Source organism: Zootoca vivipara, chromosome 6 (assembly GCF_963506605.1).
Source record: "Zootoca vivipara chromosome 6, rZooViv1.1, whole genome shotgun sequence".
In the NCBI taxonomy this organism is placed as follows: Eukaryota; Metazoa; Chordata; class Lepidosauria; order Squamata; family Lacertidae; genus Zootoca; species Zootoca vivipara.
Window position 1 is genome coordinate 63,778,313 of NC_083281.1, and position 71,544 is coordinate 63,849,856.

The 71,544-nt window shown below is 43.2% G+C and overlaps 3 protein-coding genes and 1 long non-coding RNA gene across 11 annotated transcripts in view; 2 read left to right on the top strand and 2 right to left on the bottom strand.

Moving 5' to 3' along the window:
* Positions 1 to 3,822, bottom strand: part of SDR42E1 (short chain dehydrogenase/reductase family 42E, member 1) — a 9,310-nt gene extending 5,488 nt beyond the window's left edge. The window contains exons 1-2 of one of the 4 annotated variants that reach the window (XM_035119346.2): positions 3,757 to 3,822; positions 71 to 171 (exon numbers count right to left, since the gene is read on the bottom strand). In XM_035119346.2, the coding sequence (XP_034975237.2) occupies positions 71 to 171; positions 3,757 to 3,816 (161 nt within the window). In that variant the 5' untranslated portion in view covers positions 3,817 to 3,822. The other 3 variants (XM_035119351.2, XM_035119352.2, XM_060276063.1) reach the window with 3 other exon arrangements.
* An 18,120-nt stretch (positions 3,823 to 21,942) lies between these two features.
* Positions 21,943 to 38,951, top strand: HSD17B2 (hydroxysteroid 17-beta dehydrogenase 2). 3 transcript variants are annotated; one of them, XM_060276064.1, is made up of 7 exons: positions 21,947 to 22,119; positions 23,109 to 23,189; positions 24,672 to 24,982; positions 28,388 to 28,600; positions 30,599 to 30,784; positions 35,166 to 35,303; positions 38,104 to 38,951. In XM_060276064.1, the coding sequence occupies exons 1-7, from the start codon at positions 22,082 to 22,084 to the stop codon at positions 38,460 to 38,462; spliced, it is 1,326 nt and encodes a 441-aa protein (XP_060132047.1). In that variant the 5' UTR covers positions 21,947 to 22,081; the 3' UTR covers positions 38,463 to 38,951. The 3 variants fall into 3 exon arrangements, with proteins under 3 accessions (XP_060132048.1, XP_060132047.1, XP_034975245.2); XM_060276065.1 differs by lacking the exon at positions 35,166 to 35,303 and having other exon boundaries at positions 21,943 to 22,119; XM_035119354.2 differs by lacking the exon at positions 21,947 to 22,119 and having other exon boundaries at positions 23,143 to 23,189; positions 24,579 to 24,982.
* On the bottom strand, positions 24,632 to 26,415 carry LOC132592335 (uncharacterized). The gene is made up of 2 exons (XR_009557795.1): positions 26,296 to 26,415; positions 24,632 to 25,983 (listed from the first exon to the last, which is right to left on the bottom strand). It is a non-coding gene; the product is annotated as an uncharacterized LOC132592335 (long non-coding RNA).
* Positions 38,952 to 66,119: 27,168 nt separating the features above from the next.
* The window catches only part of LOC118086513 (arylamine N-acetyltransferase, pineal gland isozyme NAT-3-like), a 7,834-nt gene continuing 2,409 nt past the window's right edge, over positions 66,120 to 71,544 (top strand). For 2 of the 3 annotated variants that reach the window (XM_060276066.1, XM_060276067.1), the window contains exon 1: positions 66,120 to 66,410. The gene's annotated coding sequence lies outside the window, so the exon portion shown is untranslated. The remainder of the gene's footprint in view (positions 66,411 to 71,544) is intronic. The other variant, XM_035118195.2, reaches the window with a different exon arrangement.

The following is a 71,544-nucleotide window of genomic DNA, read 5'->3' on the forward strand; positions in this document are numbered from 1 at the left end:
TTAAAACAAACATATTACTTCATTGCTAAATATGATTGTTCCATGTGTCCTAAAATAAAAGTATACTAACCGGAAACCAAAATAACCACCTCCTCCTGTAATAAGGACTGTTTCCTTGACGGGGTTTTCTACATCCATGCTGTGCTTTTTCCTGCTACTTCCAGTCATTCTCTATAAATAGATAAAGATAACACATCATAGCTTTTATTCTAATAATATAAAAAATAAAAAGATGCCGTGGCTCTTAATAGCTCATGAATTGCAAAACCTGCACATTACAGGATTTCGTTCTGAGCGATTGCTCCCTCCAGATTTTCCCAATGCCATTTTAGATTTGCGCATATATATATATATATATATATATATATATATATATATATATATATATTATATATATATATATATATTTGTGCCTACACACGCAACCAGTTTTCCATGTATAAGATGCCCCCGTGTATAAGACGGCCCCTATTTTTTTGAACCCAAAATTAAGAAATTAAGTTGCTTAGCTTTTTTGGGGGGTGGGGGAGGTTACTTCTGCCAATTGCTCACCCCCACCTGCTCATCACTTGCCATAGGCACTGCTGATTGCACACCTCGCTACAGCTGCCAATCGCCTGCCCAATTGCCGCAGCCGCAGCCAATCGCCAGCAGCCACCAATCACCCGCCAAATCGCCGCTGCCAATCACCTGCTTGCTGCTGCCATTAATCACACGTCCCCCCCTCTGCATTCACTATACGTGTATGAGACGACACCCAATTCTTTTTAGCAAAAAGCATCGTCGTATACACATAAAAATACGATATCTCACAACTGACTTGCCGCTTTGGTGCAAAGTGCACTTAGTCCATTTTGTAACCAGAGGCAACTAGCCAAGTGCAAACAGAATTTGAAGGGAGGTTGGCAGCACCTGTGACGCAATCATAATTTCCTCGAAAGTTCGGGAGCCGAGTGGCACTCTATAGGTTGCCAAAATGGAACCAGCCATGCAGAAGAGGTTGGAAGAAGCATTCTTAAAATATAGGGAGGAAATAAGGACTTAGCATGCTCTGTGGGCACAGGATGCTGAGCATCTACTGGGGTGAAAAACGGGGGAGGAAATGAAATGGCATGTTCTGGAAAAGGGTGTTGCTCTCTGGTGCATCGAACAGGAGCCTTGCACACTGAAAGTTTTTGTTGCATCAACAGCACAGCTATCTTTTCCCAGCAACCAGCGCTCAGGAGTATACTGCTTCATCACACAAGTTGCAGCCCCTGCACAGAGGCTAAGAGATTTGAGCGGAGTGTCAAATAGGTCATTTGAGGTTCAACTTTTACTCACTAGGTCTGCAATCCTATGCATGCTTTTTTGGCAGTAGCTCCCATTACTATCCATAAAAAAAATGCAGTCAAGTGAACATGAATAGAATTGGGTTGCGGGCAGCCTTAGACAAAACACTATTCTCTTGGCGTCAGTTTTCCCCTTCAACATCTGTAAAATGGGGACAATAGTACTTATCAGATACCCATCCATTAGATACCACATCTAATGAATAGCTAAAATTGTGTTTATTAATTAGGTGTCCCTTTATAATATTTCCAGGGCAGTAGTTCACAATAAAACAGTAACAACAATTTAATAATATAGGGTTGCCATATTTCAATAAGTGAAAATCTGGACACAAAAGTTGTGCCCGGAAATCAGCAGTCAAGAGTATTGTGCTATCTCTCCTAATGTTTTAAAAAGACATCTTGCAAAAACAGATCAGTTGCTACCCCTCAGCCTAGTGGAACTCACAAGGTTGTTGTGAAGATAAAATTAGGAGGGGAGGGAGCACTATGCTAACTTGATCTATCATTATGCAATATTGGTCAAACTGGGTCTACCACTTCTCTGCTTAGCACAGAAAGCACGTCACAGGAATAAAATCTACACTAAACTGCTACATCTCAAAGCCCTAACATTTCACCCATACCGAAGGACCTTTGTCCATCATTATCAATCCGATATTTGAAGAATCCAGGATAAGCCATGAATTGCAATAGCACTCCAGCTATAAATGGAAAACTTTAGATATAGATGAGAATTGGTGGTTTATCAGGCATATCATGAGGTCCTTGAACACCAAACGAGGTTGACGATTGGAGTCTAGGGTCATTGCTAGACTGTTGCCATCTGAGGGTGGACTATGCTCCAACACCGGCAAGTTCAGATTGTTTTCTTTCTTTCTTTACATTTATATCCCACCTGCCCTCCAAGGAACTCAATGTGTCATACAAAGTTCTCCTCCTCCCTATTTATCCTCACAACAACCCTTTAAAGAGTATCTTATATAACACTTTGAAAGAGGAGGGAAGCAGAACCTCTTCTTCTGTAGTGTGTAAGACCTCTGGGTGGGAATCATAGTGGATCAGTCCAATTAATACAATAGGATTACGCTTGACCACATCATCTGAATGGTACTGGAGATACATTTCTAAAACCACATTTTTTCTACCCATTATTAAGGGGACGGTTGCACTTGAGGTCATAACTGAGATACTCTGCACATACTCGGGGACAGTGTCAATTTGAGGGAGGATAGAGCCCTGGCATCGAGATCAGACCCTAGGGCCAAATCCAAGCTCCCTTCACCATTAAGGCTAGGGCTAGGTAGAGCCATGGCATGAAAAAAAATTATAACACCGGTTCCAAATTCAAGCTCCATAGTAATTCCCAATCGTCTCTTCCCCCCACAGGGGTACCCAAACCTTTTTGAACCACCACCCCTTGGTTCCATAAATGTGTCCCCAGTGCTCCCCATCCTATGGAAAGTATTTGTTTAGGATAGCAAAATAAAAAAATTATTTCAGTAGCACCTTAAAGACCAACTAAGTTTTTATTTTGGTATGAGCTTTCGTGTGCATACACACTTCTTCAGATACCAGTTTAGGATAGCAGTTTGCACAGCCCACTATGGAAGATGATAGATAACACAACAGAATTCAAAACAGTAACAATTAATTGCACATTCACTACCCAAGTAAAACTACTTTATTAATTCCACGAAATTGATGGACTTGATCTAGTGATGGCAGCTTTCCCTGCATCTCCCTTGCCTCTTAGCGCCCCCCACGCCCAAAGCCCCGCAAAGGGCGGATCCGCCCACTTAGGGAACTACTTCTCTACACGCTTGCTCCAGACAGGCAAGAGGGAGCACCAAAACGCCACCTTCTGCAAAGCAGCCACAGTCTAGACAAGCTTGAACTATGAACTTCCCAATGCAAGCCTACTGCCCAATTCCTAGGAGTCATACCCCCTTCTCAGTAATTTAGCTCTCATTACAATCTGTGCAATACAAGCTTGGATTTGTGGGGAGGAGCTATGCACGAAACGGACTGCGCTGAAGACTGGGGAAATTAAAAGAGCCAGTTCAGTGGGTTCCTTCCCCACCTCTAGAGCAGCAGGTTTTCCCCCACCAGGCTCCGCCCCACACAGGGTCTGCTCGCCCCCACTCCCTTACCAAACAAAGTTTCTGACTTTCTCCCTTTTACAGCGTGCGATGAGCCGTCTTTCCCGCCCCATCACCCTATATGCCGGCTCCTCCCTATAGGAAGGGCGAGTTGCGAAACCAGTGTTAAGCACCAGCAAAAATATGCACCTTCCCCTCGCATCGAGGCACGCAGAGAAAGGAAGAAAAGGACACGCTGCCCGACCTGCCTATCCCCACTCCGTGCCGACCGGGCCCTTTAAAACAAAGCAGCCGCGCCAAAGCACGACAGCAAAACTTCTCACGCTCTTATCTCTGCAGTCTGAAACCAGCCGGGACTTCGCGGGCTTCCGTAGTGCCAACATGGCGCCCTCCATAGCGGATATTTTCCGTACAGCAAGATGTCTGAATCCGAGGACCGGGCTTTCGTACAGCAAAATGGTGCTCTCTACTCGGGATAATGTACAATAAGATGATAGCTGCTTTTGTTTATGCTTATTATTATTATTATTATTACTATTATTATGCCTACTCCTGTGATTATTTGCTGTTGCTTCTGTTTTTATTGTTGTTGCTCTTTGTTTCTGATGCTATTGTAGCCCATTATTTTATTAGTTATTTCTTCTGCTACTGTTGTTACTTGCTGTAGCTTCTTTAGCTTTTATTGTCATTTTTAAACTAGCTTTTTATATATAATTTTTATTCAATTTTCTTTTTTTACAATTTAATGTACTCATTTTTACATCCTTAAGATATCAATGACTTCCCTTCTTCTCTTTCCATGGTTCATTTTACATATCATAAATCCCTGCATATTTTACAAAAAACTATACCATTCAGTATCCCGTTATTACATCCATAAAAACTTATTTACACTGTTGAATTCATCTTAATGCTGCCAGCGTTTTCAGCTGTACACAGTTATTTCCCATACATTCAATTAATATTTTCCAATGTTCTCTAAACATGTTCTTGTTCTCTTATTCTATATGTTAAGTCTGCAAGCTGTGGATATTCTGTCAACTTAAGTTGCCGTTCTTCTTTGGCTGGGACCTCGTTTGTTTTCCATTTTTCGGCTAACAAAACATGGGGCGCAGTAGTGGCATACATAAATAACGTTTTTTGACACCTGGGAATTTCAGTCTGAATTACCCCCAACAAAAAGGACTGTTTTTTGGGGGGAAGTACTTTTAAACATTTTTTTTCAATTCATTATGGACCATTTCCCAATACTCTTTTATTAAACCAATTTTGTATGTTTTAACATCTGATTATAAGTCAGCTAAAGACTGCCAAGAACTTAAGACCAACAAATTAAATAATAATAATATTCTGGTTTGTTTATTGTTATGAAAGCTGCTTTCAGGGTCCTGCAAAATAACAATAATGAAAATAACAATAATAACAAAAACAACATGCAGACCTTTGAGGCATTTTACCATCAGCCCCAGCCAGAATATCCAATGATCAGGAATGATGGGAGCTGGAGTCTACCAAAATGTGGCCACAGCGTTCCACATCTGTGAATCTAACTGATTAATCAACTAAGGTTGGAATCCTGTACACAATTAAAGGAAAGCAAGTCCTGTTGGGTTATTTGGGGGTTACTTCTGAGCAGACATAATAGAGTTGGAAGGGACTCAAGGGTCATCTAGTCCAACCCCCTGCAATGCAGGAATCACAGCTGTATTGTAGCCCACATTTCTTAGCATTTACTACGCATTTTTAACAGTACTTTTAGGGTGCTCACCAATCCTTACAGCAAGCCTATATGCTGTAAATCAGTATTATTATCAACAGGGGGTGAAGGAGCATGACTGAGTCTGAGGAAAAAAGAAGCTCGTCTACAGTGGCTGAACCAAGATTTGGTTCACTGGGCCAAAGATTTGGTTGCTTTGGCTTCTACACCAGAGTTGGTGGGCAGAAGATGTGACGGAAGGATCCTCAATATCTGGTATCTTGTCACACAGAAGAGTTGCAGGCACCAGTCTCTAATTTCCTACATTTATCCTGGTTACCGAGGAAGAATTAAATGTGTGCCATCTTGAGCATCTTGGAGGAAGAGGTGGGATATAAATGCTAATGATGATGATGATAGTTTTGTATTCTGCCCATGGCAAACAGTGCTCACCGGGATTGCCATCTTCCTGCTCCCCCTCCCCCAGCAAAGTCCCTGTGCTTTCAGCGTCTGCTTCATAGACAGATATCCAACTGTGGCAGGTTTCTCCTTGCTCTGTTTCCACACTGTGGAAACAACCCCAGTTGAGTTTTTGTTTTGCTTTTTGCTTTTTTTAAGCCATGGAAAAACCTTGAATGGGTGCCAAACAGCTTTTACTCTGGAACACAACAGGTGGTGCTATTGCACCAGTAAGCTGATATAATTATTATTCTCTGCAGCTGCTGCCTTTACGCTTCTCAGATCCGAAACTTCGGTTTTTTTGGGGGGGGGGGGACAAACAACCCAATAAATGAAAGAAACAGCACAGACATAGCTGCCAAGTTTTCCCTTTTCTCGCGAGGAAGCCTATTCAGCATAAGGGAAAATCCCTTTAAAAAAGGGATAACTTGGCAGCTATGAGCACATATTCGAGTTAGGGTCTGGTATAATGCTGGAATCACCAAACAGAGCTACTTGGCTCAGGAGTGTGGACAAATGAGGGTCCTTGGGAGGTAGGGTTGCCAGACTCAATAGTGGACAGGACTTCTGTGCCTTTAATTGCCCTGCTCTCTTTTGAGTCTGGAAACCTTAAAGAGAAACCAGCAGACCCTTTGCTTGGAAATTAGACAAAGGGTCTGCTGGTTTCTCTTTAAGGTTTCCAGACTCAAAAGAGAGCAAGGCAATTAAAGGCACAGAAGTCCTGTCCACTATTGAGTCTGGCAGCCCTATTGGGAGGTGAAACTGTGGAATGAAGGTGCTCCCAAAGTTGGAAAGAATATGTATCTGAAAAGAAATAAATACCAAAAATAAAAATAAAAATCCACATACGTAGTTCTAAATCCACATGGCTAAATAATGGGTGTTGTTCAACTCCAGCTCCCATCATCCCTGACCATTGACCATTCTGGCTGGGTCTGATGAGAGTTGTAGTCCAACAAAGTCTGGAGGAACATGGGCCCCCACCCACCTCAATGGTCTTAAAGTCATACTTAGAGTAGTCTGATTTTAATCTGGTTTTAGAGTAGTCTAGTTTGAATCAGACCAGTGGCCCATCTAGTCCAGCATTCTGTTCTCACTGTGGCCAGCCAGATTCCTGTAGGAAGCCTGCAAGCTGGACATGAGAACAATACTGTAACACTCTGCCCATCCACGAAAATAATGCCAATATATTTCACATCTGGCAGCCTTTGGTTTCTGATAGTACATGAGTAAGATGGGTCTAAAAAGCCCAGGACCCAAATGACTATGGTGGCTCATTTACCAGAAGTAATGTATTTAGTGTTAACACTGCAAGTGTATACTCGATTCTGACCAAACTAAGCCTAGCTTTTCACAGAAAAAGAATACAACAACAAAATTATCTGCCCAAAAGCATCTTTAAAAGCCTATTAAAAACTTTTAAAAATAATAATAATTAAATCAAATGTAAGATTTGAAACCTAATTAAAGCACATGGCAACATTCCACATTTCTGGATAGGCTTGCCTAAACAAAAATATTTTTTTATCAGGTGCTGAAAAAGGTATCGTGAAGGTGCCTGGCTGATATCAATAGGCAGGGAGTTCCAGAGTGTGGGTGCTGCCACACTAAAATTATATTTCTTACAATGGCACAAGTATTATGTGGCACATGTAACAGTTCCAGTTTCGCAGAGCTGAGTGGTCAAGTAGATATGTATGGGGTAAGGCAGTCTCGGGATTTAGCCGGCACCAGGCAGGCGAAGACAGGATTAATGTTGGATTAATGTTGTGGTTGATGTACATCCAGCTGCGATGAGCTACAGAACAAAAGGCCATGAAGTACAGCAATTCCTTCTTCCTCTCTTCCCATGTGCAAGTAAAAATTAATAAAACCACTAAGGCTACAATTGTATAATCACTTTTACCGGGGAGTAAGTCCCATTCAGTTCAATGGATGTTTCCTCTGAGTAGACATGCATACGCTTGCATTAAAAGCAGCTAATAGGTCTCCTGTCTGATAGATCTTTCCGCACATTCCTCTCTGCTCAGCTTTTGAGAAATGCATCATGTCACCCTGGCAGGAATCCTTTGGTCAAAGACAACGCCTTTGATCGCTTAAGGATGGATTATTATGATCATTTATCTTGATTGTTACCCTGCCAGGTTCCTGTATGCATAGCCTTTACTCCATATGGAAAGAATTTGTTAAGGCTGATAAATGTCTTTGATCTATACATTGAGCAATGTTTAACTCTTTGTGGGTCAGAACACAAGAAGAGCATGGCTAGACTGGACCAGAGAGATATCCAGTGTAGGAGAACTTTAGACTCACAAATTATTTCCTTTTCTTTTCTCTTGCACGGCACTGGGGCTTCTGTCAAATTTGTATTGTGGGTTGGGGTGGTGGTGTTAATCTGGAGGATGCCCTGAGTCCCTTCCCATTCTTGGGATCCTGTATCTGTGGGGGTAGAATGTATGAGAGCAAGCTTGCCAAACCAGTCCCTTTATCTAGGTAACAGTTTTGGCTGTTTAGTTAAGCACTACCATCAGTATAACCAAAGAAGTTTCTCTGTACCATAGAACAAATGGGTGGGCCTTCCCCTTACCTGGTTGCTAGGTAGGAGAACAATAGCCACAGTGTGTGAGAACTGAGCTGGAAGCAGGCTGGAAGCTGGAGACACATAGATATGCTTGTTCTATGCTGGATCTAAAGTTGTGACTAAAGGAGAACCAAGATCTCTTGGGGTGTTAATGCTGTGAGCCCCTACATCCTATGCTCAGGTTGTATATACATGTACATAAAACCATATATCCTAAAGACATGATAGTCTCCACTGACCATTCCAAGGAAACTAAACCTGGGTAAGAGCCTGGAAACCCTGGATTCTCTCACCACTCGGAGATTGGGGCAGCAGTATTATACACTTAACAGTGAGATGCTGACTATGCCAGAACAGAAAATGGTGGTTAGGCTCACAGTAAGGCTGGAGTGAGAATGTGGAAAGAGGAACTGATGGGCAGTGGAACAAAGAGAGCAGCAATTAGAGACACTTTGCCCATGTTTGTTTGTTTATTTAATAAAATTTATATACCAGTGTGGTGTAGTGGTTAAGAGCAGTAGACTCGTAATCTGGGGAACCGGGTTTGCGTCTCCGCTCCTCCACATGCAGCTGCTGGGTGACCTTGGGCTAGTCCCACTTCTCTGAAGTCTCTCAGCCCCACTCACCTGACAGAGTGTTTGTTGTGGGGGAGGAAGGGAAAGGAGAATGTTAGCCGCTTTGAGACTCCTTCGGGTAGTGGTAAAGCGGGATATCAAATCCAAACTCTTCTTCTACCACTTGATTGTAGAAAAAACTCACAACGCAGTTTACAAAAAAGATTTTTTTAAAAAAAATCATTAAAAATGTTACAACCATAATTTAAAACCTACAGGTTAAAACCGCAATAAAATAGACTAAAACCTATTAAAACTCCTACAAACTTTCTAAACATCTTCAGCAGGCACCGAAAGAAATGCAGTGAAGGCACCTGCCTCATATCAATAGGCAGGGAGTTCCAAAAGTGTCGGTGCTGCCGCATTGAACGATCAATTTCTTACGGATGCAGTGCAAGTATTATGTGGCACCTGTAAAAGTGCCAAGTCTGCCAATCAAAGCAGTTGAGTGGGCACATGGATGGGGTAAGGCCTAGGTAAAAGGGTCCCAAGATGTTAAGGACTTTAAATACTAATAGTAACACCTTGAACTTGGCCTGGTAGCAAATCGGCAACCAGCGCAGATATTCTGCGCCAGCACTGTCTTTAACATATGCGCTACCGGGGTGAAAAGATCTGCCCAGCGCCCCCAAATTTAGTTTAGCCCCCAAATTAACTTTTATTAGGCTTATGTCAGACACCACGCTTACACCTTATCTCTTGTTTACGAAAGAAGGGAGGGAAAAGAAACAAACTTTTTTATTTGCTCATTTATTTACGATACACTTACAGTGGTACCTCTAGTTACAAACTTAACTCGTTTCAGAGGTCCGTTCTTAACCTGAAACTGCTCTTAACTAGAGGTGTGCTTTCGCTAATGGGGCCTCCTGCTGTCGCTGCGCTGCTGGCACACGATTTCTGTTCTCATCCTGGGGCACACTTAAACTTATAAGTATTGTTTAGGCACAGTCGTGTCAAAGGTGCCACTGACTCCGCTGCTGCATAGCAGCTCAATACAATACGTAACATAATATTTTGATATAAGAGTTAATTTCGCGTGCACGGCGTCGTTGTGAATGAAAAGTGCCGTCGTTGAGTCTGAGAAGCTCAGCCATTGTGAATGACAAGCACTGCCACTGGCGCATCACATCTTTGATAAATGAACGCATAAAGTCGAAAGCCCTTTAGTGAAACAGTAGGTATACATTTCGGTAATACGTAGGTATATATGTATTTTGTTTTTCTTTCTTTCTTTTTTTTAAAAAAAATTATTAGAGTTTTCCAAATTAGAAAAAGAATAAAAATACATGAAACAAAAAGCAAAAAGGAGAAAAATACAGAAAATACAGAAAAAGAAAAAGAAAGAATTAAAAACAATTTATTCTTTGATTATTTACATTGCAAGTAAGGACCCCCTAGGGATCCCTTCCTCTGTGGTTCTTTGTCACATTTTGTTGTTGTTTAGTCGTTTAGTCGTGTCCGACTCTTCGTGACCCCATGGACCATAGCACGCCAGGCACTCCTGTCTTGCACTGCCTCCCGTAGTTTGGTCAAACTCATGTTCGTAGCTTCGAGAACACTGTCCAACCATCTTGTCCTCTGTCGTCCCCTTCTCCTAGTGCCCTCAATCTTTCCCAACATCAGGGTCTTTTCCAAGGATTCTTCTCTTCTCATGAGGTGGCCAAAGTATTGGAGCCTCAGCTTCACGATCTGACCTTCCAGGGAGCACTCAGGGCTGATTTCCTTAAGAATTGATAGGTTTGATCTTCTAGCAGTCCATGGGACTCTCAAGAGTCTCCTCCAGCACCATAATTCAAAAGCATCAATTCTTCGGCGATCAGCCTTCTTTATGGTCCAGCTCTCACTTCCATACATCACTACTGGGAAAACCATAGCTTTAACTATACGGACCTTTGTCGGCAAGGTGATGTCTCTGCTTTTTAAGATGCTGTCTAGGTTTGTCATTGCTTTTCTCCCAAGAAGCAGGCGTCTTTTAATTTCGTGACTGCTGTCACCATCTGCAGTGATCAAGGAGCCCAAGAAAGTAAAATCTCTCACTGCCTCCATTTCTTCCCCTTCTATTTGCCAGGAGGTGATGGGACCAGTGGCCATGATCTTGGTTTTTTTGATGTTGAGCTTCAGACCATATTTTGCGCTCTCCTCTTTCACCCTCATTAAAAGGTTCTTTAATTCCTCCTCACTTTCTGCCATCAAGGTTGTGTCATCTGCATATCTGAGGTTGTTGATATTTCTTCCGGCAATCTTAATTCCTGCTTGGGATTCATCTAGTCCAGCCTTTCGCATGATGAATTCTGCATATAAGTTAAATAAGCAGGGAGACAATATACAACCTTGTCGTACTCCTTTCCCAATTTTGAACCAATCAGTTGTTCCATATCCAGTTCTAACTGTAGCTTCTTGTCCCACATAGAGATTTCTCAGGAGACAGATGAGGTGATCAGGCACTCCCATTTCTTTAAGAACTTGCCATAGTTTGCTGTGGTCGACACAGTCAAAGGCTTTTGCATAGTCAATGAAGCAGAAGTAGACGTTTTTCTGGAACTCTCTAGCTTTCTCCATAATCCAGCGCATGTTTGCTATTTGGTCTCTGGTTCCTCTGCCCTTTCGAAATCCAGCTTGCACTTCTGGGAGTTCTCGGTCCACATACTGCCTAAGCCTGCCTTGTAGAATTTTAAGCATAACCTTGCTAGCGTGTGAAATGAGCACAATTGTGCGGTAGTTGGAGCATTCTTTGGCACTGCCCTTCTTTGGAATTGGGATGTAGACTGATCTTCTCCAATCCTCTGGCCATTGCTGAGTTTTCCAAACTTGCTGGCATATTGGGTGTAGCACCTTAACAGCATCATCTTTTAAAATTTTAAATAGTTCAGCTGGAATATCATCACTTCCACTGGCTTTGTTATTAGCAGTGCTTTCTAAGGCCCATTTGACTTCACTCTCCAAGATGTCTGGCTCAAGGTCAGCAACCACACTACCTGGGGTGTACGAGACCTCCATATCTTTCTGGTATAATTCCTCTGTGTATTCTTGCCACCTCTTCTTGATGTCTTCTGCTTCTGTTAGGTCCTTACCACTTTTGTCCTTGATTATGGTAATCTTTGTACGAAATGTTCCTTTCATATCTCCAATTTTCTTGAACAGATCTCTGGTTTTCCCCATTCTATTGTTTTCCTCTATTTCTTTGCATTGCTCATTTAAGAAGACCCTCTTATCTCTCCTTGCTGTTTTTTGGAAATCTGCATTCAGTTTCCTGTATCTTTCCCTATCTCCCTTGCATTTTGCTTGCCTCCTCTCCTCCGCTATTCGTAAGGCCTCGTTGGACAGCCATTTTGCCTTCTTGCATTTCCTTTTCCTTGGGATGGTTTTCGTTGCTGCCTCCTGTATAATGTTACGAGCCTCCATCCATAGTTCTTCAGGCACTCTGTCCACCAAATCTAACTCCTTAAACCTGTTCCTCACTTAAACCTGTTCCTCACTTCCACTGTGTATTCATAAGGGATTTGATTCAGATTGTATCTTACTGGCCCAGTGGTTTTTCCTACTTTCTTCAGTTTAAGCTGGAATTTTGCTATAAGAAGCAAAATTGTCACATTTATATTTTAGCAAATTCTAACCCATTTAAATCACCTTATATAATCTTATTTTGGTCCTTTCAATTAACCTATTCATATTTTCCACAGTTTATTTAATACCTAATTCTTATCTTAATATGTCACTTTTGCATATTTTTTTAAATATAGCTTAAAATCTTTCCACTCTTCTTCAATCGCTTCCTCTCCCCAGTTGCGGATTCTCCCAGTCATCTCAGCCAATTCCATGAACTCCATCTTCTTCATCTGCCAGTCGTCAATCGTTGGTAGTATTGGTAATTTCCAGTTCTTAGCCATTAGAATTCTTGCTGCCGTCGTAGCATACATAAAAAAGGACACATTTTTCTTAGGTATCTCATTTCCGATAATGCCCACTAGAAATGCTTCTGGTTTTTTAACAAATGTGTTTTTCAACACTTTCTTGAGTTCATTATAAATCTTATTCCAGAAGTCACTTACTAGTGGACATGTCCACCACATGTGGTAAAAGGAACCTTCTTCTTTCTTACATCTCCAACATTTATTATCATGGTTGTGGTAAATTTTAGCTAACTTTACTGGTGTAAGGTACCATCTATACATCATTTTCATAATATTTTCCCTTAGTAAACTACACGCAGTAAATTTAATATTCTCTTGCCACAATTTTTCCCAATCCTTTATCATAATATTATGACCAACATACTTTGCCCACAAAATCATAACATTTTTTGTTTGCTCATCTTTCGTATGCCATTCGAGCAGCAATTTATACATTCTGGAAAGCAATTTCATCTTGGGTTCTATCAATTCTGTTTCCAACTTTGACTTCTCGGATTGGAAACCAAATAACCTATCCATTTTGAAAACTTCCATTGTCTGATGGTATTGGAGCCAATCATCTAATTTATATTTCAATTCCTCATATGTTTTTAACTTAAATTGGTCTCCCTCTTCAATCAATAAATCACTATATTTTAGCCAACTGGTTTCCATATTTAACCTTTTACGAACCTTGGCCTCCAAAGGTGAAATCCATCTAGGTGTTTTTCTTTCTAGCAAGTCTTTGTACCTGACCCAGACATTATACAATGATTTTATAATTATATGACTTTTAAAGCCTCTGTGGGCCTTTACCTTATCATACCATAAATATGCATGCCAACCATAAACATTGTCATAACCTTCTAAATCCAATATATCCTCATTTTCCAACCAAAACCAATCTTTCAACCAGCAAAAGGCAGCTGCTTCGTAATAAATTTTGAAATCCGGTAGGGAAAAGCCTCCTCTTTGTTTATCATCCGTTAATATCTTATATTTTATTCTTGGCTTTTTCCCTTGCCATATAAATTTCGATATCACCTTTTACCATTCTTTAAAACATTCCATCTTATCAATTATTGGCAAAGATTGGAACAAAAATAACACCTTTGGCAAAACATTCATCTTAACAGTTGCTATACGGCCCAACAAAGACAACTTCAAATTTGTCCAGGTTTCTAAATCACGCTTAATTTCACTCCACATTTTAACATAATTATCTTTAAACAAATTTAGATTCTTAGACGTCATATTAACACCAAGGTATTTCACTTTCACTTTGTAATTTTTCTCTTTCCTTAAGATCTAAATTTTTATCTAATACTTTGGTTTTACTCTTGTTCAATTTAAAGCCGGCCACCTTTCCGAATTCATGAATTACTTCCAGTGCCCTCGGGGCACTGGACTCTGGATCTTGTAAAGTCAGTACAAGGTCATCTGCAAAGGCCTTTAGTTTATATTGCTTCTTCCCTACAGTCACACTTTTTATTTCCTCATCTTTCCTTATCATATCGAGTAAAACCTCCAGGACCGAAATAAAAAGTAAGGGGGAGAGTGGACACCCTTGTATTGTCCCTTTTTCGATTCTACTTTCTTCTGATACCATATTATTTACAATAATTTTAGCTTTTTGTTTGGAATAGATCGCATTTACTCCATTCAGAAAACTTTGGCCCACCTCTATTTTTTCTACCGGTAAGTTCTTTTTCAAAAACAGCCAGGAAATATTATCAAAGGCCTTCTCTGCATCAATAAACATTAGTATGGCTTTTTTATTTATCTTCTGCTGTAACATCTCCAAGATGTCCACCACGTTCCTAATATTGTCTTTCATATGTCTTCCCAGTAAAAACCCGGCTTGGTCGTGGTGGATAAAGTCTTTAAGAACCCTTTTCAACCTGGAGGCCAAAATATTAGCAAATATTTTATAATCCACATTCAACAAGGAAATTGGGCAATAGTTCTTAACTTGTGTCCTATCCGTATCTGGCTTAGGTATCAATGTAATGTAAGCTTCCTTCCAAGACTCTGGGGCCTCTCCTCCTTTCAAAATTTCATTGCACAAGTCCTTTAAAGGTTGGACTAGCAAATCCTTCATTGTTCCATACTATGTAGCTGTGAGTCCATCCGGTCCTGGTGTTTTACCCAATTGCATTTGTGATATCGCTTGCTCAACCTCTTGTGTTGAAATTTGTTGAGAAAGTAGGGATTTCTTTTCCTCGGGAATTTTTTGCAATCCATTCTTGTCCAGAAAATGCTCCACTTTATCTTTATCTTGTCTTTCCTGCTTGTACAACTGTTTAAAATATTTTTGGAAACATTTGCGAATCTCTGTTGGGTGTTCCAGATTTTTCCCTTCTTGCATGAGATTTGTGATAGTATTCTGTTTCTGCCTCTTCTTCAATTGCCATGCCAGCAATTTCCCACATTTATTTGCTGATTCAAAAGATTTTTGCTTCATCCACTTAATTTTCGCTTCAATTCCCTGATTCATCATTTGCGAGAATTGTATTTGTAATGCTTTAATCTCTTTTTGGATTTGGATATTCTTAGGGTCGCATCTTAATTTATTTTCCTTTTCTTTCATTTGATTTAAGATTTTTTCCTTCTTAGCATTATTTCCTGATAGCATTTTGTTGTATCAAAAATCCTCTCATTACAGCTTTGCTGGCATCCCAAATTGTCTTTTTTTCCACCGTTGTCCTCAAATTTAATTCAAAATAGTCTTTTACTGTTTTTTGGGCCTTCTCTAGTATTTTCTCATTTCTTAATAAAGCATCATTCATTCTCCATCTGAAAGTGCCCTGTAGAAATATTTTTGAGTCCAGTAGTACCGCATTGTGGTCGGAGCAAGTTCTTGGACAAATTTCCACATTGTTAATCCTCGGCGTTAACTCTCTTGTAATCCATATGTAGTCGAGACGACTCCAAGATTAATTTGCATTTGAGAAAAAAGAATTTTGTTTTTCTAGCTTGATCAAAATTATTTATTATTTCATAACTGGTAGATAGTTAAGAGCTTAGGCGCCTTCAGCAGCAGGTGCTTGGCACCACCCCAGAATTTGACGCCCGGGTGCCCCGCACCCCTTGCACCCCGGGTAAAGACGGCCCTGTTCTGAGCTAACTGCAGCTTCCAGATCAAGCACAAGGGAAGCCCCACATAGAGCGTGCTGCAGTACTCCAATCTTGAAGCATCTAGTGCATGAACTACAGTGACCAGGCTCTCATGGTCCAAAAATGGCCATAACTATAGAAGCAGCCACAGTTGGCAAAAGGCACTTCAAGCCACTGAGGTTACCTGAGCCTCCAGCGCCCAAGCTGCATTTCAGAAGCCCCAAACTGTGGACCCTGCTCCTTCACGGGGAGTGCAAACCCATCCAGGGGTTTGTGATCTAAATAGACACAGGACACGGAGAGGTGAGGTAAATGTCTAGAACTTTGGTTGGAACATCTGGTGGCTATTTTAAAGAATCTGAACTGGGAAGGGTCATAGTTTCAAAGCTCTCTTCAGCAAAATCAGGTGCATACATTACTTGATACCACTTCAAACAGTCATGGCTCCCCCCAAGGAATTCTGGGAGCTGTGGTTTGTTAAGGGTGTTAAGAGTTGTTAGGAAATCCCTATTCCCCTCCCAGAACTACAGTTCTCAGAGTTTCCTGGGAAGAGGTTGAACCATTGTGGAATTGTAGCTCTGAGAGGGGAATCTTATATATATCTATCACGTCCCTTGCTTCTCTCCCCGCCCCCCCCCCCACCCAAAACTAAAACGCTCCAAATGTTGTAACCTTTCCTCATAGGGGAAGTTGCTCTATCCCCTTGTTAATTTAGAATGTCCCTTTCCGAACCTTTTCCAACTGAATAGATTCTTTTGTATCTCTTCATAATCCCTTTTTGTTTTAACCACCTTGAATAATTTGGTTTCACCAGCAAGCTTGCCCGCTCACTCGTAATTCCAAGTCATTTGTGAACAAGTTAAAAAGCACAGGTCCCAATGCCACTCCGGTTGGGTGGGTGGAGCTCTTCTGCACCCCTCCATTGGGAGAACTGCCATTTAGACCTGCTCTCTGCTTTCTGTTCCTTAACCAGTTACTCAGCCATAAAATGAGCTCCCCTATTTTTTGGTGACTGCAAAGCTTCCCCAGGAATCTTTGGTGAGGTACTTTGTCAAAAGACTTTTGAAAGTATAAGTACACATCATAAGTCTTTAAGTACACAATTTATAGTTTACTTTCTCCTGAATACTTCATTTTAGTTCTGTGTGAGACTTGGACCTGACTATTTTTCTTTCTTTATTTTTTAAAAAGCCACAATTTGTTTGTGAACCAAGGTTATTGCAAGGTGACCTGTTTATTGAACATGCATCCTGTTCTGTTTTGCACAACTGTTGTTGGGAGGTTATACGGTATGACACTCACTGTTTATTGAGCATTCATTTGTTTGCAGGGAAGTTCAAACAATTGTTAACCCACACTTTACAGAGCACTTCCCCATCACCACAAATCATCCTGGGGTTTTGGGGAAGCAGGTGTGTTGTATAAAAGTGCCAAGTCCACTTTCATTCTGCATGTCTGAATTTTGGATGTCCCTGTTTGGATCCTGTTTCCTGGACAACATACCGGTACATATCTTTCCTGGATGCTAGGAGCCTGTACTTTGGAATTCCGCTGTAGATTGTGTCTAGCTGTGTTCTTTAGCTAAACTATGGTGTTTTATAATTAGGACAGCTGGGAATGGAGAATCAAAAAACTGTAGAATTGGAAGTTACCCAAAGGGTCATCAAGTCCAACCCCTGCAATGCTGGAATCACAACTAAGTTTACTTTAGTATACTTTAACCGGGTTGCTGGTAGTATTTTTGGTGGACTAATGTGTCACAAACGCAACCTGAGGTTGGAGATGTACGGCAAGGAAGGCATTGGTTCCAGTTTACAAACGTATTCATTAAATTAATTTATTCAAGAACTCTCAGTCACACGAGACTTTCACACATGCTTTGCAAGGATACTTAACAACAACAACAACAACAACAACAACAACAACAACAACATGGTTATTAAAGATCATTGTTGTGTCTAATAGGTGGCTGCAGGCCCGGCTCTAGGTGCACTCTTGGTGGCGCGGGGCGCCAGGGCGCCGGGCTGACGGGGGGGGCGCTGCGTGACAAAGCCGCGCGGAAGGCATGTTGCGCGCTGCGGGGGTGCCGGAGCGATCTCTGCGTCTCAGCGCCAGGGCGCCCGACCTGCTCGAGACGGCCCTGGGTGGCTGGTAGAGCAGGAGGATTGTGAAGCTTCACCCTGCTGCCTGGGGTGGTGCTGCAGAGGTTTGCCGAAAGATGGCTAGTCACAGAATTGTAAAGTTGGAAGGTACCCGAAGGATCATCTAGTCCGCCCCCTGAAATGCAGGGATCTCAGCTAGATCATACATGACAGATGGCCATCCAACCTCTGTTTAAAAACATCAAGTGAAGGAGAGTCCTCCATCTTCCAAGACAGTCCATTCCGCTGTCAAACAGCTCTTGTTAACAGAAAGTTCTTCCTAATGCTTTCAGGGTTGCATGATCCATGCATCATCTTTCAGACTACCATCTATAATAGTTTATTGCTCTTTGGCCAATCAGACCTATCACATGTACATACACGTACTAATACATGCACAACAAAGCAAAAATAAGAATCAAAGTAAGTACATACAGGATACATTATCTGTTGTGAAATTAACTTTTACTTCATCAAAATGAGAGTCATTCACTGGCCTTCTGCTGATGTATTTTAAATACATTTTCCAAACGGGGTTAAGCCTCTGGCCATATCTGGTCACAACCCTCTTTCCTATAGAGGCAAATTAAGGATTTTAGTTCCACTAGTAACATGTATAAAGGTCCCTGCACTTATTTTTGCATTGGCTGTGGAAAATGGGAACAAAACGGAAGATGTTCTGGCCAGCCTCAGCCCCAATTATCAATATCTCGCTCTCATCCTTACTTCCCCTTCTCCTCCCTTCGTCCATATTTCAGGCAGATAGTGATTGTTGCTAAATGAATCTTGCTAAATGAATCCAGAACACGTGCCCACAGTCATCTGAAGGAAATGCAATCTATTAATCTGTGGAGTAAAGATCCTCCCTTTGAAACATGAAAGAGTTTTCTTCATGTCTTTGGAGGCCTCTCTCAAAGAGGATTTTGGGAGGTATCAAAAAAGGAAAGAAATCACCTGGCTAACAAATGCAAGAGAAAGCTCCCCAGGGAAAGGATAAAAGCCTGATGGGAGCTGGGCATCCAACAACTTTGCACTATAAACTGCCCTGTGATCTTTGTATGAAGGGCTGTATATAATCTTTTAATGATGATGAGGAGGAGGAGGAGGAGGATTTATGATGAGGAGGATGGAAAGAGAGACCTATGATTAGAATGTCAGAGCAAGAGTTGGGACAGACCCAAGTTCAAATTTCCTGTTTCACTAGTTTGGACTTACAGCTGGTCCCTCTCTCCTCCTCTCAGCTTAACCCACCTCAGAAAGTGGTTGTGAGGATAACCTGATGGGATGGAGAGCCTTTTCTGCCACTCTGAGCTCCTTGAATGATGAACAGATAGAATGTCTGTAAAATGGAGCCTTACTCAGTTTTGTCCATACTGGCTGGCAGGGTCTTTCCAGGATTTCAGTCAGCGTTCTCTCCTAGATCTACCTGGAGATGCCAGGGACCTGAATACAAAGCAGATGCTCTACCCATGAGCTACGGCCCTTCCCGAAAACCTTGCTTGCCCTGTGTGAATCTCAAACTCACAGCCTTCAAAATATGAGGCTGATGTGACATGTCAGTGAACCTCCTCCAGAAGCTGTCAATGGGTGACCACCAATCTTCTTTTTTAAAAATAAGAAATTAACGCGGAAGACCTCTAGAATGCCACTGCGCCCCCCACCGTCCATGGAAAAATTAGCCTGGAAAGCTAATTCAAAGAGGTGGGGGGCGGGCGGGGAGAGACCAGGTGGGGTGGGGTTGCCAAAGGGTGACAGTAGGTTACTTCTGAAGTCAAATAAGTGTGTGAAATTAGCCAAGCCATTTCCAAAGCTCAGAAACAGCTTGTGCTATTTTCTGAGCCAGCATTGACGCAAGCCCAGGAGGAATTGCTAAACAAGCCTTCATGCAGCGGTAGAATGGAGTAGAAAATGTTTCACTGTCAAATAACTCAGTGTTGTAGGCCCCGAGGCTGCTTCTGCCCTAATTTTGGCAGAGAATAAGATCATACCTCCCAATAGTTGGCAGGTGGAATTAGATGCACTTGGTGGAATTAGATGTAAACTAGGAAAAAGATGTCATTTCTCACAGTACGGCAGGAAGAAAACTGAGCCAAGAGCCAGTTCTGCTATACGGTGTGTCCCAAGGAAAGGCCCCTCCAAAAATTTGCTTCAGAACGTACAGGGGCCTTCAGGAGCTCCAGTATGGCCTATTTTACCTACAATCCAGAGTTATCATGGTTACAGAGCACTTTTAGGGTTCCCTGTAACCACTAAGCTACAATGCTCATCAGTTAAAAGCAGGTTTTAGGCAGCGTATTATTTTAGAGACAGTGTAATTAAATGTAAATGGCAAGCAATAATCTTACAAGAGACATTCTGTCTAGTGGATTTGCTGGAGAGCCAGTTCAACAATCTCAAAGTTAGTCAACTTTGTTAGGGGTGGGGTGGGGGGAGTTTTATATGCACTGGTGGTACAAAAGTTACAAGGAACTTTTTTTGACCCAAAACAATTCTGATTGCCAAGTGGACTTTTTCATTTAAATTATATGGGGATCTTTCCAACTTTACGTTTTGTCAGTTTGCATGTCTTAAATCATTTGTGTTAACATTTGCCTGATTTCCATCCTTCTTTCTTCATTGGGGTGGGGTGCATAGCTGCCAAGTTATCCCTTTTTTAAAGGGATTTCCCCTTATGCTGAATAGGCTTCCTCGCGAGAAAAGGGAAAACTTGGCAGCTATGGTGGGGTGGCGCAGGAGATCAGATATTATGATCCTGTTATGCCAGCACTTTGCCAATACCAGTCCATTTCTAGCCTTGTGGACAAGATAATTAAAGGATGCCACTCCATACTTTCCGATCAGTGTCAGATGCCCACTGGATCAAGCGCCCGTACACAGTCTGACTTTGTATTTGTGGTCAACCTCAGGTGGAAGACATCACTCATATCTGTTAGCCTGCCCCTTCTATAGAGACCCAAGAGATGGCTTTCTGAAACCTATGTTCTCACAAGCAAACAGGTACACAGAGGTGGTTTGGTTTCTTTGACAATAATAGCATTGTAACACACAAAGTGGTCCTCTATGCACTGGCTGCAAAAAGCGTGGGCGGGGGGGGGGGGGGGTCAGGAAAAAGGAGACAGGTAAATTTGCAGCAAGTTGTGGTTTTTTGGAGGTTTAATTTGAAACCAAGTTAGGTTTAAGTTTGTTGGTGTCTCTGGCATCTCCTCACTGTTACATCGTTGGTGGTGGCTTAAATAATGGATGTATGTTCTGTATTGTTTTATTAATACTATTGTTACAAGTTTGTCATGGCTTTCAGATAGAATAATAAACTTATGAACTGAAACCGAAACTGAACTTACTGAAACAACCAAAAACAAAAACAAAAACTTGTATCTTGTGGAAAGTGTACATAAAAGAGGCATACATTTGTGAAAATAACAAACAAAAATTACATTAGGGTAAATTGCTTGCATAGATAGATAGATAGATAGATAGATAGATAGATAGATAGATATGGGGAAATGTCCACTAAAATGCTGAGGAATGGAAGAAATTGAGAGAAATCGAAATTGACCAAGACTCATCCATTCTGTTCCTGAGCCCACTAATACTCAACCTTGTGTAGTAATATGGCTCTGCATTTCCACCCCATGCCATATTTTCATATTATAGTTGATAATTAGAGCTATTGGTGACCCCTTCGGACTGATTCCATGGCTGCTAGTTTCTACTTGAGCTTTTGGAGGAGTTTCTACCACAACCCCAAAGTCTATTCTCTTTTTATAACCCCAGAAAAGCAGGAACTGTGCTGTAGAGTTATTATTCCAGCCATTTCTCTGCAACAGTTACTTCCCATTTCAAAAGCTTGAGAAATGGAGACGTCAAGAGCTTTTTATCTTCATTGTTCCCCGAACGGACTGTTGCTTTCTTGCAAACTCGCCTGTGTCATTTAAATAGGTAAACTGAATGCTGACGCACAGAAACAGAACAAAGATGTTCACACTCAAAGACCAAAAAAAATGGGAAAGTGCCCTTTGTCTCCTCTTCTCTGCCACCAGTACAAAGCTGTGTGAGCTTTATTTGTGTCATCTGAAGTCTCTGCAGCTGTGCTTACCTGGGGATCTGCTTTCCAGAAGGAGAGAAGCCTCTGGATCTGGAGGGCTGGAAGATGCAGACCATCCCAGGTTTCATCCTTGGCATCTTCAGGTAAGGCTGGGAAAGATATCTATAAGAAACCCTGGAGAGCTGCAGCTGCAAATGAACAAAATATTGTCTTCAGTGTTGGCTGGTGAACATTGAGACTGGTAGGGCAGAAGGCAGGGAGACAAACAGCAGGTGGCGCCAGAACCAATGCCAGGCAGAACCACCGCCTGACTGGTTGTAAATAAGAAGACAGACAACTGGTTCTCAGAGTGGTTTTAACAACCAATCCCTCTTCCCAGTGAACTCTGGGAACTGTAGCTCTGGGAGGGGAATAGGGGCCTCCTAATAACTCCCCAAACTCTTAGCAAACTGCAGTCCCCAGAATTCTATGTGGGGAGCCAAGACTGGTTAAATGTATGGTGCGAATATGGCCTGTGTGAAGAGATACTTCATTTTGTCTGTCTTGAACTTTCCCCCCATTCAGCTTTATTGCATGGCTCCACTGGATTCCAGTAATATGACAGAACAGGGGAGGGCGTCACCCTGTCCCTTTTCTCCACTACTGCTCCATTGTAGGCATTTCTTATAAGCCCATGATCAGTGTGTGGATGTCAGGGAGCAGAGCCAGACCTCCAGACCTCACTCCCAATGATCAGCAAACACCCACAGGTTGAGTTTATTCCATAAGGCAGGCGTAGGGGAAGTTATCACCATCCGTGATCCTGATGGTCTTGGGATCACTGAGATCCAGTGTGGTGTAATGGCCAGAGTACTAGACTAGGACCTGGGAGCCCCAGGTTCAAATCCTCACTCAGCCATGAAACTCACAGGCTGACATTGTGCTAGTCACTGTTTCTTGGCCTTAACCAAGAAGAGATGTTGGGAGTGGGAGAGAACAGTGTTTGCCACTTTGAGCTCCTTAATGGAAAAGGTGGGATATGAATCTAATAATTAAAATTAAAATCCACAGACGGGGAGAAAGGATAGGTTTAGCTTGCACACTAATTTTTGACTGCTACAATGTAATATTCATATATCCTATATTAATGCAGGGATAGCCAACGTGATGCTCTCCAGATGTTTTGGACTACAACTTACATGAGCTCCAGCCACCATGGTCCCAACATCTCCAGGTAGGACTGGGAAATAATCTTGTCTAAAACCTGAGAGCAGGTATGGGAAAATGTTGGCCTACCAGATGTTCCTGAACAAGAACTGCCATCACTCCCGATTGTTGGCCATGCGTACTAGGGCTGATGGGAGTTATAGTTCAGCAGCACCTGGAATGTCAAAGTTTCCCCATTCCTTCCGCAGAGAGCCGCTGCCAGTAAGTATAGCCTGATATCAGGTACCTGAAGCCCCTTACCTGTTGTATTACTACAATTCCCATCACCCCCTGACCATTGACCAACAACAACTGGAAGACTGCAGGTACAACACTCTTGCTTTGAAGGATTTCAGCATTGTAGCAGCTTAGAACCAGTTGGTAGAGGAGCAGACACTGTAGGTTAGATGCAATTATAGTTTTCCTCAGACCCATTGCAATTAATGGCCATGCCTAATATAGTTCCATTGATTTCAGTGGGACTACTCTGCATAGAATTCAGTAGGATACAGCCCTGCATTAAGGATAGGGGATAAATCCAGGGTTGTTGGTTTTTTTTTAGTATTTTAATGGGAAACCATCTAATTCACATTTTTCAAACCAATATGCGAAACCTTTCTCCTTCAAAATTCACCCTTCACCAAATTTTGCAGTACAGTTCTCCAGCCAGCCAGTGTGTACCAGAATGCCAACATTAGGGGGAAATGTACATAAGAATGCATACATTAAAGAAGAAAACAACTCACAGAAGTGCTTTATGTTAGAGAAAATTCTTGCAGAAGTGTGGATGACATGCATTCAGAAATGTGCGTGTTGGGGAGAAATGCACACCAAACCAATGTCATTTTTTTTCATGAGGATTAAAAAAAATAAATGAAAATTGCTGCAAAAAATGTGGAGACTGGAAAAATGAGAAACTGAAATGGACAGATCCATCATTTCCTGCATTTGTGAAATAAGCAGAGTTGGGAGGTGAGCATCAAAGGACAGCACAGAAACTCTCCAAACTAATGAAGCACATCCATCCATCACTCCGCCCCCCACTTTTCCTCTTAAGAGCAACACCTGTAAGCATGCAAATGATGTAAGAGCTGTCAAATACCTTGGGGTTTGCTGCTTCATGTTCACTCTTATCCTCCTGCCTCTGTCAATCATTACCCAAGCTGTGTGTCCCTTAGAAGGTGGAGTCTTCTTGCAATAAGATTAAAAAGAAAAAAAAAAGAAAGGTGAGAGGAAATGTCATAGGGTTTTGCCCTATTTGGCAAGCAGCTCAGATAAGCCACCCCAGGCTTATCTGTATGTATGTATGTACATTCAGGAGACAGTTGCTCTTGCAACTTTCTTGCTTGAAGTCCCTAAAGATCTTTCACAACCCCATTTGCAGCTGACCCCTCCTCCCTTCATCCTCTTTGCACAGAAGATACGGCCCCTTATAGCAATGCATGCATTCTGAAGACTGCTAGGGGGTTGTTTTCTTTTTGTCCTATTCTGCTGTGCCTGGATGTTGCAGTCCTGTCTGTCTTCTGCCTGTGACCGCTGCCATGCACCACTCTGAAGCTGACAGCTCCCTGTTGATCTACATGGGTGCAGTGGTGCTGTACGGAGGGACGATCCTTTACCGAGCCAAAAAGAACTGTGTGGAGAAGGCAAAACCCTTTTCCTGGGGTCTCCTCTTGCTCCTTGCTTCAGGAGTCCTGTGTTTCGCCACACTGAGAAGTTACCTGGGCTTGAGTTTCTTCTCGCTGATCTGCTTCCTCTTCTGCATTTATACATCTGATCAAGCCCTGCTCCCTGTGGACCGCAAAGCAGTACTCATCACAGGTAAGGAGAAGGAAGAACTTTGGCTTTTGTTAGCTCTTGAGAGAATCTGTAAAACTTTTACATTACTCAGTTGTCTCTGAATTAGCACAGTTTTGGCTCTCTTTCATCCCCAAGGCTTGCACCCTTTTATTTATTAGCATCCATTTCTCTACAGGCAGGGGCCTTTTTCTGGTGCAGAAATATCAGGCTGTTTGCTCCAATCAGGAACCATATGAAATTTCTACCTTCTTAGCAGCACAGAACTGTGTATGTTCTCACTCCTTAAGTAAGCATTCATCAAGACAGCGTGAGAATTACTGGAGGTCTGAACTGTGAATTGAGTTACGATGGCGGAGTTGGGAATTTCTACCTGGGCTTTTTATTCAGAATGAGCTGGTGGCTCTGTAGCTAAAAGAGAACCTAGGTTTACTTTCTGCAAATTTGGATAAAGCAAAGCATTAGAGTGGGGAAAAACACAATTTCATTTTTGACACAGATCTTTAAATGGTGCGTCAGACTTGATGGATTGTGGCAAAACTGCTTCCAATGACAAAACACTATGCACCCAGATGCAGATTACTTATTTGCTTGTGGGGTTATCTTGTTAAAAAAGGACACTGATATTCATTGGTCCCAGTGAGGTGGGCGGGAGAGGAAAGAGAAGGAAAATCCATCAATGGTTTCTAAAATAAATAAATAAGAGTCATTCACAAGGAACACCAGCAGACAGAACACAATGTTCACTTACAAACTCTTGCATGCCTGTTTTCTGCATTATGCTGGAAGGTTGAGGCACACTGTGTTTCAGCAACACCTGGCTCATCTTTGGATGTTAGGTGCAGGAAAAAAATTTCTCTCTTTCTTCATTTAAAAGGTTGGCGCTGAGTCACTAACAACTGTGAACCAGATTGTTGGAGAGTTCCGGAGAGACGCTCCTCAGTCTAAGTGTACCAAATTAGGCAAACAAGTGATAGAATCACATCTGCAGCCTGTGTTCCCGTCGTAATTGTCCCAGCCAAGTTCTGTGTTGTGTTGAAGCAGATGCAATACAAGAAGGGACAAGCAGGGAGAACGAGAACAAGGGGTTTAATCAGAAGACATAGGCTTAAAAACTGATCATAGCCACCCTCTAGATTACTCATGCTTTACAGGATGATATCTGGACATTTTTATTCGTCTTTTTTAAAAAACAAAACAAAACAAAACCCTATCATTATTAAAGTGCCTCATTTCATTTGTCATTGACATTGAGTTCCCCACCCCCACCCCAAAATAACTTCAGGCCCCCCACACACACCCCACCAACACCACTTTGCAAATTTAAATTCTCCCACCTGAGCATAGAGGGTAGATTTAACCATTTTCTTCCCCTGCTGCAGCCTTCAGGGACATCTCTTTCTGAAGCTGGAGTTTGTATTTGGGAGGAAATCTCTCACTGACAGCAGCTGGGAATTCACCTCTAAAGCAAATTCCAAGTTCAGTGGAGGGATGTTACTCAAGGCTGCATGAGGGGGAAGGAATGACTTCCTCTCCCTCCCATGTCCCCTCCTTCGTTCCCTTTCACTGGTGCTCCTCCTCATCTGCCTCCCGCTGGTCTAGCATTGTGCAAGCATAGCTGCCAAGTCTCCCGTTTCCCCCGGGAAATCCCCGTTTTTCCAGCTGTTCCTAGCTGAAAAAACTAGGATTTTTTTTTTGTTTTTTCCCGGTTTATTCTGGCGCGGTGGCCATTTTGGAACTGGGCGGAGCATGCTCAGAAGCGACTTTTGATGCTGCTCTGCCAAGTTCCAAAATGGCTGCAGCGCGACTTCTGGTGCAGTGGCCATTTTGGAACTGGGCACAGCAGCAGCAAAAGTCACTTCTGAGCATGCTCCGCCCCTTTCCAAAATGGCCACCACGCTACTTCCGGTATGCTACTTTTGGTCCGGTCCCTTATTTTTCAGAGAGGAACTTGGCAGGTATGTACTGCTTGGCCCCTTCCACCGCCCTGACCTGACGACTGCTCCTCCCCCCTTCTCCTCTGGGCAAGGGGCTGGAGCTGTGGCTCGTCACCCATGGAAGCCAGCCATCTACCCCTGGAACCTGCCCGTCTATATGAGTCATGGGGAATAGCAGCTCCAGATGCCGAATTCAGGGAAACCCCCCCCCCACAAAAGGTGGGAGGATTTGGTGTCCCTGAGAGTGTATGTATCCCCCCACCCCCAACCTTACCTGCCCTTTATTTTGACCGACCTGTCCCATATTTTGCCTAACGAAAGGTGGCAATTCTAGTCTCCACTGTTCATTCCAGGGAAACCAAATATTCGATAAGCACCTGGAACCCCTTAGAGTTTACGGCCCTTGCCTGGCTAATTCAAGATTTGGATCCTCATTTAGATTTTAACCCTTGCTGGGTCCAGGAATCAGAAGAAACTAACCAGTTTCCTGACTGAGCGTTTACTTAAGTGCAGAACAACAGTATTACTATAAATCAGAACAATATAGGTGTTCACCAGCACTGCTCAAATCAACATTCCCATAATTTTAGAGATATCAGCTCTCAGCTACGCCTTATTGTTCCTTTTCTGTATGCAAAGAATGACTTCCAGATATCATCTGAGCACAGTGTACCTTCTTTGGTGGCCAGAGCAATCTGAAAACAAGTCACGCGGGGATGCATAAGCAATGGTGAAGAAATGCAGAAAGTGTTGTGTTAAAAAAAAATTAAAATGCTAAGCAATAGTAATGTTAGCATAGCATAGCCCTGGATGGGAAAAAGTCTGTCTTTGAAGTGTAATGATGCCCTCAAGCAGGACATGAGTGCAAGAGCACTCTGCCCGCCTGTGATCTCCTCATAGTGGAGGTAGAACATAGCCATTGTGGCTATGAGTTTTTGATAGCCTTATCCTCCCTGAGTTTGTCTAATAGCCTTATAATGACATCCCAGTTGGCAGCTTCCACTGCCTCCTGTGGGAGTGAGTTCCATCATTTAATCATGCACTGCAAGAAGTACTTTCTTTTCTGTGTCTTGAATGGATGAAGGATGGAGAAATGAGTGTGGAGTTGTGTGTGTAGAAACCATTGGCTTTTGCATGGCTGGAACACAGTCTTATTTTTCTCCTTTGGCATGCATCTCCTAGGGGATTCCCCATGACAGAAGGCAGGTCTTGGAATGAAAAAGGTTCCTTATACCTCCACTGCTTTCTCTCTCTCTCTCTCTCTCTCTCTCTCTCTCTCTCTCTCTCTCTCTCACGCTGTCTGCTGTGTTGGAAACATAAATGAGTGCTGTATTATTGCCAGCTCAAATATTTAGCTTGTGGCTTAGTTTGCAGTTTTGTTCCTTTATTGATTGTGTTTATTTTAATAATTGCATCCTGCTTTGAGAATTATGATGGTTATAAGTCAAGGCCATGAGTAGCATAAATAAATAGAAGAAGTCATCCTTTACAGGAAGCGATAGTGGCATTGGACATGCATTGGCGAAGTACCTTGACCGTTTAGGATTCACCGTGTTTGCCACCGTTCTGAATGAGAAAGGACCTGGTGCAGAAAAACTGAGGCAGTCCTGCTCAGGTAGACTTTTTGTTCTGCAACTAGACATCACCAATTCGGCGCAGATTAAAGAAGTGTACCTTGAAGTAAGAAAGAAGTTGCAAGGTGGAGGTATGTGCTGTGAAGGGAGTGTACATAATCCTCGTGGGTGTTGCTTGTGATCTGAAATGACCGTTTTGCAAAGTTTCAAATATTATCTTGGTTGATCTAGGCCTCAGGATTCCAACACTCCTATTTCAGCGCTTTTGATGGCTATCAGCGATGGCTATTTTCTGCAATGGTTCTGAATACCAATTGCTGGAAACGACAGAAGGGGAGAGGGCTGCTCTTGTGCTCAGATCCTGCTTTCTTGTTTCCCACAGGCACCTGGTTGGCCATTGTGAGAAAAGGATGCTGGACTATGTAGGCCATTGACTTGATCCAGCAGGCTCTTCTTATTATCTGAAAGCTGAGCCAACATAATTCACAATATGTAACCAAAGCACAGCCAGCCTTTGAAACTTACCTTTCTTCTGCACTTTGCAGTGTACTGTATTTCTGCAGCCATGCAATGCACAAAAAAGCATGTGCTGGGCTAAAGTGCCCATAAAAAGACATAGAGTCATGAAAATTACACACACAAATGCATTGCGTATTATATAAAATACATAAAAGCCCCTTGCACAGACTTTAAAATACAAGCATCCATTATAAGAATGCACCATGAAACAGTCCCACTAAAACATAAAAAGTGTCCTCAATTAAAATTAACAAGAATCCTATAAAAGCAACACAGTAGTTAGTAATACAGTGGTACCTTGGGTTACAGATGCTTCAGGTTACAGACTCCACTAACCCAGAAATAGTACCTCAGGTTAAGAACTTTGCTTCAGGATGAGAACAGAAATCGTGTGGTGGCGGTGGCGGTGGAAGGCCCCATTAGCTAAAGTGATACCTCAGGTTCAGAACAGTTTCAGGTTAAGAACGCACCTCCAGAACAAATCAAGTTCTTAACCAGAGGTACCACTGTACTTTAATAATGGATGCTTGTATTTTAAAGTCTGTGCAAGGGGTTGTTATATGTTGTAAACTGCACAGAAGTCAATTTCAGCATAAAACACGCAGAAGCCTATTTTAGCATTGAGCAACATAGAAATTAATACCAGCTGCCTGTTGCTTCCTCCCGTCTGCAGTCAGATGTTGTCAAATCAACTATCAAATGCTATATGTCAAGATGTTCTCAGATACTGACACTTCAACATCCTTGGGTCAAAGGCTGCTGTTAATTAGCACATATATCTGCTGCATATTTGGAGACAATTCAGCGTGAGGGATGGATTGATCAATCCATTTTTGTTTCTCTGTGGGGGTTTTTAAGTCTTCATGAAAATTTTAAAACATTTTAGTGCAAATTGTTCACTATATACACATCCTTGTATGCAATTCTGCCTGGTATACACATTGTTGCAAAGCCATATCCCTGTAATCAGTGCTGTTTTTCTAGAAAAAAAGAGGTGCCAGAGCTCACCATGAACCGTCTCCCTTGTTGTCTTAGAATGGCAATGGCACCCACCTAAGAGTTGCCGGAGCTGAGCTCCTGTGAGCTCCAGCTGAAAAAAAAATATTCCCTGGATTCTTTTATGGTATTCTCATTAATTTTTCTGTTTTATGGACACTTTCCACTAATGTATTTTATAGACATTAGTTGCTTGGCACTTTCCAAACCAACATGCAAATGGAACCACAGCCATCTTTTGAAATTTGCATTTTCCCCAGTTTTTCAATGTAGGTCTCCAGCTGTGTAAGCCAACTAATCTATATAATAATGCGTACAGTAGGGTACAATAAGCATAAAAGACATGTATTAGTTAAACCTTCTTGCAAAAAAAAAGCATTACATTACAGAAAATTGTATTGCAAAAAAAGGTATATCTTAGGCAGAAATGCGTGCAAAAATTTGTATATTATGAGAAATTTGAATTAAAATCCTGATGAATTCTCATGATGACTTTTTCTTTGAGAAAAATCTTGAACAAAGGTGCTGAACTGAAGAATGGGGGGGGGGGAGAGAAAGTGAGAGCAGCTGAAACTGTCAGATTTGTATAGCCTTGTTGTCTTCTTCCTTGCCAGATCTCTGGGGTGTCATCAACAATGCAGGGGTCCTGGGTCTCATGGGAGATGGTGAACTGCTCCCTATGCATTCTTACAAGCAGTGCATGGATGTCAATTTCTTCGGTCCCGTTGAACTATCAAAAGCATTCTTGCCATTGCTCCGCAAGTCCAAAGGAAGGCTTATTAACATTTCAAGCATGGCAGGTGAGTCAAATAAAATAAGTTCACGCCATTCATATATTTACAGACTTGCTATTCTTGGATAGCTGTTCTCTGCTCACCATCCTGCTGTCTTTACTCCTGTCACAGATGCCCAGTGTGGTAGGATTCCCAGTTGAAAACTCCACTCCTGCAATGCTGTAATGCAAAAACAGCAACAACAATGTGCAAGTCAAGATTGAATGGATGGAAAATAGGACAGAGCACACTAGGGCAGGCTTCCATATAACTGTCTACCCTGTTTCTCATATTTTAAGACATACCCATAAAATAAGCCATAGCAGGATTTTTAAGCATTCAAGGAATATAAGCCATACCCCGGAAATAAGACATAGTGATAGGCACAGCAAGCCATAGTGTGTTTTTTTGAGGAAAAAATAAATATAAGACGTGTCTTATAATATGAGAAACACAGTAGTCTGGAAGTGGTGGTTGCTGGGATGGAGACCACAGCCTTCATGGTTAGACTCAAACTTCCTTCCCCCCCCCCAAGAGGAGAAAGATGGGTTCCCAGCTCCCCATAGAAAAACAATTGAGAAATCTGAGGTTTTAGCATAGCTGGCATCAGATAACATAATGTTCCACCACACAAAGGTAACAGCAAAGGCCAATTCATCTAACTTACATCTTCTTTCATATGACTAGTGTGATGATGATGATTAATATTAACACTGTGATTATTTTACTGCTCACAGATTTTGGCACTCCATCCCAAGAGACATTCGACTGGCTCTCTCCTTGTTCCAGTTGATTTATTTATTTATGTTCCAACAGGCTTTGGGGAACTGACTGGCTATCATGAAAGGGATGGTGCCAGGCTATTTTTATTGGAATTATTTGTGTGGTTTTAATAGAGTTTGTATATGTACAGTGATGCCTCGCAAGACGAATTTAATTCATTCCGTGAGTCAATTCGTTTTGTGAAAAATTCATCCTGCGAATCGCTGTTTCCCATAGGAATGCATTGAAATTTCTTTTTTTGCCCATAGGAATGCATTAATTAAATTTCAATGCATTCCTATGGGAAACCGCGATTCGCAAGACGGATTTTTTGCAAAACGAATTCGTCTTGCGAGTCACCATCAGATTGCAAGACGCATTCGTCTTGCAAAAAGTTCGTCTTGCAGGGCATTCGCCTTGCGAGGTACCACTGTATATAGTTTTAGGTCTAACAACATTTTTTTAATGGTAGTTTTTTCTATGTTTTTGGTGGTTCCTATTCTTATATGTAAGCCTCTCGCCTTCTGTTGGATGTCATAGTTGCTGCACCCCCTGCTCTGCCCCAAAAGCTCTGTGCCTGGTACGATTGCACCATTCACGGTCCCCTAGATCTACCTTTGCACAGGTCAGAGCGAGAGCTTCTGCACCCCCTGATGCATACTGTTAAAGACATTCATTGCCCTTAGCTTTAATTTTTTGACGATTCCAATAAAGACAATGTAGTGATTTTACCAAACATATTACTTAAAAGTGGATCCTGTTTCACAGCCATAAGAAGATAACATTATGAGACGTGTTTCTACAGAATAAGGAGCAGCGCATTATGCATCTTTTAGAAATCTCACTTCTCTTTGGGGGCCTGTTAAACATTTGTAATAATGGGAACATGAGTTGCTTGAGGCACTGTTGTCCGCTAGCCAAGGAAATTTGTGTTAGAATCTCTTCAGACTGCAAGGTTTCCTTCCTGACAGTTGGGATTGATGAAGACAGGGTAAAGCGAGGCAATTGGAAACTTGCTAAAAATGTTTCTTCGCCTCCTGTCGGTTCCTTTAGGCTCCATCTCCAGCAATGGCAGGAGTCCAATTGCTGAGCCAAATGGCGTATGTATTCATCAATTTCAGCAGGTGAAAAGATCTGGTTTGTCAAAAGTGTCAGCATCGGTTTCGGTTTTGCAAAATGAGAAAACAGTCAAATGAAGAGCATTTGGAATGACAAGCTGATAAATATGCAACCAAAATATCCACAAACCCACTGACTAACTTCCTGTTGTGTGTGTGTACTTGTAGAGATCATGAAAAATGTAGTTGGGTTTGCATTATAATGGGAACCTTCCTCGTTTTCAATTTCCGGAAGAATACGTCAACAGAAATGCAGCTATACTTTGAAAGTTGTGCTTCTCCAAATTTTGCCAGCAAGTGCATATTAGAGAAAATTAGGGAAATGCATAATTTAGTGGGAATAACATACAAAGATGTGTTTATATTTGGAGAAACGGCTTGCAAAAAAATGTGAATATTAGGCAAAATTGAATACAAAAGTTATGTGTACAAGCAAAAAGCAAACTGTTTGTACAGATGCATCCAGATCAGTGTTATATTTCTAGAAAAATAGGTGCCGGAACTTACCATGAACGCCTCCCTTGTTCTCTTATAATGGCACCTGAGAGGTGCTGGAATGGAGTTCTGGTAGTGCCGGCTGAAAAAAGAAGAAGCCCTTTTCAAGATTCTTACCACTTGGTGATCTACCAGTACACAAGGGCTATAACATTAAAACACAAAGAAAAAAGAATGTTGATGGAGTCACACTGAGATTGGCCTTTTTGTAGTGTTTTATTAGTGTATGTTTTCATTAGAGATGAATGAATATGTCAGTGTAGGACTCTTTCGGCTTCTGATTTTTCCAGCCTTAAAATCAGTTCTCTACATTTCCATAACAGATCACATAATTTTAAAAAGCCCCCATGAAAATTCATCAATACGTTAGGGCAAATTTCTCATAATATACATGTGTTTGTATGCAATTTTGCAAAATGTACACATTGCTGTGATTTCCCATAACATAATGCATTTAAATGTTATCTTCATTAATATGAGCATCTGCAGATATGTGGCAGATTGCCTGTTCTGGTCTGGGAATTAGAGTTAAGACTTTCTCCCAGTTAAACCAGAATTTGGGTGGAGTGTGATGCAGAACAGAGTGAACACTAGAACAATAAATTGAAGGGAACAGAGCAAACACATCCCTAGGGAAAACCTTAATGCAATGGTTTCATGTCAACTATGTATTCCTGGGGACACGTTGATTGGATTGGCAGTGACCATGCCTCTCCCCATAACATAGATTGTGTCATAGCCATTGTGCAACACCAATTCCCTCCGTGTCTATTGCAACAACAGTCACTGTTGCAGGAGAAACAGGGCTTAACTTTACCCTTCTGTGCATTCTTGTCACTGCCCTTTTGTTCCATTATACGCAGTATATAGCAATGAGCAGTATATAGTAATGAGGCTTAATGAAGTCAATATGACCTCAGTATTGGAATTAGCTAAGCAAGTTAAAGGGAAATAACTTGGATTTAACACGTATCTCCTGAGAACAAATAACTGAGATAGGCTGCTAATAAAGCAGAAATGCTTATCGTTCCATCTATCTTACTTCTTTGGAAAACTTTGAATTAGGTACCGTATATTCCGGCGTACAAGGCGACTGGGCGTATAAGACGACCCCCAAATTTTCGAGTTAAAATATAGAATTTGGGATATACTCTATATTTTAACTCGATTTCTCCTGCCACGCTGCCCATATCCAAAATGTCCGCAGCGCCAGAAATCGCTTCTGAGTATATGCGGACATGCTCAGACACGATTTCTGGCGCTGCTCGGTGAGTCCCTGGTTTAGCGCAGTGTGTGGGGGACTTGCTGAGCGGGCAGAACCCGGCATATAAGACGACCCCCAAATTTTGAAACGATTTTCCAGGGTTAAAAAGTCATCTTATACGCTGGAATATACGGTAATAAGAGAAGAGTTATTGCCTTCCTGTTGATATGCATTCAAACAAGTACATTCAGAGCTTCAACAATCAAAGGTACAGCTTTCTGAATTAAAATTTGGAGACATTCTCCATTCCAAAAAAAATAACTGCTGGAGCCTACCAAAGGCTTATCAAGTCCACCATCCTTTTTCCGCACCTTCCAAACCAAGAGACAAAGTCTTTACAACCTCTAAATTTTGTCCTGCAGCTCTCCAACCAAAGGATGTGTATTTAAAAATGTGTAGCAATGTATTATTTTAGTGCGAAATTGCTTGGAAATAATGCATATGTTGGGCAAAATTGGGTACAAAAATGCATATATTAGGAGCAATGTACACGAAAATGAATAGGAATTTCCATGCAGGCTATATCTAACGTGGACACGTATGTTGTCATTATCCCTCCACCAGCTCCATTGAATGCCAAAATCCAGTTGTTTTGAAGGGAAAAGGAGACTAACAAATCAGATTTTGCTTTTAGCTGGCAAGGACTTGTATACTTCTCTGTTTATTTTGTGGTTGCTAGCAAGCAGCTCCCTCCACACCCCGTATTTGACCTTAGCCTAAATTTGAGCTATGCTTCAGTCTCAGGAGGCTGTTTTTATTGCTCCCATAGGAGGTATCCCCATGCCAGGCCTCGCTGCCTACGGTTCATCCAAAGCAGCCCTATCCATGTTTTCTGGAGTCATGAGGCAAGAGCTCTCCAAATGGGGCATTAAAGTATCTGTGCTTCATCCATCAGGCTTCAAGACATGTAAGTTTCTGGCACTTCGCCTGGTTATCTAGCTCATGATGGTGGTGGTGGGGATCTCCTTGGAGTCCTTACAGCCAAAACCATGAATGACACAGAAACACCAGTGTCACCCACAAGATTGTGCAAAGCCTGTATGTTATGTACTGAGCTGAATCCTAGAACAATAGGATTCAGAATCAGCAGGAGCTACCCAATCCAACTCCAGGTGGAAGTGAATCCGCAACCTGATTGGCCTGCTGGAGCAGCCAATCAGGCGGCTGGCAGAAGTGAATCTGCTACCTGATTGGCCTGTAGGAGCAGCCAGTCAGGCTGCAGGCAAAAGTCAATCCACAATATAATTGGCCCACAGGTGTAGCCCTGAAGTAGCCAATCACGCAAGGCCCATTGTGTAAATAATGTATATAAGCAGATGGTTTTGGGAAAAGAGCCATTCTTCTTCTCCTCTTCTCCTTGATAACTATGAGCTGAATAAAGAGCATGAAATTCACTCTTGACTCCGAGTATATTTCACTGTACTTCGCTATTTAGGGTCCAGGTGGAGTCTTAGTGAAAGGTTGCAAAGGGCAACACTTCTGAGAGTTCATCAATCATCCTCAAAAGGAGCAGACTTTTATTTCCTCTTCCACAGAGGTGGCTGGCCTCAAAGGGTTGTCTCCTTATATAAATGCCAGTTTCCTAGAGGTCAATGGAAGACACCCCAAAACAACTTGGACTTATTAGATTCTAACCAGGCAGCTAATTCATTTGAGAAGGTTTATTCCCAAGGTATGGTGTCTTTGCCTGTTGTCTTTGCCCATGGAGTTTTCTTGGCAGGGATACTGGAGTGGCTTGCCAGTTCCTTCTCCAGGTGGATCACGTTTAGTCAAAACTCTCCACTATGACCTGTCCATCTTGGGTGGCCCTGCATGGCATAGCTCATAGCTTCTCTGAGTTATTCAAGCCCCTTCGCCACAACAAGGCATTGATCCATGAAGGGGATCTGGAAGGACAGATCGTGAACAGATCGTGAAGCTGAGGCTCCAGTACTTTGGCCACCTCATGAGAAGAGAAGAATCCTTGGAAAAGACCCTGATGTTGGGAAAGATTGAGGGCACTAGGAGAAGGGGACGACAGAGGACGAGATGGTTGGACAGTGTTCTCGAAGCTACGAACATGAGTTTGAACAAACTGCGGGAGGCAGTGCAAGACAGGAGTGCCTGGCGTGCTCTGGTCCATGGGGTCACGAAGAGTCGGACACGACTAAGCGACTAAACAACAAATGGTGTCTTTGAATAGCCTGTGAACTGGAATGTGCAAAAGGAAATGTGGTTAGCCGGATGATTTATCATGGTTGCGTCCCACCTGAAATAGATCTTTCCATTCCACATTATGTTTTTGAAGCATTTGTCTTGAGGTGGCAAATTGGAACCTGTGTGCGTGACTCAGAGGATAATTAAACCAGCACACATCAAGTCCAAGCATGCCATCACTTTCTCAGTCAAGATTTTTATGATAGCATTTATAAATAAGTGAACTAGTCTTCAACTATCCAGGGAACTCCTGAGACCACACACACACACACACACACACACACTAATATGGACTGGAGATTGGACAGTATCTGTTTGGCTCAGAGATTAGAACTAGAATAGGGAAAGTGGTGGAATTCACTCTAGGCAGACAGAACATCAAACTGACTCATAGCACACTTGTCTTCTCTCTTTCCAAAACATTAGTAGTAGTAGTAGTATACTGCCCTTTATCCACAGACGGGGTGGTTCACAACATACAAGTACAATATATAGAAACCAAAATATATAATAAAAATAAGGACAAAAGCAAACGAATACTCCTTCCCCTCCCACAACACATTTAAAAGGACATTCCTCAAAGAGCCTTAATTGCAGTGACTTTCTGCAGATTTCACCAATACTGGTATGTGTGTTAATAATTTTTAGAATAGGACATTTGTTCCTATATGATTTAGTCAGCTACAGTACTTTCATCATCTTCACTATCTGCTAACTGGGCACTGCTGAAATGTGTATTGTTTTCAGTTTGTGTCTCATTGATTTACTGTTGAGGCGATTAGCTTAGCGATTAAGCACCATTAACATCCATTGTTTTATCGTTAACATTTCTCTCACCTTTCTGTCCACCATGACTTTGCCAAACACACACAGAAAGGGCTGTCATTGTCCTACATCTTAATGTGGTATTTATTACTGTAACAAAAAAAAAAAAGAGCTTTACTTGTATTTTGTGAGCATCAAAATGTGAGATGTATGCAGATATTTTTCTAAGAACATTGATCATTATGACATTATAATAAATGATCGAAATTTATGCTTATTATTTTTCAGTATTAATACATGCAAAAATACAATATGCATTCAAAAATGACAAAAGGGTGGTAACTCCATTGGGATGTATGTGCCCATCACTTCCTCATTCTCACTTGAACAGACAGTAACCCTGAGGCAAGATGTATACTTCAGTGGGCAATTGCCAGCTCATTGAGTTGTCATCATAAAAAAATGTAAGCAAAAATGTTTTCAAAAGGCTAAAGGACCAGCTTGGGAATGATTTAAAATAGCAAAATGAGAACTGAAGCAAAAGGGTACAGACATTGAGTCCATGGAACAAGCTGGTACCAGGATTCAGATTACACCCCTAAACTAGCATGAATATGTTCCAATCTGTCACCTGGGGTAGTTCCTTTAGGAACCCCGTATTCCTCTTTTTCTAGTTATTTAATTTTCATCAGAATACCTAATGTCATATTATGAAGCCTCCAGCAGTGTTTTGTTCTGTCTTCCAGGTATCCAGGGAACTCCGGAGGTCTGGAATAAGGAAGAACGCACCCTTCTTGAGAATCTCATGCCTGACGTGAAGCAAGATTATGGTGAAGAGTACATCCTCAAGCTGAAGATGGCTCTCAATGCCATGCCATTGGCTTGCGGGTCAGATCTCTCCCCTGTCCTTTGTGATGTTTTACATGCATTATTGGCAGAGCACCCATGTGGTTTATACACTCCAGGCAAGAGCGCTTACATATTCCTTCTCATCTTCTGCTATTCTCCTCTCTGGTTTTATGACTTTTTCATGAGGAAAATTTTCAGCACCTCAGACATGCCCAGCGCTCTCAGAGCAGCAGAGAAAGAAAACAAGAACTTGTAGGCAGATACTGCCTGACTTAGTCATTTGTTTGTCAGGCTATTTAGCTGACTTGTGAGAGTTGGGAATATTGCATTTCATGTGTTAAAAACACATTGGGTGGATAAAAGAAGTGGGGAATGTTTAGATTTAAGACAGAAACCCTCTCTATCCTGTACATTTCACCTCTTATCTACTATTTTTGATACCTTTTTCTCTTGAGTTAGGCTGAACTGAAACTCCGTTTTAAACATTTTATTAAATTTCCAAATATAACAAAAATAAAATTAAAAACAATACAAAATCAAAACAAAAAAAGACTTCCCCCAGTCCCTTCCTTGATTCCATTGTTAATCAACGTACCACATGTCCATTGTAAAATTTGAGAACCATTTAAATTACTTATTATCCATTCATACAAAATTACAAGTAATCCTAAAACCCCGCTAATGTATTAACCTGTGTACAATGCTTCTGTATATATGCAATAAACATATTCCATTCTTCCTTAAATTCGTTGTTGTCTCTTCCTCTTAGCTTCATAGTCAATTTTGCCATTTCAGCACATTTCATTAATTTAACTTGCTAATCTTCTTTAGTTGGGACACCTACTTCTTTACAATGTTGTGATAATAATGTCCGTGCAGCTGTAGTTGCATACATAAATAAGTTCTTTTGTGATCTTGGTAAGTCCACTCCTGTAATTCCTAGTAGGAAAGTTTCTGATTTTTTAACAAAGGTTATTTTAAACATTGTCTTCAATTCATTATAAATCATTTCCCAATATTTCTTTATGATTTTGCAATGGAAAAATGTCCCTTTTGTTGTTTTACATTTCCAACACTTGCTTTCCTTAGTTTTGTACATTTTTGCTATTTATTATATTTTTATGTTTTTGCTAATTTAACTGGAGTTAGATACCATCTATACATCATTTTCATATACTGTAGTTTTCTTTAATCACCACACATGCTCTAAATTTTATCTCTTTTTCCATAGTTTTTCCCATTCCTCCATCTGGATATTGTGTCCCACATCTTGTGCCCATTTAATCATAACTGATTTAACCTCTTCATCTTTCGTTTCCCATTTTAACAACAGATTGTACATTTTCGATACCGTATTAATTTCATATCATTTTCTATCATTTCTCTCTTTTTATCCTTCTTAAATACTTCATTTAACTGAAAATATAGCAACCAATTTGTTACATTCTCTCCAACTTCGTTAAATTCTTTCAATTTTAATTGGTTTTCTGATTCAATTAATAACTCTCTATACGTAGCCCAATTAGTGTCCATATTTAAAGTTTTTTCCTGATATTGCATTTAACGGAGAACGCCACCATGGTGTTTTTTGTTCTAATAATTCTTTATACTTTTTCCAAACTTTAAAAATCACTTTCCTTATAATATGATTTCAAAAGTTTTGATGTACTCTGTCCTTTTCGTACCATAAATACACATGCCAACTAAATTTATTATTGTGACCTTCCAAATCTAATAAATCTGGTTTTTTAAATTTTATCCATTCCCATATGCAGCAAATACAAGAAGCTTCATAATATTGTTTCAAATCTGGCAGGGAGAAGCCTCCTCTATCTTTAATATCTGTTAGTAATTTATATTTAATTCTTGGCTTCTTACCCCGCCATACAAATTTTGAAATATCTTTTTTCCATTCTTTGAAGCATCCCATTTTGCTTATTACTGGGATTGATTATAATAAAAACGGCATTTTTGGCAATATATTCATCTTAATAACTGATATTCTTCCTACCAGAGACAAGTTCATTCTGTTCCAAATTTCCAACTTCCTTTTTATTTATTTCCAAGTCCCCCCCCCATAATTATCCTTGTAGATATTAATATTCCTTGATGTCAGCCAAATCCTTAAATATTTCACTTTATTATGGATATTTATGCCTATTTCTTGTTGGATTGTTTCTTTATCATGGTCTGATAAATTTTTGACTAATAATTCTGTCTTATTTTTATTAAGTTTGAAACCAACAACTTGTCCAAACTCTTGTATCTTCTGTATAACCTGCTCAAGTGAATTTAATGGATCTTCTAGCATAATTACTAAATTATCAGCAAATGCTTTCAAGTTAAATTCCTTAATTCCTACCTTTATTCCTGCTCTTATATTATGAACCAGAACTTCTAAAACTAATATGAGTAACAGTGGATAGAGAGGGCAACCCTGTCTTGTTCCTTTTATAATATTACATTCTTCAGTGATAGTATCATTAATAATCAATCTCGCTTTTTGCCTAGAATAAATAGTTCCTATTCCTCTTATAAATGTCATTCCAAAATTCATCTCCTCTAGGACCTTCAAAATGAAGGCCCATGAGACGTTGTCAAAGGCTTTTTCAGCATCAATAAACATAATGGCTACCTGTTTATCATTTCTTACCTCCAAATAGTCAGTGATATTTATTATATTTCTAGTATTTTGTTTCATTTGACAGCCTGGGGGAAATCCTGATTGGTCTTGATGAATTATTCCTAACAATAGGCCTTTCATTCTCTTTGCTAAAATGTTAGCAAATAATTTATAATCACAATTTAATAGTGAAATTGGTCTGTAATTTTTGACTTCTATCTGCATTCTCTTTCGGGATTATACTGATGTAAGCCTCTTCCCAGGTCTGAAACTCCTATTATATTTTACCATGAGCATTTTATCGCAATGCCAAAAACCCCTTGTGTATATTATTTTTGGCACACCATACATACCGGTATATGTTTAAATGCCCTTATTTTCAATGACATAGACATCTAGTTGGCTACATACAGTATCACGATGCCGTTCCATTCACAAAATCCCATTTCATATTTCAGGAAGAATATGCATTTGTTTGTAGAGGTGGTGTGAATGAGAATTGGGATTGTTTGACTGTCCAGCATATAATAATAATAATAATAATAATAATAATAATAATAATAATAATAATAATAATAATTTATTTATACCCCGCCCATCTGGTCGGGTTCCCCCAGCCACTCTGGGCGGCTTCCAACAAAACACCAAAATACAGAAATCCATCAAACATTAAAAGCTTCCCTAAACAGGGCTGCCTTAAGATGCCTTCTAAAGGTCTGGTAATTGTTGTTCTCTTTGACCTCTGGTGGGAGGGCATTCCACAGGGTGGGTGCCACTACCGAGAAGGCCCTCTGCCTGGTTCCCTGTAACTTAGCTTCTCGTAGCGAGGGAACCACCAGAAGGCCCTCGGAGCTGGACCTCAGTGTCCGGGCAGAGCGATGGGGGAGGAGACGCTCCTTCAGGTATACTGGACCAAGGCCGTTTAGGGCTTTAAATATTGATCTCCATGTGGTTGGCTAATAGTATGAACAGAGTCAATGTGCATACAATGGTTGTATGACCATTTGCTCTCTCTCAACAAGCAGGAGCCCTGCAAAATGCAGGGTTCCTGCTTGCCTGTACAGTTGCATGCATGTAAATAAATAAATATAAATAAATTTTTATTTATACCTTTCCCTCCCCAGTGAGAGCCGGGCTCAGGGCGGCTGACATCAATAAAATTACAATAAAACGTAAAAGAAAGGAAAACAATTGATTAAAATGCAGATTAAAATACAATTTAGATTTAAAAATTGTTTTAAAATGCAGCCTCATTTTAAAATGGCCCAAATCAAAACCCAAAGGCCAGGCGGAACAGCTCCATCTTGCAGGCCCTGCAGAAAGATGTCAAATCCCACAGGCCCCTGGTCTCCTGTGAGAGAGCGTTCCACCAAGTCGGGGCCAATACTGAAAAGGCCCTGGCCCTAGTTGAGGCCAATCTAGCCACCTTATGGCTCGGGATCTCCAAAATATTGTTATTTGTGGACCTTAAGGTCCTCCGCAGGGCATACCAGGAGAGGCGGTCGCGTAGGTACAAGGGTCCCAAGCCGCATAGGGCTTTAAACGTCAAAACCAGCACCTTAAACCTGATCCTGTACTCCACCGGGAGCCAATGCAGCTGGTAAAGCACTGGATGAATGTGATCCCATGGCTGGGACCCTGTAAGGAGCCTCGCCGCAGCATTCTGCACCCGCTGGAGTTTCTGGGTCAGCTTCAAGGGCAGCCCCGCATAAAGCGAGTTACAATAATCAAGCCTGGAGGTGACCATCGCATGGATCACTGTATGCAGAGCCTGAAGGAGTGAGGCCAGCAAACACTATACCAGTTCCCCTCCACTCATTCAGTGAATGCAGCTGTGTCATTTGAGCAGTACATAATAGATGGTTTCTGATCGGGTGAGATCACCCATATGACAAATCCAAGCAAGAGGCAGAAGCAGCAGCCTGGGTGAGGATCTTTTGGTCTACGTATTTTGGGCAGAAATAGTCACAACCTCGAAATCACTAGTTTGGGCCCTAAAATTGATTGCCACGCTGGAATGTGTGGTAATGCGGAAACTGGCAAATGACAATTTAATGAAAAGCTTGTACAATTAAGAGCAGCTTTTGTCATTGGCTGGAATGCTTGGAACTCTGCCACACCCACTGGAAAGCACCAATGGCATGATAACATAGAAAAACCTTGTTCACCCTAGGTCAGGCTGACCCAGGTCATCCTGGCAACAGTGTGGTCAGGTCATGCTGGTTTCTATAATACTCGCGATAGGTTTTCATCAACCCATCCTGAGACTGGCATCCTGAGAAGCTACAGTTGTTTACTGACACCTGCACTCATAATAATGCTTGATGGTGCCACCTAACCTGGGTTACCTTGACATGGGTTGCACAAGGTGTACCTCAAGGCAACTCCATCCACTTCCTCAACTCCCAAGCTAGTAGATTCCTCCATGAAACACTGAGTGGAAGATTATTTAAAAGGACCACAAGCTTGTCATTAACACTACAGACAATAATTTGTGTTATGTCTGGGCAAGCTCCAAGATATGCATGCCAGGTAGGCAGATAAAAAAGGGTGTGTTCTAAATGTTTCGCAGGCAGCCGCCAGCTTAAATCAAATCTGTCATTTTTTTTATTGAGGAAAAAGCACAAGATTATTTCTTTAGAAACATTGCTAGTGGTTTCCTGTTTGATTTCCATGAGTCAGGCTATCGGTTCAAGTTGTCCTGTGGCACCACTTGGCCAGCCTCTTCTTAGGGCTGATGAAAGGGTGTTGCTAGCCCATAATATTCTGACGGCATGCCTCTCTCTGGGCAAAGATGGCCAAAGAGTGCTCACTGATGGTTGGAGGAGATGACCCATCCTTATCTCAAAACCACCACCACCCCTGTTATCAGGAAGGAGCAAACTAGGCATGTGTGTGAAAGAAAGGGCAAAGCTGCCATTCTAGGGAGAGATGTGGAGAGAGAATAATTTGATGTCTATAAGCTGACAGCAGCCGACCCTCCAAGTGTCCCTATTTTCCAGGGGTGGCCCTAATTTAGAGAAGCTGTTCCAGTTTCTGATTTGATCGCAGAATGTCCCTATTTTCATTGGAGAAAGGTTGGAGGGCATGGAGTTATCCAATCCCCATGTCGTTTGAAGGCAATCCTGTATAGGGAAGTTTTTAAAATGTTTATTGTTTTATTATGCTTTTGTATAAGTTGGAAGCTGCCCAGAGTGCTGGGGCAACCCAATAAGATGTGTGGGGTATAAATAGTATAATTATTATTCTGGAATGGGACATCCTTATTTTCATCAGATAAGTGTTGGAGGGTACTGCAGCAGTTTGGGGAGCTGCCATTCTCTCTGCAGATCTGGTTTCAGGTCGGTGGGTTTTTGGCTGTTGAGGTGTCGAAGCAGGGCCTCTGCCCATGTATATTTGTAAATAAACGCAAGTATTTCAAAAAGCCAACAAGCCTCCAGAGACCTCCTTCCAAAGGAAACAAACCCCAACATTCACCCCACCCTGATATGGGGGAAATCGGCAGAAAATGGGGTGTTGAGTGCTGCTTCTCTCTCCCACCCAGCTGTAACATGCCTGACCAGACTTCGTAAGATTCAGATCCTGTTCCCTTGATCCATCAGTAAAGTCGCTCTGCCTGTCTGCAGTTTAATGCCCACTTACTTTTGAGTAAGCCCCACTGAACTAAGTGAAAGTTACTTCAGAGTAGTCATTGTAAGAGTGTGCAGTAAGACCAGGCACCCCCAAACTCTGCCCCTCCAGATGTTTAGGACTACAATTCCCATCATCCCTGACCACTGGTCCTGTTAGCTAGGGATGATGGGAATTGTAGTACCAACATCTGGAGGGGCGGAGTTTGCCCATGCCTAAGTAAGACACTCACGGATGCCCACCTTGAGAGCCCAGATTCAGCAGACTGTAGCATTATTATTTTTTTACATTGCAATCCTGACCATGTCTACTCAAGGTTTACTCTCACATAAGTAGTGTTAGGATTGCAGCCTGAGTCGTCCAGATGTCATTGCCATGTATGGGTGATGCGACTCAGCTTGTAGACGGAGTAAGAAAAACTTTTAACATGCTAATTTCTAGATGATATCAAGATAAAGGAGATTTTGGATGAAAGACATAGGCAAAGGGGGAAAATAAAAATTAGTGCCAAAACACAGTGCCAAAACACACACCATCAAATACATTTCAGTTACACAACATGTTTTAATTTGTTCACATGTGTTTACACCTTTGCTCCTTAAAACAAACAAACAAACAAAACCCCACATCATCCGGACATGTAACACTATTAAAACACCTTCCTAGATGAGGACTCTTCGGCTCATGCTACTTGATCATTCTTTGCCAACAGCCACAATCACTCCCGTAACAGCAAACTCAGGTGGTGAGTGCCAAGAGGATTTGAATTAGAATGGGATCACTGGGGAACAAGAAGAAGGGATATGCTTGGGAGAACTTCGAGGTTTGCAGAAATACAATGGCAACAAAAATGCCTAAGACTCAGATTTTTGGATTGGTTTTTGACAGAATTTAGGCCACAACTTTATTGATTACAATCAAGTGAGTGGTTGCATAGGCTCTGGTTCGACTAGCTCCCTGCACCCTTGCAGGCAGCGCTGACCCAGGGCACACCATAGGTCAGGCAAGGGTGAACACTTGGTACAGTGGAAGGCGGGGTCATACCAGTCCATCTGCCAGATAGCCCCCTGGACTCAGGCTCAGGGCACAACCCCTCTCAGGGTTGACCAACCAAAGAGTCCCCGGATTCCTTTAACGGAATACCCATCGCATAGGGATGGCCAGACTGCTCTGCCACCCCTATCACCTGAACCAGAGCCTATCTGCAACCTTACAAGTTGTGACGATTTGCTACGCAGCAGGCGAAACCCAAATGGCACCAGCCAATCAGCCAAGTGGGGGAAATTCCTGCCGTGCCCCTGTCCCAATGACAGACGACACATGATGGCATAGCAAGGTCATGCGTGCAAGCCCTAAATATAGGGAGAGGTAGGAAGGTGTTCCGATGCACTGGTCCCAAAGAGGAAGCTCAGGGACACATGCATGGGCTTAAATAGAGGTCCCTCGATACAATTTCGCTGGCATCCCATTGGTCTAATTGCACCCAACATCAAGGGACCTCCAATAGGGTGTTGTGGCCATCTAAACTTTCCCACCCACAACACAGGGTCAGGTTGCCAGGTCACACTGCAACACTTGTTAGGAAGGACCTGCTTTATGCAATTTTCCTGCTTAATGGGCTTGCAAGTACATTTTATTCCTGGAGGCAGATGAGTACGCATGGTAGGCAAGTAATGCAATCCATTGCAAAACAGGGGTTATAGTTATGGACTCTAATCTCTGCCGAGCTGTGCACAAGATTCCAGTGGGTTCCAGACACTCACCCAGGGCCATGTTTCCTCTGAGAATCAAGATGCGGTGGAGACTGACTTTAAGATATATGGTTTATTCACATATTTACAACCTGAGTGTAAGTGGAGGAAGTTGCAGATCTTACAGCATCACCATCTCAATAGTGTTTCTCCCTGCTTCTCTCGTGGCTGCAGCCAGATTGAGTCTAGAGCAGCCAGCCATGCTCCCTGATCTCTGGGTTGCGGCCTCACCAGCCAGCAGCCAAGATGGCTCTGGCCTTTGTTCTCCTTCTCCCCAGCAAACCTTTTCCCACACAGCTCCTGCCCATCCATCTGCTACCCCAAGCTACATTTTAAAGAGCATATTTTCCCTATAGCACAGCTTGCCCCCTCCTGTGTTTTGCCCAGACTCAAACACCTTCTTGGGTGTATACAGTAGATGTTTCCTAATGGCCTACATTCACCCAGCCCAGCCAGGCTCGTTTGCATTAGCTATGTCCAGGAGAATGGCTGCAACCTATATTTTCCCTTCAGTATCCCAAAGTAGATTCTGACATTCGTCAATTTATTGGGTTCAGGGAGAGGTCTCTCCCCCCCCCACTCCCACACACAACAAACTTATAACAGTATTTTAGAATCCGAAAGCAAATGTTATGACTCACAATTACAATTCCTACAGAGTTGGGAAAACAATTTCATAACTTTAGTTAAAGCATGCTGCCATCACGAGAAACTTGTCTCACATTATAATTTAATTAAAGAAGACTTAAGGGAGAATAAATGAAACAGAGCAAATATAATCTAATTGCTGTGACTTATTATGTGTATAGAAACATGCAGTGCTATCACCTACTTAACTTGTGTGGCTGGCAGAAGTGAATGAAAGGAGGGGTGGGGGAAGGGCGTAGTAGTAGGCTTAAATGAAAACCCAGGAGTTTCCTAGACATTCCTTGATAAAAAAAAAATTAAAAAATGAATGAATGACTCTAGAAGACAGTTGATCTTGTTAAGGTTTCACCAAGAGATTTAGTGGAACTTCAAGTAAACGTAATTGGAGAGATGGGCTTCTGGCAGCTTCTAAAGATGATTCATTTGAGAGAGATCAGTGGGCATGTAATTAAGGGATTTTGGCGATGAAAGAAACCCTAAAAGGTGACTCAGCTGAACCCTGCCCACAATGTGAGACAGAGAAGCTTGTGAAAACACAGATCCTGTTGCTCCTGGGAGCTAAGAAGAAGAAGAATGCGTGTTGAGGTCACCGGATTCCCCCCAATAAATTCACACACACACACACACGTGAATTAAGTTTAATGTTTTTGGCATTATTTTGGCCACAACTTTATTAAAATACAATCAAATGTGAGTGGTTGCTTAGACATTGGTTAACTCATCTGTCCCCCGCCCTGGGACAGATTCTGCACTATAATAATAATAATTTATTATTTATACCCCGCCCATCTGGCCGGGTTCCCCCAGCCACTCTGGGCGGCTTCCAAAAAAACAGAAATTCTAAAATACAGAAATACTGACTTCCTCTAGGCATTTTGTGGATGTCAGTAGGTAAACATTCTTAGAGGGAGGACAGAGCCGGGTACCAGGCCCTTCTTGTCCTCCCTCAAATGTTCCCCGAGGCTCAATTTGCTCTGTGTTAGGCCCAATTCCCCTAACAGGGTACTGACGAAAGCCGTTCGAGCTCCAGGATTCCTTTAACGGAATATCTCTATAAGCAGCAGCAATTTAGCATAACTTTCCAGTCTTTCCATACTCCTCTTTCCAGCAAATCTCTTACCAGCCAATTTTAACCAATGCCTAACCGCCAACCTTACAAGTTGTGACGATTTGCTATGCAGTAGGCAAAAACCAAATGGCAACAGCCAATCAGCCAGGTGGCAAAATTCCTACCAGGCCCCTGCCCCAAAAGCAGGCGACCCCATGGCACAGCAATATTAATACGCAAAGCATCCTTAAATAAGGAGGTGGGCGGGTGGGAAATCCAAAGCATTTGGCAAAAGTGAAACCAATATAGTCATGCAGAGGGGTTTTATAGTCTAGGGGCCGACCCTTATTCCAAACTGCAACAAGCTTTTCTACCCAGCAACAGCACCAAAATGCCCAGTCATGCCAGTGGCCATTTTACCTAATCTGCCTAGCAACAGCAGGGTCATCCTAATTCCCCTCCCGCAATGCTTGCTCTCCGTAATTGGAGAACCCGTTTTGTGTGATCAAACAGCTAAAGGTGACCAGGGTTTTGCTTTAAAAAATAAAGTGAATTGTACGTGTGTGTGTGTGTGTGTGTGTGTGTGTGTGTGTGTGAGAGAGAGAGAGAGAGAGAGAGAGAGAGAGAGAGAGAGAGAGAGAGAGAGAGAGAGAGAGAGAGAGAGAGAGAGAGAGAAGTACCTCTTCACCAAGAAAAGTTGGATTCAGGGATAAATATAAGTTGTTAGAAAACCCTCAGTAGTTTTAACAATTCCCACAGTAGTTTAACAATCCCTCTTCACAGGGAACTCTAGAAATTGTAGCTCTAGGAGAGGAAAAGTATCTCCTAACAACCCTCTTCACCTTTAAAAAACTTCAGCTCCCAGGATTCTTAGGGGGAAGCCATGACCGTTTAAAGTGGTATCACAGGGCTTCAAATGTATGGTATGTGTAACCAAAGTCCACATCCTCCCATAACTCTCCAGCAAACACACAAAGTTAACTGGAAACAAGTTTGGAAAAATAAGAAGAAGACGGATGAATGTGGCCAGGCCACACATTTCACATAAATTGCAAAATGGCAAAAGGGACTTTATGGCAGCTTTCTGCATGGTATAATGAATGGCCTATAGTATTCCGCAGTGGCAGCAGACCTTAAGCAATGTCACTGAAAGCACAATGCCACACATTAACGGTGCATATTCTAAAAAGGCAGTGCTGTGGGGAAAGGTTCTCCCCTCCAAAGAGGCTGCAGCATTCAGCCATCTTTCCAAAGACAAACCAAAGGTAGCTCAGACATCACCTCCCACATAAAGTGACATCTTAACTTGTTTCTCAGGCTACGAGGACAAATGACAGGGATCGAAAGATACCCAGGTGAGAACGTGGTTTGTTCTCACCTTTCTCAATGTGGGCAGACATCATTTGGAAACACTGATAGAAATCTGAGTTTCTGAAAACAGGATAGCTATGTGCGAAGACACTGAGAGCCCATCTAATCCAGCATGTGGTTACACCTGGGGAATGCCACACACAGCTGTGTTTGATGTGTGCGTCAGCTCAGAACAGTTTGCCTTCTTCTTGTTACATATCAGCCCAATCTCTGAGCAGCGAGAAAGTCCAGGGGTTCCAGGCTTTTAACCCAGATTCGCTTTCTTCTGAATGAAAGTCAATGGAGATTGTGGTATCTATATGGTTTTATTTACACATATATACAACCTGAGTGGGACGCGGGTGGCATTGTGGGTTAAACCACAGAGCCTAGGGCTTGCCAATCAGAAGGTCGGCGGTTTGAATCCCCACGATGGGGTGAGCTCCCGTTGCTCGGTCCATAGCTGCCAAGTTTTCCCTTTTCTTGCGAGGAAGCCTATTCAGCATAAGGGAATTTCCCTTAAAAAAGGGAGAACTTGGCAGCTATGGCTCGGTCCCAGCTCCTGCCAACCTAGCAGTTTGAAAACACGTCAAAGTGCAAGTAGATAAATAGGTACCGCTACAGCGGGAAGGTAAACGGCGTTTCCGTGTGCTGCTCTGGTTCGCCAGAAGTGGCTTTGTCATGCTGGCCACATGACCCGGAAGCTGTACGCCGGCTCCCTCGGCCAATAACACGAGATGAGCACCGCAATCCCAGAGTTGGTCACGACTGGACCTGATGGTCAGAGGTCCCTTTACCTTTACAGCCTGAGCATAGGATGGTGGGGCTCGCAGCATTAACATTAAGCATTAAGAGCCAGTGTGGTGTAGTGGTTAAGAGCGGTAGTCTCATAATCTGGGGAACTGGGTTCGCGTCTCCACTCCTCCACATGCAGCTGCTGGGTGACCTTGGGCTAGTTGCACTTCTCTGAAGTCTCTCAGCCCCACTCACCTCAGAGTGTTTGTTGTGGGGGAGGAAGGGAAAGGAGAATGTTAGCCACTTTGAGACTCCTTAGGGTAGTGATAAAGCGGGATATCAAATCCAAACTCTTCTACTGTTCTTCTTCCTAACAGCTAGGAGAGGGGCTTTGGGAAAAAGGCCAACCCATCAGCCTGGAGGGCACCGTCACTCAGAGCTAGCTCTTGCAATCTAGCTCGTTCTTTTGGAATGCTGTCCAGGAAACTGCAGTGTCCAGCTAAGGTCACTGTCTTACAAATACTGTAAACGTGTTTGACTGGTTCTGAAAGCTCGTCTGTTAGATTCCAACCCTCACCAGATTCAGAACCCCAAGAACTGGAAAGCATTCGGCTCCCACAAACCCACATTGCTACTACTACAACTACATCATAATTCAATATGTTTTCTGCCTATCACTATCATGTCCCAATGATTAAAAATGGAAAATGGTTGAAACAGATTGCAATTGCTGGAATGGCTGGGCATGTATCAGGAGTGAAAGGCCAGGTACCCTAGATTGATTTGGAACATTTGGAAACCACTCACTGGTATGCTGCATCAGGCTTGGGGGGTCTTTTTGAGTCTGGGTACCACATTCTTTTGTATCCAGCTTTCCAGGGCCAGGAGTGGGGAAAGCAAGATGCTCTAAAGCCGGCAGGATCAGGTGCAAGAGTGGGCTGGGCAATAGATGCAGCCCTTAACTTTGTCTATTTCAGCCACACAAAAGTCACTTTCCTCACTTGTTCTCTCCAGAAACAGGCACTCAGAGTCTTTCCAGCTCTGATACTGGAAGTAGATACTGGAAGTAGCACGAAGATCATGAGTAGTAGCTGCTGCTAGACTTATCCTCCATGAATTAGGAGCCACGACTACATATTGTGGGAGTGAAATGTGCGTGAAGAAGTACTGGCCCTCTGCTAGCAGCCTAACAAATCAGAGCAAATCAGAGCATAGTCACCCATTGAATAATTCTGTTCAGCGGTGATAGTGGCAAATACAGAAGTGCAGGTGTCCTTAAGGATACTCACAGCCATGCCCCCTCCTAAGATCATGCAACCTTTTAAGCCTGTGCAAAGATCTTATAATGATACAATAATAATAATTGGGTAGGGTTACCTTTTTTCAAAAGTGAGAATCAAGACACCAAAGTTGTGGAGTTTTTGTTGTTGTTGTTGTTTTGCAAAATTGCAAAAAAGAAATGAAAAAAAGAGAGAAGTTTCTGAGCTTCTTTTAAGGAAAATCGGCAAAAACTACACTGCCAACATGGGTTACCATATGTCCAGATTTTCCTGGACTTTTTTTTGCCAATTTCCACCCAGACACTGCTTCCGACTGCAGTATTCCAGGTATGTCCGGGAAATTCCAGATGTATTGCAACCCTATAATTGGGGATAAATTGCAATGATCAGTGCAATTTATCTTCAGTGGTATCTGAAAGCACGAAAGCTCATACCAATGACAAACTTAGTTGGTCTCTAAGGTGCTGCTGGAAGGAATATTTTTATTTTGTTTTAATGATCAGTGTGTTGTTTTTCAACAAGCTCTACTATTTTCTGTGTATATACATGTGCAAATGATGTTGAGTGCTGCAATCACACACACACACACCCCGTGCTGAGTGACTTTGGTTGTGTTTGCCTTGAATAACTTGCACACCATTATCTTGCAACTGAAGCACTTCGTGTGCTCAGCGTTTCTAAATGTTTGGAGCATATAAAACAATTCATCTGTGCTCTTCTGATGAGCCTGATCTAATGTGACCCTAAAAGCCAATCCCCAGTGCCCGATTCACTCTGATTTGTCTCCAATCAGCACAAGGGGTAAGAAGACTAAACAGCTCCCCTTTCGTGCTGATTGGGCAGTTATAGGACACTGGAGACAGGGACTCTGCTGGGAATATTTCTGCAGAAATAGAAATGTGCCTTTGACCCACCATGTCACTAGACCCTAACACCTCTGCTTCTGTTAGCTGAGAAGTAAACTGAAGACATGTGGCATTGGACAGGAGCTACAAGCAAGGTTTTTATTGCTTTGTTCCCACAACAGCTTCAACCAGGAGCCGTCAATCTGAGTGGTAAGAATTTGAGATTCCTGCAGCACAACTTGTAAAGTTCTTTCACTCAGCACTATGCTGGTTCCCCAGGAGTTTATTTTCCCACCCCCACTTTTCTTTTCTTTTTTCCAGGGGGCAGTGACGGAAGGATCACAGAATTTAACGCCTAGTAATTAGGGGTAGAAAATGTGTTGTTTCTGTCCATGAATCTTATTTCATCCACAGCGTCTGCCAAAACACATGACCTGGGAAAGTGTGTAGCAAAGTACATGCTGTCCTGCTGTTGCATTTAAAAAAAGATGGAGATGTTCTTTGTTGTTTGGAGAACGCTGGTTGTTGCTCGAGGCTTATCCGCAGCCAAGGAAGGTGTTAGTTCATCGGTTCCACTCTGTTGGAAAGCCAGGCCTAGTCCCAGGGACTCAATTTCTGAGAATCACCTGGGACAACTTCCCAGCGATTATTCTGCAAGGCAGCGAAACAAAGCAGGGGGTGGGGGAGGGAGGGGGAGGGAGGGAGGGAAGGAAGGAAGGAAAGAAGGAAGGAAGGAAGGAAGGAGATCTGCTTCAGAAAGGGATTAGGGGGAAATAACTGGTAAAACCTTCCATGTGGGATTGTTCCTCAGCTTCCGTCTTGGCACAGTTGTCACATCTTTCTGGCTTCTTGGCTCTTTGACTTTTGCTCAATCTTTGTCATAGCTGGGACCGTGTGTTTTCTGTGGTTCTTTTACTAACCAGAAAGGGTGACCAAAATGATCAACGGGATGGAACAACTCCCCTGTGAAGAAAGCTTGCAGCGTTTGGGACTTTTTAGTTTAGAGACAAGGTGAGTAACCAGAGACATGACTGACATTTAAAAGATTATTATGCATGGCCTGGAGAAAGCAGGTAGAGAAAAGTTTTACTCCCTCTCTCATAACACTAGAACTCGTAGACGTCCAATGAAGCTGAATGTTGGAAGATTCAGGAGAGAGAAAAGAAGTACAGGACCTTGTTCAGACAGTGCATAGTACAGTTATGAAACTTGCTCCCACAGGAGGCAGCAATGGCCACTAGCTTAGATGGCTTTATAAAAAGGATCAGACGGATTCATGGAGAAGACTGTGTAAGGTTGTCTACTGGTAATGCTGACTTTTCACCCCCTCTCATGTTGTGTGGGCTATATGTCAGCATTCTTGCGTCCAACTTTGGCCCCTCAGCTATTTGCTATCATTCTATGTGACAGCACAGAATGTTCCCATTGTGGACAGAGTATATAGATCAGAGGCAGAGCACATGTGATGTTTGCAGAAGGTCAAAGGCTTGATCCCTGGTATCTCCAGTTAAAAGTAAAGCTTTCAACTGATATTTGGGTGGCCTCAAGGAGGGAGAAGGTTCCCTCAGTCTACCCTGCCTTACCCTCCTTCATGGTCAGCCAATAGTGTTGAGGAACAGGAACATGAGGGAAGCATCCATACAGGAATTATGATGCAACCTGCAGGAATGCCAGGGAAACTGATATCGATGCACCCTCCTTGCTCTGACAAGTGAACAAAGGCTTTCGAGTTTGTGGCAGATGTGCAATCAAGCAGAGGATGGGTAAATGTTTCTTTTTCTTTGATGGGGTTCCTATTTCATGCTAGCAGTTTAAATGGTAACAATTACTCACAAGCATGCATGCACCTCTAATTAAGCACTAAAGGTTGGAGTTCAGCGGGATGAAGGCCTTTTATTAGAGCGCTCTGTGCTTTACAAGTTGGATCCTTGCAGCCAGAAACCAGAAATACTAAGTTTCACTGCAGCTTACTAACTATGTAGAGGATTGGTTAGGCCACAGGGTTGGGGATCAAGGTCCACCCAGCCAAATTCCAGCCACTCTTCTGATTCTAATAAACAAGACACTGTGCTATATACCATTGCTATTTTGATGCATACAGTTAAATATCTAGGATCAAGACAGCTGCCTGCGTTTCTGGATTCTCCTTGGGAATGTGGCTCTTGGAAGGTTGGGGGCAATCATGATGATCTCTTTGATTTCAGAATTTATCACTACTGCAGCCACTTTTAAGGTCCTGCTGCCATCTGCCATTCCCAATGCCACAGTCATTGTCATAGTGGTCTAGGGCAGCGTTTCTCAACCGCTGTTCCACGGCACACTAGTGTGCCGCGAGACGCTGGCTGGTGTGCCGCGACGTGCGGCGACGAGAAGGGCGATTTGCATTGTCACGTGTCTGGCAGCCGCCAATAACCAGCGCTGACCCGCCGGAAAGCAATATTTCTCCTCCTCTTTCCCAAAGCTCAGTGCAAACGAGCCTGGCGGCCGCCAATACACAACGCTGACCCGCCGGAAAGCAATATTTGGCAAGTGTTTCTTACAGTCATAATTATAATATAGGACGGCACAGAGTTAATTTTTTAAACTTTTTTAATGGTGGTGTGCCTCGTGATTTTTTTCACGGAACAAGTGTGCCGTGGCCCAAAAAAGGTTGAGAAACACTGGTCTAGGGTCACTGTGGTGGGAGGTGGAGTTAAATATCCATTACTATTTCTGCAGCAGGGCCCCACCAGAATCTCTGTCCCCAGCATCCTAGAGCCACCAAAACAACACTGTGTGCTCCAAAGCTAAGCATTAAGGAACAATGAAAACACCAGGTGCTTCAACTTCAGGAGTACAGTGTAAGTTCTGTTACGGGCAGTGGAACTTCAAGGGAAACACAACTTTAGTCATTCTGAAAGAAGATACTGGAACACTCCAAATCATTTGCCCATGCACGAGTAGAGAAAATGGCAGATCTAGCTGAAAGGCCACACATGAAGTGCACTGATTATTTTTATTATTATTGTATTGTAAGATTATTGCATCTTAGAAGGCGTGTGGCTGTGAGGTGGCATGGCTGTGACTACCTTGAAGGGACCCTGTACTTCTGAATTTGCCACCACACTACTGGTCACAGTGGCCAGCAGCTAGAGGATGTGTTGTTTTATCAGAGAAACAGGGTAGCACTAGATCAGTGGTGGAGAACCTCTGGCTTGCAGGGTATGTTGGGCTTGCCAGCCCTCCCCATTTGACTTGCCAGGCCATTTAAAAAGAACATAAAAAGAGACCTTCTGCATCAGCCCAGTGGTCCATCTACTCCAGCATCCTGTTTTTGCATGCCTGTGGGAAGCCCACAAGGAGGACATGGAGCACAAGAGGACTCTCTCCTCCTGCAGTTTTCAGAAGCATTACTTCCTCCGACAGTGGAGGCACAGCCGAACCATCATGGCTAGTAGCCATCGCTAGCCCTGTCCTCTGTGAATTCCCCTAATAATCTTTTAAAGCTACGTAGGTTGATCGTTATCACTGCCTCCCATGGAAGCGGGTTCCTTTAACCATGCCCTATGGTACGTATGTGAAAAAGTCCTTTCTTTTATCTCTCATGAATCTTCCAACATTCAGCTTCCTCAGCTGTCCACAAGTTCTAGCGTTACGAGAGAGAATCGAGAAAGAAAATGCAAGGATCGAGGGGCCTGTGCTGGCAAGGTGTATATTCTTTATTTAAGGGCTGTGAAAACGAATAGCGATGTGTGTGGGATTTTTAAAAAAACTTTTTTTTTACAGAGATAGCCAGAAAATAGAGTTAAGAAACTTTGGCAGCAGTTCATTTTACACTGTACAGACCAATTACGGCCGCTGTCAGGCAGAATGGAATTTACCACCCTGGGAAGGCGTGAAAAGTTTAAAGGTGTTCTTGCAAATCACAGAGCAAGCCACATGAAAATGAGATCTAATCCCCACCCGCTTCACCCAGCTCTGAGAAACTATCTCTCAAGATTTGGTAAGCTGGGCAATTTTTTTTGTGTTTTTTTCTTAAGGGCAGAAGACAGCACTGCAAAGAAGCTATAAATACAAAGCAGTTGAAGGCCTGGCTGTTTTATAAGGACATAAGAAATGCCTGCTGTATCAGCATTCTGTTCTCATGGTGGCTAAGAAGAAGCCCAAAAGCAGGTTACCGGTGCAGCAACACTCCCCCTTCCTGTGGTTTCCAGCAACTTGTATTCAGAACCATTGCTGTCTCCGACTGTGGAGGCATGGCTAGCCAGCATGGCGAGCAGTTCTTGATAGCCTTCTCTACCTCCATGAATTTGTCCAATCCTCTTTTAAAGCCATCCAATTTGGTGGCCATCACTGCCTCTTGTGGGAGTGGGTTCCGTAATTTAACTATGCTGTGTGAAGAAGGACTTTCTTTTGTCTGTTCCAAATCTTCCAAAATTCAAGGGAAATAGGGTTAATTGTCAACTTGTGGTCTTGTTTTTCCTCTAAGGAATTAGACACACACACACACACAGAGAGAGAGAGAGAGAGAGAGAGAGAGAGAGAGAGAGAGAGAGAGAGAGAGAGAGAGAATGTATCTTAGCTGAGTGGGGGAATATATTTTAGCTTAGTAAGTCAGGGCTTGCCCTATGGCTCAGCAGAATGGAATTCAGGTGGCATATGCCATGGTTGGGGTGGGGATGGGATGGGAGAAGCATGGAAGGGCAGAGCTGTGCCTGTCTTGTGCCCTTAAGTTAACCTGCTTCCCTCAGGTGCATTGGAGGAGAGCACCAGTGTTAAATCATAGAAACGTAGGGACCTGCCTCATACCAAGTCAATCCATTGGTCTATCTGACTCAGTTTTCTTGACCTGGACTGGCAGTGGCTCTGCAGGGTTTCAGGCAGGAATCTTTGCCAGCCCTACCTGGAGACACCAGGGATCGAACCTGGAACCTTCAGCATGCAAAACAAGAGCTTTACCACTGAGCTATTGCTCTTCCCCTCAGTATCCAGTGGCCAGTCTGATCTCCTCCTGTGTGTGAAATGGGGAGAGCCAACTTTTCCCAAGGCCGCCAAATGCCTTGAAGTGGCCCTCCAGGTAGTAAAAGAGCAAGAGGCTCATCATGGGGGAAGCGGGATATGTTAGAGAGAGGGGGGGAGGAGAGGGGGAGGAGAGAATGAATAAGCTTCAAAATGCAAATATGTGCTAATGAATCCTGTGTGCCTTTAGTATAGCCAACACAGACTTCCTGAGAAAAACCTCAACAGGCAGTTTATTTCCATTAGGCAACCCCCCAAAAAGGGGGGGGGGCTTTTTTGCTGACCTGTTCTGGCTGTACTGTGATTTACAGGGGCCATTGGAGCATATATTGCATTCCTCTGATGGATTTGCAGGACTGAGAAGGACATCCTGTGGGAGACACTAAGGAAGAGTAGTTTTGCAAAGGCAGGGCATGTGGAAGGTCAGGCACAGATTAGAATCCTCTTCCTGGCTGGATTTAACTAACTGGGATTTATACAAGGGATCATGCCTCAGCTTCAGCCTGCAACAGAAGCGGGGAGGGGGTGAGTGTTAAATGCTCTACTCCCCACAATGCTTCTCCGCTGGGAATACCTCACTCCCCAGAGCTCTTTTTCCAAGAAAGTGTCCATAGGGATTTTAAACACATATTTGTATGTAATATCTTGCTTAATTGAGAAGACCCGGCTGCTAACCTTCCTTCAGGTATCTGATCCAACCCCTTACCACTGTTATATAGTGCGGCCCTTAGAAGGCTGCCCATGAGGCTGACAGGGTAACACCTCTCTGTTAGAGATGTGCAAACATCTCTCAGCCTTGCATAAATCATTTTGCCAGGCACACCATTTCCTCGTATTCCTTGGATCCAATGCCGATTCTGCCAGAAACACACACAAACACACACGGTCTTGAGTTTGCTGACGTGATGGAAATGTGGTGGTGTACCATGAAATATCCAAACTAATTTATGCTCCCTGCTAATTGCCTCAGCATTTGGGCGAGCTCAGCTCACAGACCAAGAAATTGATAAAATATGGCATTAATAGCCACCCTTGACAAATGGCAAATGATTAAACTTTAACTCGGTGTGTGAATTGAGCTAAAGTTCAACCAGACACAATTTAATCAGGGATGCACCAGGGTGCAGTTTACTTCAGCTAGTTAACATCTGTTCACTTCTAGCAATGGACACCCTGTTTGACTGATTCTGGGGCCATCCCTTAGACAAGGCACAATGAGGCAGCTGCCTCAGGTGATAGCTACTGGGAAGGAGGGAGGCAGGTCAGCAGCAGCAGCCCCACATTCTTCTAAACCCTAAGCCAGTCTGTTCTGCACCCCCTAAGCTAGTCCATAGCCAGCGGTGTAGGAGGCCAATCGGGTGCTTGGGGTTGCATGCGCCCAGGGGTGGGGTCAGCTGCCCGTAGGGGTGGAGCAAGCTGGGGCAGGACACTCTGCGGGCCTCCGAGGAGTCTGCCTGCCTCCTCTCATCCAGCCGCCCTACAGCTGAGGAGGAGGCGGTGTGCAGACCGTTTGGGGCAGCGCAGAGCCTGCAGGTGCCCAAGCCACCGTGTCACTCCCAGGAGAGATGCGTGGCTCAGGCGCACTGCAGGCCCCGTGGTGAGTGCCGCCTGGCATTTTGTAATGCCCCCCTCAGTAGCGACACCCGTGGCAGCCCATCCCACTGCACCCCCTCCCTCTGCCCCTGCAAGTGGGCAGCCCTAATGTGACTTACTTCAGTGTAAGCCAGTACAGCAGAGGTGAGGAACTGCATCTGGCCAGTGTGTCCAATCCTTAATCCTCCATCCCTACCCTGGGCCAACTTTGACAGATACATTTAACTGTACAAGAACAACTCCATTCTTTCATCTTCAGACACAGTTGGGAAATATCCCTATTCCTTGGCACTGTTTTTCTGTGAACTGGCACACATCCTGAGGTGAGTGAGAAATCCATCCTCAGTTACTATGATATTGATCGTAAAACAAGAGGGTTCTTGTTTTTTATTCCATTTGGCAGTTATTAAAATGAATACATGATGGAAAGGAGAGACTTGTTTCCATCAAGCCATCATCAAAGGAACTAGATAATGACTTGACACCCATTACTTAAAGGATTAAGGATGTTTATGGCTTAAACAAATTTTTTACCGTCAATGGATGGGGAGGTATATTCTTAGTCCTTTATGTACAAAGGCTTGAGAAGAGGAAGAAGAAGAAGAGGAGGAGGAGGAGGAAGAGGAGGAGGAGGAGGAGGAGAAGAGGAGGAGGAGGAGGAGTTTGGATTTGATATCCCGCTTTATCACTACCCTAAGGAGACTCAAAGCGGCTAACATTCTCCTTTCCCTTCCTCCCCCACAACAAACACTCTGTGAGGTGAGTGAGGCTGAGACACTTCAGAGAAGTGTGACTAGCCCAAGGTCACCCAGCAGCTGCATGTGGAGGAGCAGAGACGCAAACCCAGTTCCCCAGATTATGAGTCTACTGCTCTTAACCACTACACCACACATGTTGTTGTAAGTGTTGGAAAGCTTAGAGAAATTCAAAGAATTACTTGTGCAGGATTTTTTAGGAGCAGGATTTGTGGCTTTTGAACATTTATAGATGGGAAAGTCAATTAATAATGAAGACCAGCGATAAGATTAAGCATTGGGCCAGTTAAAGAATGAGTGACCATTATAAAATGAAAGCTGGGAGTGTGACCCAGGTTATGTCTCTTTTCCACTACGCCTATTAAACATATTGTAACCTGTGCAATGGTGTCTCTTCCTGAGACGTAACTCTGCTTTGTGTAAATATTATACAACATTCTCTAAAACCGGCTGGCTTGGAGGTGTTAGCATACCATATAACAGGATGAACAGGTCATGGAACTAGGCCAAATTGTGATCTGGCGAGATCGAAGATAGGAATAATTCAGGCAGGGAGAAAAGGCATCACCAGGAGCACAAACAAGGAAGCAAACTCTCAAAAGCCCCTTTCAGAAGTTACCTATGCATACTCCAGGGTGCATGGATGGTGTGTGTGTGTGTGTGTGTGTGTGTGTGTGTGTGCGTGCATACCTAGATGGTTGCATGAAGGAGCCCATGAGCATCCAGGCTGGAAGCTGGAGACACAGTAGCATGCTTGCTCTGGGCTGGATCCAAAGGCATGACTAATGGAGAAGCAAGATACGTTGGGGTGTTAATGCTGTGAGCCCTCCATCTTATGCTCAGGTTGTAAATATGTGCAAATAAAACCATATATACTAAAGGCACCACAGTCTTCGCTGATCCTCATTCCAAGGAAACTGAACCTGAGTAAGCCCCTGGAACCCCTGAATTCTTTCACTGCTCAGAGATTGGGGTGGCATAAAGCAGTAGTGCTTTAACAACCTGGTCTAAGTGGTTTAAAAAACAAACTGCCATCAACCTCCTCATATTTTCCCCTGCCCCATCACCCATCATGTAAATCAGAGGATAAGGTAGGTTTTAGCAAAAGCCTTAATGAATCTGGTTTCTTTCGTCTGAGAGATTTTTATAACCAGACTGGTGTTCTTTCACATCATCAACTCTCCACGATTAGTCGATGCCAAACATTACTGGTTAAGCATTCAGCAGCTATTTCATTTCATTTCTTCCTTGATATATTTGTTAGTATTTGAGTGTATAGCAATGCTGCCAACACCTTGTATTAAGGGACTGGTTTCTAAAATATACACAGCCCTATTTTGAATATGAGCCATTTGCACCAATGTTAGGGACCATCTATGAATAATTTCCACATTGTTTTCTCCAACAGAGGCCAAGAATGAAAAAAATGGTTTTGTGGACCAGAGTTTATTCCATATCAGTTTCTTCCCTCCAGGTCTTTTTCACATACCATAGTGAGGGCTAACTGATTAGAAGATGGTATGTGAAATATATCCTTCCTTCCTTCCTTCCTTCCTTCCTTCCTTCCTTCCTTCCTTCCTTCCTTCCTTCCTTCCTTCCTTCCTAGATGTGTATTCATTGAATTAAAATAATTTTTTGAATTAAAAAAAAAAGCAAACTGATGCAGAAATGTGGCAAACTGGAAAGACAAGAAACTGAGATCCTGGGAAACTGACAAAGTCACAGGGGCCAAATGGAGAAGTATGGAGAGCAGCATACTGTACTCCTAACATATGGTCACTGAACTATCCATATTCTCACAAATGTAGAAAGCGGCTTTATACTGAGTGTTAGCCCATTGGTCATGTGGCTCAATACTGTCTACACTGACTGGCAGCAGCTCTCCTGGGTTTCAGACAAAGTTCTCTCCCGTTTCTACCTGGAGATGCCAGGGATTGAATCTGGGACCTTCTGCTTGCAAAGTAGATGCTCTCCCACTGAGTGACAGTCCTTCCTACTGGCCAAGGAGAAGATGTGAGCAACCGTAGCATCACTGAGAATGGAAAGTCAAAGAGAATGTGACAAGTTCATGTTGACCACTGTGAGAACAGAAGACCACAAGGGCCTTTGGACTAGAAGGGCCTTATGTTTTTAAGTACTGTACTGTAGTTATGAAAGGTAAAGATCTGCTTTGCAACAAAAAATGATTTGGCGTGAAATGTATGGAAAGTGTGTGGCCTTCAAGAATTCACCATGCTTTGGCCCTCCTAGAAAGTAGGAGCAACATAATATTGCTTAAGATTAATTATGTTGGGTTATGTTTTGCTTTTATTGCACTGTTTATTAGTTTCATGTTGCAAGCTGCTGCGACGCCTTGCAAACTGCTCAGAATGTGGCCTGTAAATTTCAAGTGAGCCAATAAAAGAAACTACAACTATAAAATTACTTTGCACAGAGAGCAAAGAGCAATAGACACACACAGTCATTTGTCTGAAGGGTGGTTCCAGTGACGTAACGTGACAAATATTTCCAGCATGTTCATTGACAAGTACAAAGACACACATTCTACCTTCTGCTTGTGCTGTTTACCTCAAAAAAGGCTGACTAAAAGTTGTTCTACATGGACCTCACTTTTTTTAATTGTCTCCGGTCTATCACTCCTCTAACTTGGCCACATATTGTACTCAGATGACACTATACTTCCTTGTCAGCTATGCTGGTTCTCTCCAATTCATGTATGAATTCACCGGAGTTAATGGTAAATCCAACTTTATTCTTAATGAGCTATGGAAGCCTGCACAGAGTTCATAATTGACTCCTTCAGCCAGGACACACCTCTGAGTCACTTTCCAGACCCTGGCCTCCTGCGTCATATAATAGCTGTTTCTCCAAAAGGGATGTGTGCCAGATATTTATTTATTTATTATACAGTAATACCTCAGGTTACGGCTGCTTCACGTTGCACATTTTCGGGTTGCACACCGTGCCAAACCCGGAAGTCCTGGAACAGGTTACTTCCAGGTTTCGGAGCTCATGCATGCGCAGAAGCGCTAAATCGTGACCCGCGCATGCGCAGATGCGGCACTGTAGGTTGCAAACACTGTGGGTTGCAAGCGTACCTCCTGCACGGATCACATTCGCAACCCGAGCGTCCACTGTATTTAAGCCCCACCAGTTCTCCAAGGGACTCAAGGTGGCATACATATTTCTCCTCCCCACAACAACCTTATGGGGTAGGTAGAGAGACAGTGACTGGCCCAAGGTCACCCTGTGAGCTTCATGTTGAGTTGATAATGCATATATTACACCGGACAGGAGTGTATGGCATACCTGTCAACTGCCCTGGAAAAAAATAGGACATGTGTGGTTTTTTTTCCTCGTGAGAGGACAGTGGCCGAAATGGCTGCTGTGATCTCATGCAATTTCCCACTGGCTGATGCAAATATCTAACTACCGGTATGTAGAATTCTAACATTTGATCCTGATGTTGAAAGGTTTGGTATGTATTTCCCTCCAGCACAAAGATCTAGCCTTTTAAGAAAATCAAGGGGCTGGCCACTTTCTTGCTACCATTAAAAGGTATGCACTTGTGGAATAATGTTCTGTTCAAGCAAAGTTTACCATAACGGGAGCAGATGGTCTGTTTCTGCTGGAAAATTGAAGGCAGGCAGCTTCCTAAACAGCACACATGAAATGATGGTGACATCTGGTGGTCATTAATGTTTCACTTGTACATCCGAGAGAAATCTCAGTGCTGTTGAGCTATAGCCAAAACTGCAGAATATGATGCAGGCTCGTGGAAAGCTAGTCTGAAGCATGGGGAGAAAGTCTTGTTAGAATAAAGTTACAGACTCAAAGAAGCAGCCAGTGCCTGGCCGGGACCCCAACCAGCTTAGCCCTCCGAGACTAGCTTAGGGGGTGCAGAACAGGCCTGGGGCAGGTATACTCAGCTGCCCCCCCCCAAAAAAATCACATTTCACAACATATGAGTAGTGTGAGTGGGGGCTGGGCGAACCACATTGAAGACCTCAGGCATGGAGGAGGGTCAATCTCATCCTTTCTTTCCACACTGTGGCTCCAGTCCAAATCATCTGTCAGGAGAGTTGGCCAGGGCGTAGGCTTGGCCAGGGCGTAGGCCACCACTGTAGCTGTACCCACAGCTGTGTCACCTCCGCCGCTTGTGGAGAAGCACTCTGGAGGACCACCACACTCGTTTTCTGATTTCGTTGGGTTGTTCTCATTTTGTGTTCTGCATTCCACCCGCCCCACATACTGTCTGAACTAATGAAGAGCAGGTTAAAAGTACTTGAAATAAACGTATAAAATGCCTTGATAAAAAGGTCTTTGTTGACAGCCCCACATATGACCACCTCATTTCTTCCACTGTTTGTACAATTTTCTCATTTGAGAGGAGAACCTAAATGACCTTCTCACACCAATAGGTGGTGCTGGTGATCAGAAATCACTTTCAACACAGAAAACGAAAAGTTCGCATTAAACAGTGAGAAATCCCTCCCAAATGGACACAACGGTATTGTGGAGAGGTGAAGGGGGGAATGGTAGTGTGTGGACCAAAAATACACTTCAGTTGGAATTCGTTCAAAAGAAGAAAAGAAGGAACACGGGCCGCCCACCCGTGACTCCCAAGCCTCCCCCGATCTCCTTCCCCCTTTGTTTTGACAGATCGGGGGAGGCTCAGGAGTCGCAGGCGGGTGGCCGTTGCCCAGGAGGGGTGCAAGGTGCACAGTTTCTCTGCCAGGCAAGGCGCAAATCCCTTCTTCTGCACTTTTCAATCTCCCTACCCACCTCTGCCTGTGCAAAAACTATCTTCCCACCCCTCACAGTTTTCTAGGGACTGGTGGCAACCCTAGGCACTGAAACATAGGGTTCGCTGTCTCCCCCGATCTGTCAAAACAAAGGGGGAAGGAGATCGGGGGAGGCTCGTTAGTTGCAGGCGGGCGGCGCGGTTGCCCTGGAGGAGCGCAAGATGTGCAGGTTCTCTGCTGGGCAAGGCGCAGAGGGGTGAGGTGACTTTGATCCCCTCAGCCAACCGGAGCGGCGGCGGAGCTGCCGCTGAGCTGGGCAGCTGAGCGTGAGAGAGAGTGTGTCCCTGACGGCCAGGTACAGCAGAAGTCATATTGATTTTTTCTGTTCCACTCTCAAATGTCCAGGGGAGTGAACTGCACTCTGCCCCTTGGGCGCACGCAGGCTCTGCGCTGCCTCTCCCCCAGCTGTAGGGTGGTTGAGTGGGAGAGGGCAGGCAGACTCTGGAGGTCCCACGGTGCACCACTCCCCTCCCCTGCAAGGAGCTCAGTGATGGCACCCAGGGCGGGCTGAGAGGAGCAGCAGCCATTACACAGCTTGCCTCAGTGTTTGACGTTTAAAATATTTATTAATTTTGGGCTCAAAAAATAGAGGTCGTCTTATACATGGGGGCATCTTATAGACAGGGAAATATGGTAATTCCTCCTTCAAGAGCCATGGCATACCCTCCAACATTTCTCTGATGAAAATAGGAGCGTTCTAAAGAAAAGCGGGACATTCTGGGATCAAATCAAAACAGAAACTGGAACAGTCCCTGGAAAATAGGGGCACTTGGAGGGTCTGCCATGGCAGAGCCATGAGTGAACAGTACTTCCCCCATCGGGAGCTATGGGAAGACAGCACTTCTTCCATCAGGAGCTATGGAGCATTCTGTGTGGAGGGTTTTACAATTTATTGCTGTTACTCATTACATTTTTTACTCTACTGCTCAAAGAAGCTCAAGGTGGCACATGTGTCTCACGACTGATTTTATTATCACCCCAAGTTAGGTAGGCAAACTGCTCAAAGAAGCTCAAGGTGGCACATGTGACTCACTACTGATTTTATTCTCACCCCAACCCTGTTAGGTAGGCAAAGCTCAGAGGTAGGGACCTCCCCGCCAATAAGAGATTTTAACACAGAGCTTGAATGGTCAGCTGTCGGGTGTGCTGTAGTAATGGGTTTCCTGTGTTGCCAGGAGGTTAGGCTAGATCAGAATTGCCATATGTCCAGAATTTGCTGACAAACTCAGAATACTGTACAGTGGTGCCTCACTTAACGAATGCCCTGCTTAACGAAATTTTCGCTTAACGAAAGGATTTTTCGAGCGGAGGTTGCCTCACTAGACGAATTCGTTTTATGAAAAATTCGTCTAGCGAATCGTGGTTTCCCATAGGAATGCATTGAAATTCATTTAATGCGTTCCTATGGGCAAAAAAAAATTTCAATGCATTCCTATGGGATTCGCTAGACGAATTTTTCGTTATAAGAAAAGACCCGTGGAACGAATTAAATTTGTCTAGCGAGGCACCACTGTAGTAGGAAGCAGTGTCCGGGTGGAAATTGGCAAAATGTCTGTGAAAATCCAGATGTATGGCAACCTATGTCAGCAGTGTCGTTTTTGCCCAACAACTTCTGTGTATGGATTTTCACTTTTTGAAATATGGCAACTGTAGACTAGATGACATTGGAAGTCCCTCCCTACTCAATGATTCCCATGACCCAGTCCAATATCATTCAGTGAACATGCCTCCCATAACACTTAGGGTGGTGGTGTACAAAACAAAAATGACTGCAGCAGTCAGACTAACCCACTCCTGTGTATCAAGTTACAGTACTCCATCTGGTTTTACCAACCGGAAATCCAGGGTAGGACATGTTTTCTTGGCAGTGGAAAAGCGGAAGATAAGAAAACAGCTTACGCAGTTAGAAACTGCAAAGCTCCACTCTCTCCTCGGCTTTTACCCTCTTTGACTCAGAAGAGAGAAATAAAGGGACGCTGGTATGGATTTCTAGGACAGATTTGACTTCTGAAACTTTTGGCTTTGGTGAAACGGGAGCCAGAGGGGTTTGCGTGCTCCTCCCACTTTTTAGCAAATCATTCAAGGAGATGCGAGAAATTTGATCCCCCCCCTCTCCCTGTGCAAGTGAAAGGCACTCTAGAAGGTAAGGCACTTTAGCAAACTCTGGAATCTCTTAGTGAATACAATTTTGCTGGTGAGGGGTCTCTCTCTCTCTCTCTCTCTCTCTGCATTTATTTTTATTTATTTTTAATTAGAGAACATTTTTCATGTGAATGCATCACACAGGGCAGCTGACACCAATTTTTTTAAATAAAAAAATGCAATTCCATAAAAGCAATTACAAAAGAGACAGGATCAGCAGTTAGAAACCACTCTTAAAAACTCTTTCTAAACACACACATACACACTTGCATGGACACAGGAAAAATGACTGCCTGTTGCATAAGGACAAGATGAAAGGGTTCAAGGTTGATTTAGAAATGCGTCTCTTAAATGAGTCTAAACCAAAAAAAGGGGTTGGAAGGGATGACTCAGCTGTTTTGTTTAGACAGGACGGGAACAATACGAGTCAACAATTGTGCATGCCAACTGAGTTATAATCAAGCTGCTAGGAACTGGATTTCTGCAGACTCTTTAAAAAGAAGAGTGAATAATAATAATAATAATAATAATAATAATAATAATAATAATAGATTTTATTTGTATCCCACCCTCCCCGGCCAAGACCGGGCTCAGGGCGTGTAACATCAAAGTATATAATACATTAGAACAGGGGTGTCAAACTCAAATTCATCGGGGGCCGCATCAGCAGTCTGGTCACCCTCAAAGGGCCGGTTGTATCTGTAGGACTATGTGTCCACTCTTTATTATCATAAATTATTGTCACTGCATTCAATTATTACTGGTTTTTTTGTAATAATGTAAGTAATAACTAGCTCTGAAAGCAGAAACATAGTCAGAATAATGGCAAGTAGATATTCAAATGTACAATTATTGTACAATTTATTGAAAAATGATTTTTGGTAACTGCACTGGGTGGTGGAGGCTCGCTAGGGTTTAATGCAGGACCTTTGCAGAGCTACTAGTACCTGGAGATGCTGGGGTCCTTCTGCATGCAGGACAGATGTTCTGCCAGTGAGCCACCACCCTTCACCAAAGGGACTGGCTGAGGTTGACTCACTGGAGCTGCTGTCCTGGTTCCAGGGTTTAAGGGCCAGAAGTATAAAGCAGCATCCTATGTTTCTGAGGAGAGGGAGGGGAAGGGAGGGAGGAAGGAAGGAAGAAAAGAGGGAGTGGGAGGGAGAGAGGAAGGAAGGAAAGAGGGGAGAGAAAGAAGAGTAGGAAATAAGGAAGGGAATAAAGAAGGAAAGAAAAAGAAAGAGGGAGAGAAGACAGAAAGGGAGAAAGAAGGAAGGAAGTAGAGAGGGAAAGAAAGAATAAGAATGAGGGAGAGGAAGAAATATGGGAAGGACGGAAGAAAGAAAGAAAGAAAGAAAGAAAGAAAAGAGGGAGCAGGAGGGAGAGAGGAAGGAAAGAGGGGAGAGAAAGAAGAGTAGGAAAGAAGGAAGGGAATAAAGAAGGAAAGAAAAAGAAAGACGGAGAGAAGACAGAGATAAAGAAGGAAGGAAGGAGAGGGAAAGAAAGAATAAGAACGAGAGAGAGGAAGAAAGAAAGAGAGGGGGGGGGTCGCCGCCTTGATTCAGCGCCAGAAAAGAGCGCAAAGGGACCCAGGGGCAAAAAGCATTTCCCGTGCAGCGTGAGGCAGCGGGTGTCCGTTTTAGCAGACGTGCGTAAAGCCTCAGAGTTGCACGTTCATAAGGCTGAGCCACTGCTGAGCTCACGTTCATGAGGCTGAGCCGCGGCAGGAGGAGGAGGAGGTGAGGCAAGAGGAGGAGGAGGCGGCTTGTCGGGTCGGTGTCCGGCAGTACCGTACAGAGAGTCCTGAGCCTCTGGGACGCAGCAGTGGTCTGTAGCACTTTGAATCCTCCTCCTCCTCCACGCGGCGCTGCTGGGTGCTTTGTCTGTGCTTCAGTAGCAGCAGCAGCCATTTCCAGGCGCCGAGCCGTGGCAGGAGGAGGAGGATTCAAAGTGCTACAGAGCACTGCTGCGTCGCAGAGGCTCAGGACTCTCCGTGCGGCGCTGCTGGGCGCTGCCCCGGCAAGCTGCCTCCTCCTTCTCCTGCTGTGGCTCGGGGCGCTCCACGCAGCGCTGCTCCGGCCGCCTTTCTACCCCCCCCCCCAGGCCCCAGCTGTTTGTCGGCGCTTTGTCGGCGCGGCGCTTCAGCAGCAAGGTCCCGCTGCTGGGTCCCGCTGGCTGGGGCGCTCGGCGGGCCACATGACGAGGTCTGGCGGGCCGGATTTGGCCCCCGGGCCTTGAGTTTGACACCCGTGCATTAGAACATAAAAACAGACAATTGATTAAAATACAGCTTAAAATCAGAATAAAACTCAGAATAAAATCAGATGGCAACCCACATGGGAACATTAAGACCTCACCAGGCCCAGCTATTTGTGTTGGTCTTATATGAGCCAGTGAGAAGAATTAGAGAGGCCACTTACCGGAACATGCAGGGTCTTGTAAAAAGAGGAGGGGTCAGTCTGGGCCCCGACCAAAAGCCTGGTGGAACACCTTCATCTTGCAGGCCCTGCGGAAAGATGTCAAGTCCTGCAGGGCCCTGGTCTCTTGAGACAGAGCATTCTACCAGGTTGGGGCCCGGGACCTCCAAGGTGTTATTGTTTGCTGACCGTAAGCTCCTCCGTGGGGGATACCAGGAGAGGCGGTCCCATAGGTACGAGGGTCCTAGGCTATACTGTATAGGCCTTTAAAGATTAAAGCTAGCACCTTAAACCTGATCCTGTACTCCACCTGGGCCAGTGCAGCTGGTATAACACTGGATGAATGTGAACCCGTGGCGAGGACCCTGTAAGGAGCCTCGCCGCGGCATTCTGCACCCGCTGGAGTTTCTGGGTCAGCTTCAAGGGCAGCCCCGCATAGAGTGAATTACAATAATTGAGTCTGGAGGTGACCATCACATGGCAAGATCAGGGTGGGAAAGGTAAGGGACCAACTGCTTAGCACGGTGGAGGTGGAAAAATGCCACCTTTGCTGTAGCTGCAACCTGCGCTTCCATAGAGAGGGAGGCATCAAAGGTCACGCCCAGACTCCTGACAGAAGGAGCTGGTGCTAATTGCACCCCTGCAAGAGGTGGGAGTTGGCCCCCCAACCCCATGTCGTCCCGACCCAACCAGAGGACCTCTGTCTTCGAAGGATTTAACTTCAACCAGCTCCCACACAGCCATCTAGCCACAGATTCCAAACATCTGGTCAGTATAGTCCATTTAGAGAAACTTTCCTGGTTTCGGGGGCCTTTTAGACAGCAATGTGTATTCCATCACTTACTTCAAAATGGGTTCAGGCAAATTATTCCATTTTTCCTGACATTCCCTTATTGGATAATTTCCATGTTTTACGTGATACTCCACATGACATAAAAGCCACTTCTGCAAAAGTATTGGAATTTAGTGCAAGTTGAGTGCTCATTTCCATGTTATTCACTTCCAGGAGGGGGGAAAACTGCTTTCAAGAGCTGGAAAATTGCAATAGTTTTCTGCTGTAATTTCATATGATGAAATCTGATCTAGTATCCCAGGCAGGATACAGTCATTCCTGTTATTTAAAATGCTAGCGCAACAGATCAATCAGAAAGCTACAGTTCCATAACACAACAGCTATCAAAGGATCTAGATAGAATTGCTAGTGTTAAGTACGCAAGAAAAGCCTCCTGGATTGGCCCATCTAGACCACCATCCTGTTCTCCCAGTGGCCTATAGGAAGCCCGTAAGCAGAATCCAAGCACAAGAGCACCCTCCCCCTCCTGCGGTTTCCAGCAACTGGCATTCAGAATTGTGGAGGCAGAGCATAGCCATCATGGCTACTAGCCACTGAAGGTGTTTCCATCCGTGAATTTGTGTAACCATCTTTTAAAGCCATCTAGTTTGGTGGCCATCACTGCTTCCTGTGGGAGTGAGTTCCACAGTTTAACAAAATGGTCTCATAGTTTAACTAGCATTATAATCAGGAAAACTAACACAATAATACCCATGTCTGAATGCAACCTTAGCAATGTGGGGATTGAGGGGTGAGGTCCTCCTGCTCATTCTGCTGGACCCTGGACTTCTTTCTCAAGTCCTGCCCCGATGGCATCACTGACACAGGGACCAAGTGGTTTTCCATGACTTATTAGTAATGGCAGCTCTATGGATAGCCCCAAGACTCAAGAGTTACTAAGGCAGAAGATCAGAACCTCAATGGGATTGCTGGAAAGGGAGTGTCATGGTGAAAAGAAATTTGACTGAGTTCTAAGCTGAAGGCAAACCTACCTAATTCAGCCTTTCCAAAACAATACACAACCCCAAACGCACTCTGAATTTTGCAATGCAGTTCGCTAACCAAATACTTTCTTCTTTATTTCATATCCCACCTTTCCATTTTCATACTCAAAGCACTTAAAACTAAGAAAACTATGATAATAACCAATCAGTACAAAAACACACATGATAATAACAGGAACAATCTACAAAATCAGAATGATCTGGTAGAAAATTGAGGACTGACCCCTCCATCTGCTGCTGTCTTTGGACACAATAGTTTAGTGGTCGTCCTGGTGTCATTATGACACATAGTTCAATTTCCTTTTGCAGACTTCTAATGTGTTCAAATACGCATATACTAGAGCAGCAATGGCTGATAAAAATGAATTAAATTAGGAGTGTTGGTTTGTAAAAATATGTCTGTTGGGAAAATAGCATACAGAAATGTGTATATTGGGAGAGGTACCCATTGGAATGCTGACAATTTTTCATGGGCACTTTAAAACAAGAACAACCCAGAGACATGAAGGAATGTGGAGCTGAATTTAAGATTGGGACAATGAGAAACTGGAAATCGAGAGATTCACTCTTTTTTTGTGATTACCAAGGAATAGGCTGCTTTCAGTTTGCAAATAACCTTGGATTTTATTTTATTTTTTAAAAACAACCTTGGATTTTTTAAAAAATTAAAAAAATCCTAAGCTTAAATAACAGAAAGCAAAACAGATTGAAATTTCAAACTATTATTTCCATACAAGTACCGTAATCACAGCTCAATATGCTTCTTTTAGGGGAGGGGGGTGTCGATTGGCAGAGAATGGGTGGGTGTTACCCAAGAACCTTGCAGTAGATGGAGAAAAGAAACAACAGCACCGTTGTGCCAAAGTTCTATGCGAGTTAAATTAG

Bases quoted from the DNA above. Each gene is read 5' to 3' on its own strand.
- HSD17B2 (XM_060276064.1), top strand. From the start codon at position 22,082: ATGCAGACCATCCCAGGTTTCATCCTTGGCATCTTCAG. The intron at 23,190-24,671 runs GTAGGACTGGGA...TGGATGTTGCAG, and splicing joins CATGGTCCCAACATCTCCAG to TCCTGTCTGTCTTCTGCCTG. The intron at 35,304-38,103 runs GTAAGTTTCTGG...TCTGTCTTCCAG, and splicing joins TCCATCAGGCTTCAAGACAT to GTATCCAGGGAACTCCGGAG.